Here is a 72,089-nt window from a genome sequence, read left to right on the forward strand (position 1 = left end):
AAGCATATAGGGTTAAAAACAATGACGTATCATAATCACACCATTTTACATAGTATAGCTTAGAACAAAAGAACCTTATTAAAAATAAGAAATAAAACAGGAGTGTTAAGAGGTATTTTTAATAATCGAGGAGTGTTAGATAAAAAGTATATCTGGGCGCATAGCCCAGCACATAGCAAGACCATTGGACCAATTATTGAGATAACGTGTTCAGCTTAGAACATCAACATATTATTTTCTCACAGCATAATAAGCTGTTATAATAAACTATAAAAAAACATTCTTAACCAAAATGGATGACTAAAGACAAAATGGCGTCAGTATTGCTATATATATTCTAACAGTAACTCATGAGGAAGATCTCTATTTAAACTGCAAATCTGAATCCAGTGATTTAATTTAGTAGAATACATTAGAATACCACTGCCACATGTACTATTAGTTGATTTAACATTTGAAGTGTTTCTTCGCAAATTTTGCAAAGATTCAACCTCTTATTCAAGTGAAGTTTTATTATTTACTAACGTAGAAAGTTTATCTTGTAAAAACCCTGCAGTACGAACAACATGCATACTTTGATGTTTGTAGTCCTCTATATACTATATATTTAAAAAAGCTACAAAAGATGCTTGCAAATTATAACTTACATGTAGTTGCTCAATTAAACATAAGGGCCTCTAGTTATCAAGCTGTCTACTTTCTAGCATTCGCCGGCCCCAATACGTTCGCCTAAGCTCGCCTAACATCGCCGCCGCAGACCTGAATACGTTCGCCAAATTTATCAAGAAAGCTGTCAAAAAGCTGCGCACCAAGTACGGTGCGATGAGCAGTGGACTGTTGTTAACTAACAGTCATCAATCTCGCTGCTCATCAGCTTATTCACAGCTTTCTTGCTAGCCTGTCACTAAGCACCCACACTATACTATACTGTTTTACCCCCTATACCGCCGCTCCCGGAGCCCCCCGCAACGAAATAAACTTATTAACCCCTAAACCGCCGCTCCCAGACCCTGCCGCAACTAAATAAATATATTAACCCCTAAACTGCCGCTCCCGGACCCCGCCGCAACTATAATAAATATATTAACCCCTAAACTGCCGCTCCTGGACCCCGCCGCCACCTACATTATACCTATTAACCCCTAACCTGCCGCCCCCTATACTGCCGCCACCTACATAAAGTTATTAACCCCTATCCTGCTGATCCCGGACCCCGCCACAAAAAAAAAAAAATGTTTAACCCCTAAACCGCTGCTCCCGGAGCCCACCGCCACCTACATTACATTTATTAACCCCTAATCTGCCCTCCCACACCGCTGCCACATAAATTATATCTATTAACCCCTAAACCTAAGTCTAACCCTAACCCTAACACCCCCTAACTTAAATATTATTTAAATTAATCTAAATAAATATTCCTATAATTAAATAAATTATTCCTATTTAAAACTAAATACTTACCTATAAAATAAACCCTAAGCTAGCTACAATATAACTAATAGTTACATTGTAGCTAGCTTAGGATTTATATTTATTTTACAGGCAACTTTGTATTTATTTTAACTAGGTACAATAGCTATTAAATAGTTATTAACTATTTAATAGCTACCTAGTTAAAATAAATACAAATATACCTGTAAAATAAAACCTAACCTAAGTTACAATTACACCTAACACTATACTACAATTAAATAAATTAAATTAATTAAATACAATTACCTACAATTAAATAAAAATAACTAAAATTAACTAAAGTACAAAAAAACCCTCTAAATTACAGAAAATAAAAAAAATTACAAGAAGTTTAAACTAATTACACCTAATCTAAGCCCCCTAATAAAATAAAAAATCCCCCCAAAATAATAAAATTCCCTACCCTATACTAAATTACAAATAGCCCTTAAAAGGGCTTTTTGCAGGGAATTGCCCCAAAGTAATCAGCTCTTTTACCTGTAAAAAAAGAAATACACCCCCCCAACATTAAAACCACCACCCACACCCAACCTTACTCTAAAACCCACCCAAACCCCCCTTAAAAAGACCTAACACTAACGCCCTAAAGATCACCCTACCTTGAGTCGTCTTCACCCAGCCGGGCCTAAGTCCTCAATGAATCTGGGCGAAGTGGTCCTCCAGATGGGAAGAAGTCTTCATCCAATCCGGCCAGAAGAGGTCCTCCAGATGGGCAGAAGTCTTCATCCAAGCGACATCTTCTATCTTCTTCCATCCGTCGAAGAGCGGCACCATCTTGAAGACATGCGACGCTGAGCATCCATCGATCCCGATGACTAAACGATGAATGACGGTACCTTTAAATGACGTCATCCAAGATGGCGTCCCTTGAAATCCGATTGGCTGATAGGATTCTATCAGCCAATCGGAATTAAGGTAGGAAAAATCAGGGGGTTAGTGTTAGGTTTTTTTAAGGGGGGTTTGGGTGGGTTTTAGAGTAAGGTTGGGTGTGGGTGGTGGGTTTTAATGTTGGGGGTATATTTCTTTTTTTACAGGTAAAAGAGCTGATTACTTTGGGGCAATGCTTTTAAGGGCTATTTGTAATTTAGTATAGGGTAGGGAATTTTATTATTTTGAGGGGATTTTTTATTTTATTAGGGGGCTTAGATTAGGTGTAATTAGTTTAAACTTCTTGTAATTTTTTTATTTTCTGTAATTTAGAGGGGTTTTTTTTGTACTTTAGTTAATTTTAGTTATTTTTATTAAATTGTAGGTAATTGTATTAAATTAATTTAATTTATTTAATTGTAGTACAGTGTTAGGTGTAATTGTAACTTAGGTTAGGTTTTATTTTACAGGTATATTTGTATTTATTTTAACTAGGTAGCTATTAAATAATTAATAACTATTTAATAGCTATTCTACCCAGTTAAAATAAATACAAAGTTACCTGTAAAATAAAAATAAACCCTAAAATAGCTACAATGTAACTCTTGGTTATATTGTAGCTAGCTTAGGGTTTATTTTATAGGAAAGTATTTAGTTTTAAATAGGAATAATTTATTTAATTATAGGAATATTTATTTAGATTAATTTAAATAATATTTAAGTTAGGGGGGTGTTAGGGTTAGACTTAGGTTTAGGGGTTAATAGATATAATGTAGGTGGCGGCGGTGTAGGGGGGGCAGATTAGGGGTTAATAAATGTAATGTAGGTGGCAATGGGCTCCGGGAGCAGCGGTTTAGGGGTTAATACATTTATTATAGTTGCGGCGGGGTCCAGGAGCAGCGGTTTAGGGGTTAAACATTTTATTTAGTTGCGTCGGGGTCCAGGAGTGGCGGTTTAGAGGTTAATACATATAATGTAGGTGGCGGCCGTGTCAGGCGGCGGTTTAGGGGTTAATAAGTATAAAGTAGGTGGCGGCCGTGTAGGGGGGGCAGTTTAGGGGTGTTTAGACTCGGGGTACATGTTATGGTGTTAGGTGCAGACACTTCCCATAGGAATCAATGGGATATTGGGCAGCAGTGAACATGAGCTCTCGCTGCTGTCAGACTCCCATTGTTTGAAAACCAGGTACGCTGGGCCGGAAAAGTGGCGAGCTTACCTGGTTGTTCTTTGATAACTTCCAAAAGTAGTCAGATTGGGCCGAACTTGTGCTCGGAACATCTGGAATGACGTAACCATCGATCTGTCCAGCGGATCATATGTTACGTCACTAGATTCTACTTTTGCCAGTCTGTAGGGCTTGATAACTATGGCGAATCAGCCTCACCACAAATACGCTGCAGAATTCCAGCGTATTTGCGGTTGACGGCTTGATAAATAAAGGCCAAGGAATTCAGTAAGGTATGTAAAAGGTTGCCCCTTTTAAATCTTTTATCTAAAATATCAGTTAAAGAATTAATACAAAGCTGGCTCTGAGTGTCCAGAAAATTAAAAGGGCCACCATATTTCTTAAATCTAGCAATAACACAATCTTGAAACACATAAGGGAGATTATATAACACAGGGGGTGATCTCTGATCAATGTCAATTAAATTAAAGTCAATGGTGTGCATAGTCATAGCTTAACTCTATTTGATAAAAAAAAACTCAATGGGTAGACAAAATAAGTAACACTTAATTACTGGAGGAGTACCATTATTTAAAAATCTCAAAACTGGACTTTTATTTAGAAATGTCTTTTATTTGGGAGACATATATTCACAAAAATAACAAATATTATATTTTTTAGGTACTGTAATACTGTTAGTATCAAAACAGTTCAACCTTAACCCCTTAGTGACCAGAGCACTTTTCCATTTTCTGTCCGTTTGGGACCAAGGCTATTTTTACATTTCTGCGGTGTTTGTGTTTAGCTGAAATTTTCCTCTTACTCATTTACTGTACCCACACATATTATATACCGTTTTTCTCGCCATTAAATGGACTTTCTAAAAATACCATTATTTTCATCATATCTTATCATTTACTATAAAAAAATTATAAAATATGAGGAAAAATGGAAAAAAACACACTTTTTCTAACTTTGAACCCCAAAATCTGTTACATATCTACAACCACCAAAAAACACCCATGCTAAATTGTTTCTAAATTTTGTCCTGAGTTTAGAAATACCCAATGTTTACATCTTCTTTGCTTTTTTTGTAACTTATAGGGCCATAAATACAAGTAGCACTTTGCTATTTTCAAACCATTTTTTTTTCAAAATTAACGCTAGTTACATTAGAACACTAATATCTTTCAGGAATCCCTGAATATCCATTGACATGTATATATTTTTTTTTAGAAGACATCCCAAATTATTGATCTAGGCCCATTTTGGTATATTTCATGCCACCATTTCACCGCCAAATGCGATCAAATACAAAAAATTGTTCACTTTTTCACAAATTTTTTCATAAACTTTCAGTTTCTCACTGAAATTATTTACATACTGCTTGTGCAATTATGGCATAAATGGTTGTAAATTCTTCTCTGGGATCCCCTTTGTTCAGAAATAGCAGACATATATGGCTTTGGCATTGCTTTTTGGTAATTAGAAGGCCGCTAAATGCCACTGCGCACCACACGTGTATTATGCCCAGCAGTGAAGGGGTTAATTAGGGAGCATGTAAGGAGCTTTTTGGGGTAATTTTAGCTTTAGTGTAGTGTAGTAGACAACCCCAAGTATTGATCTAGGCCCATTTTGGTATATTTCATGCCACCATTTCACCGCCAAATGCGATCAAATTAAAAAAAACGTAAAATTTTTCACAATTTTAGGTTTCTCACTGAAATAATTTACAAACAGCTTGTGCAATTATGGCACAAATGGTTGTAAATGCTTCTCTGGGATCCCCTTTGTTCAGAAATAGCAGACATATATGACTTTGGAGTTGCTTTTTGGTAATTAGAATGCTGCTAAATGGCGCTGCGCATCACACGTGTATTATGGCTAGCAGTGAAGGGGTTAATTAGGTAGCTTGTAGGGAGCTTGCAGGGTTAATTTTAGCTTTAGTGTAAAGATCAGCCTCCCACCTGAAACATCAGACCCCCTGATCCCTCCCAAACATCTCTCTTCCCTCCCCTACCCCACAAATGTCCCTGCCATCTTAAGTACTGGCAGAAACTCTGCCAGTACTAAAATAAAAGGTATATTTGGGCTTTTTTGTGCATTTTTTGTTAGCATATTTACATATGCTTCTGTGTAGGGATCCCCCTTAGCCCCCAACCTCACTGATCCCCCACTAAACAGCTCTCTAACCCTCCCCCTCTGACTTAATGTGCGCCATCTTGGGTACTGGCAGCTGTCTGCCAGTACCCAGTTTAGTGAAAAAAAATGTTTTTTTTTAAATAAAATATGTCCCTTTTCTGTAGTGTAGCTTTCCCCCCCCCCAAGACCAACCCCCCACCCCTTCCAGATCCCTTAGATGGTTTTGAAAAAAAGTTTATTTATTTATTTTTTTACTTTTACTTTTTTACTTTTCTGTAGTGTAGCAGTTCCCACCCGCTCCCGCCCGCCACCCCCTGTGCACGCGCGCGCGCCCGTGGGCGCCCACGACGGTCCCGATCCCGATCCCGCCCCCCGTGACGTCACGCGCAACACCGATGGCCGCCCACCCACCTCCCAATTCGGCTCCCACCCACCAACGATACCGGCCATCGATGTCCGGTGCAGAGAGGGCCACAGAGTGGCTCTCTCTGCATCGGATGGCCATGTATGGTTATTGCAGGATGCCTCCATATCGAGGCATCACTGCAATAACCGGAAAGCAGCTGGAAGCGAGCAGGATCGCTTCCAGCTGCTTTCCACACCGAGGACGTGCAGGGTACGTCCTCAGGCGTTAACTGCCTTTTTTTTGAGGACGTACCCTGCACGTCCTCGGTCATTAAGGGGTTAAAGAACCACTGTAAGTAAATATTTTCTATGCCTGTTACTAACTACCCCAAATACGCTTTTTATCAATAGCATTTCATTAACATATCTCTACCGTATATCAGAAATCTTGTCTGCAAATTGAATTGTTTTCCAAACCCACTCCGTGGGTATCCTTTGCTCTGTACCAATCTGTTTACAATACCTAGGTTTCAAAATGGTGCTTTAAATACAAAATTATTGGTTTAAGTATTTTGAACATGCAGTGCTGAAAATAGTGGGCAAGATAACGTGACATCATCGGCGAATAAAAGATATAACTTTTAGAATGTTATGAAACTTCGTTTTGGAGAAAATATAGGTCAGTAGGTTTTAATTCATGTTTATTAACTTTAATATGTTAGTTGTTTAGCTTAAAAATTATAACAGAAAGTAATCCATTAATTAGACATGTGCAATTCGGTTCGGTTCGATTCAGAAATTCGGAAAATTCGGAGATTCGGATCGAACCGAATTTCCAAATTAAAATAGTGCTGAATCTACCGAATAAATCCGAATTGGTTCGGATTTATTCTGATTTATTTGGATTTATTCGGTAGAGTCGGATTGCCATGGATTACAATTACATGTTAGGTTATATCACTCTGCTATGGGTTACACCTAATATACAGTACATAATACTTGTCTAATCCCACCTAACACTTACCGAAATTCCAAATTTCCGAACCGAATTTCCGAACCGAATTGAACCGAATCCAGCCGAATTTATTCAAATCTGAATTAATCCGAAACAAATCCGAACCGAATTTATTCAAATCCGAATGAATCTGTAACAAATCTGAACCAAATTGATTCAAATTTTTCCAAATTTGAATTGCTCCGAACCGAAATTAAAAAAAATCCGAATCGATCCGAACCGAACCTAACCAAATTTTTTCGCCATGCACATGTCTAACCTTAATTTGTATGTTTTTTTTTTTTTTTTTATTTTATAAAATTTTCTTTTATTATTGCAAATTGTTCTGTACAAATTGGCCAATTGTACAGATTTGATATGTAAACCTTGTAACATTTGCTATATTTTCAATGTTTATCAGGTTATTGTCATTATTGTAATCTGTCATTTTCATACAACTAGATTACAAGTTTTGCGCTATAGAGGGTGTGAAAGGTTGCGTTATTTTACTCTCCATAGCGCTGCCATTATGAGTTTTTGAAAAGACGCCTTGTGCGTGCGATACGGTTGTGTTAAGCTCCATACCGCACAAAATACAAGCGCTGCTTTGATGCCAACATCACCCACACTATAATAAAGATATTAACCCCTATTACGCAGCTCCCCGATATTGCTGCCACTAAATAAAGGTATTAACCCCTAAACATCTGGCCTCCCGCATCACTGCCACTAAATAAACCTATTAACCCCTAAACCGACATCCCCCACTTCGCAAAACACTAAATTAAACTATTAACCCCTAAACCTAACAACCTCCTAACTTTAAATTAAAATTACAAGATCCTTATCTTAAAATAAATAAAAACTTACCTGTGAAATTAAAAAAACCTAAGTTTAAAGTATAAATTAAACTAACATTACTATTAGACTACAATTAAAATAACTATCAATTAAATAAATTAAATTACACATTAAAAAACCTAACCCTACTAAAAAAATTACAAAAAATAAAAAATACTAAACTACAAAAAAATTAAAAAATACTAAAGTACAAAAATTAACAAACACTAAATTATGAAAAATAATAAACAAAATTATCCAAAATAAAAACAATTACACCTAATCTAATAGCCCTATAAAAATAAAAAAGCCTACAATAAACTACCAATAGCCCTTAAAATGGCCTTTTGTAGGGCATTGCCCTAAAGAAATCAGCTCTTTTCCCTGTAAAAAAAATACAAAGACCCCACAACAGTAAAACCCACCACCCAACCAACCTCCCAAAATAAAAAAGCTCACTCTTAATAAACCTAAGCTACCAATTGCCCCGAAAAGGGCATTTGTATAGGCATTTCCCTTAAAGGGTTTTCAGCTCTTATTTATTGCCCTTAGCTCTTTTAAGAAAGCCCAAATCCCTAATCTTAAAAAAAAAACACCCAAAAAAAGTTTAAAAAAACCTAACACTAACCCTCAACTATCCACTTACAGTTTTTGAAGTTCGGACATCCACACGGCGAGAAGTCTTCATCCTGGCGGTGAGGTCTTCATTCAACCAGGGGGCGTCTTCTATCTTCATCCAGACGGCATCTTCTATCTTCATCCCGGTGGTGTGGAGCGGCTTCATCCTGAAGACATCCGGCGCGGAGCATCCTCTTTATACGGATGCCGCCGTATACTGAATCTTCAATGCAAGGGAGCCTTTTCAAAATTGTGACCCTTGCATTCCTATTGGCTGATTTGATTTTGGAAATTCAAATCAGCCACTAGGATGAGAGCTACTGAAATCCTATTGGCTATTCAAATCAGCCAATAGAATTTCAGTAGCTCTCATCCTATTGGCTGATTTGAACAGCCAATAGGATTTCAGTAGCTCTCATCCTATTAGCTGATTTGAATTTCCAAAATCAAATCAGCCAATAGGAATGCAAGGGATGCCATTTTGAAAAGCCTCCCTTGCATTGAAGATTCAGTATACGGCGGCGACCGTATGAAGAGGATGCTCCGCGCCGGATGTCTTTAAGATGGAGCCGCTCCGCGCTGCCAGGATGAAGATAGAAGACGCTGCCTGAATGGATGAAGACCACGCCGCCTAGATGAAGACTTCTCACTGCCTGGATGTCCGGACTTCAAAAACTGTTAGTGCATTGTCAAGGATTAGTGTTAGGTTTTTATAAACTTTTTTTGGGTGGGTTTTTTTTAGATTAGGGTTTTGGGCTTTCTTAAAAGAGCTAAATTGTAGGCTAGGTTTTTTTTTGGGGGGGGAGCTTTTTTATTTTTATAGGGCTATTAGATTAGGTGAAACAGTTTTTATTTTGGATAATTTTGTTTGTTATTTTTTGTAATTTAGTGTTTGTTATTTTTTGTACTTTAGTATTTTTCTATTTTTTGTAATTTAGTATTTTATTTTATTTTTTAATTATAGATTTAATTTTATTTAGTAGGGTTAGGTTTTTTTAATGTGTAATTTAATTTATTTACTTTGTAGTTATTTCATTTTTTTTAGATTAGGGTTTTGGGCTTTCTTAGAAGAGCTAAATTCCCTTTTAAAGGGACAGTCTACACCAAAATTTTTCTTATTTAAAAAGATAGATAATCCCTTTATTACCCATTCCCCATTTTTTCATAACCAACACAGTTATATTAATATACTTTTTACCTCTGTGATTACCTTGTATCTAAGCCTTTGCAGACAGCCTCCTTATCTAAGTGCCTTTGACAGACATGCAGTGTAGTCAATCAGTGAAGACTCCTAAATAACTTCACGGGAGTGAGCACAATGTTATCTATATGACACATGTGAACTAGCACAGTCTAACTGTGAAAAACTTTCAAAATGCTCTGAGCTAGGAGGCGGTTTTCAACTGTTTAAAAATCAGTTTGAGCCTAGCTAGGTTTAGCTTTTCAAAAATACCACCAAGGGAACAAAGCAAATTTGATGATAAAAGTAAATTGGAAAGTTGTTTAAAATTGCACGCCCTATCTGAATCATGAAAGTTTAGTTTTGACTTTACTGTCCCTTTAAGGGCAATGAAAAAGAGCTGAATGCCCTTTTAATGGCAATGCCCATACAAATGCCCTTTTCAGAGCAATGGGTAGCTTAGGTTTTTTTTAGAGTTAAGTTTTTTATTTTGGGTGTTGGTTGGGTGGTGGGTTTTACTATTGGTGGGGTCTTTGTATTTTTTTAGAGGGAAAAGAGCTGTTTTATTTAGGGCAATGCCCTACAAAAGGCCCTTTTAAGGGCTATTGGTAGTTTATTGTAGGCTAGGGTTTTTTTATTTTGGGGGGCTTTTTTATTTTTATAGGGCTATTAGATTAGGTGTAATTGTTTTTATTTTGGATAATTTTGTTTGTTATTTTTCGTAATTTAGTGTTTGTAATTTTTTGTACTTTAGTATTTTTCTATTTTTTGTAATTTAGTATTTTTTATTTTTTTGTAATTGTAGATTTTATTTAGTAGGGGGTTAGGTTTTTTTTTAATGTGTAATTTAATTTATTTACTTTGTAGTTATTTAAATTTTAGTATAATATTAATGTTAGTTTAATTTATAGTTTAAATTTTGTTTTTTTTATTTCCAAGGTAAGTTTTTATTTATTTTAAGATAGGGATCTTGTAATTTTAATTTAAAGTTATTGGGTTATTAGGTTTAGGGGTTAATAGTTTAATTTAGTTTTTGGCGATGTGGGGGGCTGGCAGTTTAGGGGTTAATAGGTTTATTTAGTGGTAGTAATGTGGGGGAGCGGCAGAATAGGGTTTAATATCTTTATTATAGTGTGGGCGATGTTGGGGTGCGTGGGAATAGGGGTTAATAACTTTAGTATAGTGGCGACGATGTCGGGAAGCAGCAGAATAGGGGTTAATAAATGTTATTAGTGGCGGCGATGTCGGGAGCGGCAGAATAGGGGTTAATAAGTTTAATATAGTGTTTGCAATGCAGGAGGGCCTTGGTCTAGGGGTTAATAGGCAGTTTATGGGTGTTAGTGTACTTTGTAACACTTTAGTTATGAGTTTTGTGTAACAGTTTTGTTGCATTAAACTCATAACTACTGCTCTCAGATTGTGGTATGGATCGTGTCGTTATAGGGTGTAACACAAGCTTTTTAGCCTCACTGCAAAACTTGTAATGGCAGCGCTATGGAAATCCCATGCAAAAACGTAATTTTTTCGAGTGCGGGTCTGACGTTGCATTACAGGCTAAAAGGCTTGCGGTACAGCTATACTGACAAGACTCGTAATGACTGCGTTGCTGTTTTAATGCTGAAATTGCTATTTATTTCAGCATTAAAACACGAACGCAAAACTCGCAATCTAGGTGATAGTTTGCTATTGTCTGCAATTGCCAATAAAAAATTTTTTTATCTTGCAGTATTTCCCCTACAATACTTTGAATTTCTACCTGAGAATAGGTTTTCTAAACCAAAGTGGCTAAACCCAAACTGTTTCAAATTCAGTGCTCAAGGCCCATAAAGATTTCTGAATTTCACTGAATGAACAGACAATCAATCAATGAAATTTGGTTACTCATACCAAAATATATTGATATCTTGTCATTTTTTATGGCTTTATAAAAGAGTTTATACAAAGTGTTGTCTTTTATGAATCACTTCAGCACCCTAAGGCTAGCACAGTCAAATTAATTAAAGGGACACTGTACCCAATTTTTTTCTTTTGTGATTCAGATAGAGCATGCAATTTGAAGCAACTTTCTAATGTACTCCTATTATCAAATTTTCTTCATTCTCTTGGTATGTTTATTTGAAAGGCAAGAATTTAAGTTTAGATGCCGGCCCATTTTTTGGGAACAACCTGGGTTGTCCTTGCTGATTGGGCAGCACCAATAAACAATTGCTGTCTATGGTTCTGAACCACAAATTTGCTGGCTCCTCAGCTTAGATGCCTTCTTTTTCAAATAAAGATATCAAGAGAACGAAGAAAAATTGATAATAGAAGTAAATTAGAAAGTTGCTTCAAATTGCATGCTCTATCTGAATCACAAAAGAAAAAAATTGGGTACAGTGTCCCTTTAATAGCATGTCATAAAATAGTGCATACAAGAAGATTTCTGGGATAAAAACCTTAAAAAGCCATTCTTTAGGTATTAGATATAAAGTATCATACAGACTCAGTTTGTTGAAATTTTAAGAATGGCTTTAACCCTTTAACTGCTGAGCCATTTCCACACCATGTGCTAAGCTATTTTGCCATTTTCATGCTTGTATTTAGGCCCCACAGTAAGTCGTTGTCATTGAGAAACCATAACATATTATATATCTTTATTTAGGAGACCCAGAAGATTCAAATTATAGCATTATATTCTGTATATATCATGATGTCTAAGAAACCTGTAACAAAAGGTTTGAATTTTTTTTTATTTTTTTTTTATTTTAATAAACAAGGTTATAAAAAAATAATGTCTTTGTGTTTTTTTCCCACTAAAAATTACAGTAAAAAGAATGGGTTAACTTCATTTAAATAAGGGACTTTCAGTAAAGTTATGTAACTTTGAATTTCACATAGTGGCCCCCATAATCATCTGTACAACTAAATGCACATTTTTAACGCCAGGTGATTACCGGTCAATTAAAACTTATATAAGGGGTTTTTTTTTTTAAGAGGGGCTTTAAAACAGTGGGTCTTGGGGGTCTCTATACCTTCTCATGGCTTATTAGAGGGGTATTTAAATGTTGTGCTTAAACATACTTTTTTTTTTTTTAAACAGTGTTGGAAAGCGCATAAAATTACCATTCAAATAAACACAAACCGCTCCATCCGGCTTCCTTAAGCCCTCTTCTTTTTGCTGACACTTCTGGGTTTCCAGGACATGATGACTCACTGGTATCCCTGGATTCCCCGGGCAATGCTGAGCCCTAGACCACTAGGGATTAGATGAGAGTGCAAGAGGGAGGGTCGCAATGAGCTAAGAGAGCGCTCCTCCCACCAAATGACAACACGTGGTCATCATCCCCAGTGAATAAAATGTTAGGCTGATGACCACGTGTCGCAATACACACTTAAGGGGTTAAGATGGGTGTTCACTTTTCTATTTTTTAAAGCATGAAAAATGATTACCAAAAAGATTAGAACTTAAAGGGACATTAAACCATTTTTTTTTTCATAATTCAGGTAGAGAATACAATTTTAAATAACTCTCCAATTTACTTCTGTTATCTAATTTGTTCAATTCTCTTTGTTTGCTTTGTTTGAAAAGTATACATAGGTAGGTTCAGAAGTTGCTAATTGGTGGCTGCAAATATATGCCTCTTGTCATTGGCTTTCAGCTAGCTAGACACCTGAGGCAAGATTACATATGTGGAGTAGATTTCAGCACAAACTGCTAATACCTGTGGTGCCTGTAAGTTCACCTTGCACATCGGGGGAATAACATATACGACGCCATCAGATGATAAACTGCTGCTGTAAGTCGGATAAACTGGTGATGTTCAGAAATGTGCGGAAATACACATTTCTGGAGTCGCCTGTGACTTACGGCAGTTTATGATCCTCCGGCGCGTAAGAAAAAAAACATAAAAATGTTGTATCACACGTAACAGTCTAAAACGCCTCCCATCACGCACATTGCAACTACTAACAAAAGTATTAACCCCTAATATGCCAACCCCCCACATCACAATCTACCTAATACAGTTATTAACCATTAAACCGTCAACCCCCCACATTGCAATCTACCTAATACAGTTATTAACCACTAAACCACCAAACCCCCCACATCCCAATCTACCTAATAAAGTGATTAACCACTAATTCGCCATTCACCCACAACCTAGTTAAAGTATTAACCCCTAATATGCCAACCCCCCACATCACAATCTACCTAATAGTTATTAACCATTAAACCGTCAACCCCCCACATTGCAATCTACCTAATACAGTTATTAACCACTAAACCACCAAACCCCCCACAAAGCAGTCTACCTAATAAAATAATTAAAGCCAAATACACCATTCACCCACAACGCAAATAACCTAATTAAAGTATTCATCCCTAAACCATCAACCCCCACAATGCAATCTACCTAATTATTCTCTAAACCGCCATCCCCCACAACGCAAAGAATTAATCTAATCACTAAGCCCCTTAACCTAAACCCCCCTAAATTAACCCCAATAACATAAAATAAAAAGATTAGTAAGGACTAATAAATTAATTAAGTACCAAAATAAAAAAAAATCCTAACTTAAAATTAAAATAAAAAAAAAATAAGATTACATAAAAAAAACTAAGATTAAATTAAAATAAAAAAATCTAATATTACAATTTTTTTTTCTAAAGTTACAGAAAAAAATAAACGAAATTATCCAAAATAAAAAAATGTAAACTTAATCTAATACCCCTCGCGCGGAAACAGATGCATTGGGGCCGATTCACTATTTGATAAATCGGCCCCTAAGTGATATTACATTGTCTTTTTATCATGCATTTGTTGATTTTGCAAATCTACTGTATTTACTGGTCTTTTAACTCTTTTGCATTTGGAAAAAAAAATATCCTAAAAAAAATAAGTTAATAAGAACCTTTCCTAAAAAAAACGTTTGGGGTTTAGCCACAGGATATCAAGGGGGGTGAAGTTTTAGTATAGGTGTTTTTTTTTGGGGGGGTTAAATTTTGTATTGTAAATAAGAAAAATATTACAAACATTATCAACTACTTGTGGCATGCAAAGTACAATAAGTTTAATTTCACTTTCAGCCATCCGTGGCTGTAGGAGTGTCCATTGTTTTGGATGCAGTCCATTGATTTAGCGCCTAAGAAGGTACATAGAATGTAACGAAAAACATAACAATATATATGCACTTTTGTATTCAATTCCAAATTGATATGAACATGTCAAGAACGGTTTATTTAACTAATTTCTCTCTATTCTTTAATTATCTGTCATGGAATTGCAGGGTCACTATCATTCTGAGGAGCATGGGGAGGAAAGAAGTGTGGGGGGGTACTGTGTTTACATATGGTGGAGGATGTTAATATTTTAAATTGGTTTGCCATTTTCCCAGGTGGTTAGCATCAACTTGTGTATTTCAATTGAGCCAGTTTTTATATAGTGATACATTTCTAGTTGTACAATCAGGTCTACTTGAGTAATCCATTCCCTAAGAGTGGGTACTGTTGGAGATTTCCAGTGTCTAGGAATAAGATTTTTACACTGCTGATCACTGTGAACAGTAGCTTGTGCTTGTCTTCACATTTTAGTTTGGGGAGGTTAGTAAATCCCAACATTCTCGGGTCTTTGGGTACTATGGTTTCTAGTGATCTTCACATGTCATGTAAGTTATTATGTCTGACCAGAATTGTTGGAGCTTGGGGCAGTCCCACCAAATGTGATGTATGGTGCCCCGATCTGAGCAGCCCCTCCAGCACTTCCCTGTGGTTGAGAGATATATTACTTTTAACCTCGCTGGGATTAAGTACCATCTCATTAAGAATTTGTAACTTGTTTTTTTAACTTGTGCTGAAATGAAGGCCATTTTAGTGTTAATGAATATTTTATTCCATGTCTTTAATGTAAATTCTGAGTCCAGATCTTTCCCCCATGCTTTGGTGTATTTAGGGAGGTGGTTTTTGTCTGGAACCAGAAGCATCTGATGCAGGATGGATATCAAGTGGTTTGGGGCCTGTTTCAACATGCATAGCTTCTCAAAGTTTGTCGTCAACCTAAGTAATGATTTTTTATTTCTGTGAGTTGTGAGGGAGTGACTTATTTGAGCGTATGCTAGCCAATTTATTAATGTGTCGATATCTGAGGTGGTGAGTTCTGTAAAATTATTTAGCTTATTTTGACCGGTCAGTTGATAAAACATGTTTTGTCCAATCTGTTGGCCTGCATAGGTGTATGCTTTTGATATGTTTAATGGTAGGGCTGGGTTATTTTTGTTTGGTGTTAGCGGTGATGTTGGTGTGGATATGTGGGATGAAGTGTGTGTTATCTTATTCCAGACAATAAAAAACTCTTTCAGTAATGGGTAGTCATATAATATGTTTTGTCTGTCTTTTTTTGGTATCCAGGCCAAGGAGCCCCGATTGTTGATCTACAGTATGGATCTATCTATCTGTATCCAATGCTTTTTTGGGTAATTTGTGCACCAGTCCACTAGCCTTTTTATCATTATTGCTTGTCTGTATATGGAAAGGTTGGGAACACCTAGTCTGCCCTTTTCATTGGGTAGGTATAGTGTTTGTTTGTGAGCCCTTGGTTTTATCCCTTTCCAAATGAATGTCTCTTTGGCGTTTTGGAATTTTACTATATAGTCATATGGCAGTGTCAATGGGAGGGTCTGTAAGATATAGAGGATACGTGGGAGTACATTCATTTTTATTAACCCAATTCTGCCTAGCCATGAAAGGTTCTTATTTTTCTAATTCGAGAGAACGCTTATTAGCACTCTCTTCAATTGTTTATAGTTGGTTTGAAACAGTGTGTCTGGGTCTGCTGTGAGGTAAACCTCTAAATATTTCCTATGCTGCAGCGGAGCCATTTCCACACCATGTGCTAAGCTATTTTGCCATTTTCATGCTTGTATTTAGGCCCCACAGTAAGTCGTTGTCATTGAGAAACCATAACATATTATATATCTTTATTTAGGAGACCCAGAAGATTCAAATTATAGCATTATATTCTGTATATATCATGATGTCTAAGAAACCTGTAACAAAAGGTTTGAATTTTTTTTTATTTTTTTTTTATTTTAATAAACAAGGTTATAAAAAAATAATGTCTTTGTGTTTTTTTCCCACTAAAAATTACAGTAAAAAGAATGGGTTAACTTCATTTAAATAAGGGACTTTCAGTAAAGTTATGTAACTTTGAATTTCACATAGTGGCCCCCATAATCATCTGTACAACTAAATGCACATTTTTAACGCCAGGTGATTACCGGTCAATTAAAACTTATATAAGGGGTTTTTTTTTTTAAGAGGGGCTTTAAAACAGTGGGTCTTGGGGGTCTCTATACCTTCTCATGGCTTATTAGAGGGGTATTTAAATGTTGTGCTTAAACATACTTTTTTTTTTTTTAAACAGTGTTGGAAAGCGCATAAAATTACCATTCAAATAAACACAAACCGCTCCATCCGGCTTCCTTAAGCCCTCTTCTTTTTGCTGACACTTCTGGGTTTCCAGGACATGATGACTCACTGGTATCCCTGGATTCCCCGGGCAATGCTGAGCCCTAGACCACTAGGGATTAGATGAGAGTGCAAGAGGGAGGGTCGCAATGAGCTAAGAGAGCGCTCCTCCCACCAAATGACAACACGTGGTCATCATCCCCAGTGAATAAAATGTTAGGCTGATGACCACGTGTCGCAATACACACTTAAGGGGTTAAGATGGGTGTTCACTTTTCTATTTTTTAAAGCATGAAAAATGATTACCAAAAAGATTAGAACTTAAAGGGACATTAAACCATTTTTTTTTTCATAATTCAGGTAGAGAATACAATTTTAAATAACTCTCCAATTTACTTCTGTTATCTAATTTGTTCAATTCTCTTTGTTTGCTTTGTTTGAAAAGTATACATAGGTAGGTTCAGAAGTTGCTAATTGGTGGCTGCAAATATATGCCTCTTGTCATTGGCTTTCAGCTAGCTAGACACCTGAGGCAAGATTACATATGTGGAGTAGATTTCAGCACAAACTGCTAATACCCGTGGTGCCTGTAAGTTCACCTTGCACATCGGGGGAATAACATATACGACGCCATCAGATGATAAACTGCTGCTGTAAGTCGGATAAACTGGTGATGTTCAGAAATGTGCGGAAATACACATTTCTGGAGTCGCCTGTGACTTACGGCAGTTTATGATCCTCCGGCGCGTAAGAAAAAAAACATAAAAATGTTGTATCACACGTAACAGTCTAAAACGCCTCCCATCACGCACATTGCAACTACTAACAAAAGTATTAACCCCTAATATGCCAACCCCCCACATCACAATCTACCTAATACAGTTATTAACCATTAAACCGTCAACCCCCCACATTGCAATCTACCTAATACAGTTATTAACCACTAAACCACCAAACCCCCCACATCCCAATCTACCTAATAAAGTGATTAACCACTAATTCGCCATTCACCCACAACCTAGTTAAAGTATTAACCCCTAATATGCCAACCCCCCACATCACAATCTACCTAATAGTTATTAACCATTAAACCGTCAACCCCCCACATTGCAATCTACCTAATACAGTTATTAACCACTAAACCACCAAACCCCCCACAAAGCAGTCTACCTAATAAAATAATTAAAGCCAAATACACCATTCACCCACAACGCAAATAACCTAATTAAAGTATTCATCCCTAAACCATCAACCCCCACAATGCAATCTACCTAATTATTCTCTAAACCGCCATCCCCCACAACGCAAAGAATTAATCTAATCACTAAGCCCCTTAACCTAAACCCCCCTAAATTAACCCCAATAACATAAAATAAAAAGATTAGTAAGGACTAATAAATTAATTAAGTACCAAAATAAAAAAAAATCCTAACTTAAAATTAAAATAAAAAAAAAATAAGATTACATAAAAAAAACTAAGATTAAATTAAAATAAAAAAATCTAATATTACAATTTTTTTTTCTAAAGTTACAGAAAAAAATAAACGAAATTATCCAAAATAAAAAAATGTAAACTTAATCTAATACCCCTCGCGCGGAAACAGATGCATTGGGGCCGATTCACTATTTGATAAATCGGCCCCTAAGTGATATTACATTGTCTTTTTATCATGCATTTGTTGATTTTGCAAATCTACTGTATTTACTGGTCTTTTAACTCTTTTGCATTTGGAAAAAAAAATATCCTAAAAAAAATAAGTTAATAAGAACCTTTCCTAAAAAAAACGTTTGGGGTTTAGCCACAGGATATCAAGGGGGGTGAAGTTTTAGTATAGGTGTTTTTTTTTGGGGGGGTTAAATTTTGTATTGTAAATAAGAAAAATATTACAAACATTATCAACTACTTGTGGCATGCAAAGTACAATAAGTTTAATTTCACTTTCAGCCATCCGTGGCTGTAGGAGTGTCCATTGTTTTGGATGCAGTCCATTGATTTAGCACCTAAGAAGGTACATAGAATGTAACGAAAAACATAACAATATATATGCACTTTTGTATTCAATTCCAAATTGATATGAACATGTCAAGAACGGTTTATTTAACTAATTTCTCTCTATTCTTTAATTATCTGTCATGGAATTGCAGGGTCACTATCATTCTGAGGAGCATGGGGAGGAAAGAAGTGTGGGGGGGTACTGTGTTTACATATGGTGGAGGATGTTAATATTTTAAATTGGTTTGCCATTTTCCCAGGTGGTTAGCATCAACTTGTGTATTTCAATTGAGCCAGTTTTTATATAGTGATACATTTCTAGTTGTACAATCAGGTCTACTTGAGTAATCCATTCCCTAAGAGTGGGTACTGTTGGAGATTTCCAGTGTCTAGGAATAAGATTTTTACACTGCTGATCACTGTGAACAGTAGCTTGTGCTTGTCTTCACATTTTAGTTTGGGGAGGTTAGTAAATCCCAACATTCTCGGGTCTTTGGGTACTATGGTTTCTAGTGATCTTCACATGTCATGTAAGTTATTATGTCTGACCAGAATTGTTGGAGCTTGGGGCAGTCCCACCAAATGTGATGTATGGTGCCCCGATCTGAGCAGCCCCTCCAGCACTTCCCTGTGGTTGAGAGATATATTACTTTTAACCTCGCTGGGATTAAGTACCATCTCATTAAGAATTTGTAACTTGTTTTTTTAACTTGTGCTGAAATGAAGGCCATTTTAGTGTTAATTAATATTTTATTCCATGTCTTTAATGTAAATTCTGAGTCCAGATCTTTCCCCCATGCTTTGGTGTATTTAGGGAGGTGGTTTTTGTCTGGAACCAGAAGCATCTGATGCAGGATGGATATCAAGTGGTTTGGGGCCTGTTTCAACATGCATAGCTTCTCAAAGTTTGTCGTCAACCTAAGTAATGATTTTTTATTTCTGTGAGTTGTGAGGGAGTGACTTATTTGAGCGTATGCTAGCCAATTTATTAATGTGTCGATATCTGAGGTGGTGAGTTCTGTAAAATTATTTAGCTTATTTTGACCGGTCAGTTGATAAAACATGTTTTGTCCAATCTGTTGGCCTGCATAGGTGTATGCTTTTGATATGTTTAATGGTAGGGCTGGGTTATTTTTGTTTGGTGTTAGCGGTGATGTTGGTGTGGATATGTGGGATGAAGTGTGTGTTATCTTATTCCAGACAATAAAAAACTCTTTCAGTAATGGGTAGTCATATAATATGTTTTGTCTGTCTTTTTTTGGTATCCAGGCCAAGGAGCCCCGATTGTTGATCTACAGTATGGATCTATCTATCTGTATCCAATGCTTTTTTGGGTAATTTGTGCACCAGTCCACTAGCCTTTTTATCATTATTGCTTGTCTGTATATGGAAAGGTTGGGAACACCTAGTCTGCCCTTTTCATTGGGTAGGTATAGTGTTTGTTTGTGAGCCCTTGGTTTTATCCCTTTCCAAATGAATGTCTCTTTGGCGTTTTGGAATTTTACTATATAGTCATATGGCAGTGTCAATGGGAGGGTCTGTAAGATATAGAGGATACGTGGGAGTACATTCATTTTTATTAACCCAATTCTGCCTAGCCATGAAAGGTTCTTATTTTTCTAATTCGAGAGAACGCTTATTAGCACTCTCTTCAATTGTTTATAGTTGGTTTGAAACAGTGTGTCTGGGTCTGCTGTGAGGTAAACCTCTAAATATTTCCTATGCTGCAGCGGACAATTTGTCATTATCTGAGATACCGAGTCAGCCCGCAATGTTATGTCCAAAAAATCAGATTTATTTACATTCAGTGAAAAGTTAGATAATTTCCCTTATTCACTAAAAGTTTGTAATGTTTACGGTAAAGAGGATTTTGTATTCGTGAGGGTAAGTAGCACATTGTCCGCGTACATAGCTAATTTGTGTTCTGTGTCATCAATTTGTATTCCTGTAATTCGCTTATCTCCTCAAATTTGTAATGCTAATATTTCTATTGATATCGCAAATAGTATTGGCAAGAGTGGGCAACCTTGCCTGGTTCCGTTTGTATAGAGTAAATATCATATAGCTGAATCTACTGCCAAAGTTCATCCTTGACAGGGTGACTTGAAAAAATCCCACGCCACCCTGTCAAAAGCTTTTTCCGCGTCTGTAGATATAAGTGATATTGGTAGGTTTTTATTTTGTGCATATGTGATAAGTTGAAGGACTTTGAGGGTATTGTCTCTTGCCTCTCAGCCCGGCAGAAACCCCACTTGATCCGGATTTATAAGTTTGTGGAGAACCTTATTTATACAGGTGGCTATTATTTTGGCATATATTTTTATGTCAGAGTTTAATAGGGAGATTGGCCGGAAATTCTTGGGTTTGTTGGTTGTTTTTAGTATAGGGCTTTTTAATGCAAAAGAGATAAATTACTTATGCCATTTTTTTGTTGGGAAAGGTTTGTTTTACATTTTTTTTTTTTTTTTTTTTTATGAAAATTAGTTAAATCACTTTTTAAATGTTTCTAAGGTATTTGCGTTTACTACCTCCTTAGGTAATGAATTTCACAATTTGATTGTTCTTAGAGTGAAAAAATGTTTCGATTGCTGGAGATTAAATCTCCTTTCTTCCAGCCTTAAATTGTGACCTCTTGTTAGAAAAATTTTCTTGGAATAAACAGAGCTTCTGCCAAAAGGGCCTTGAATATATATTTTACTTCCAAAATGAAAAAACTTGCATTTTTCCAGTATTAAATATAATTTTCCATTTATTTGCCCATTTTGCTATTTTTTGTAGATTCTCTTGTAAAGCAATTTCATCCTGCACTGACCTAATAACCTTACACAACTTTGTATCATCTGCTTATATAGAGATGTTACTGTTTATTCTTTGCTACAAGTCATTAATAAAAATATTAAAAAGAACAGGCCCCAATACTGATCCCTGGGGGACTCCACTGATTACTTTGTCCAATCTGAGTATGATCTGTTTACAACTACTCATTGCTCACTGTCTTTTTACTTACTTACCCATAGAGTCTAATTAGATTAGTTTGACATTATCTATTTCTAATAAAACCATGCTGGTTTGAACTCATAATTAATTTTACACAAAAAAATAAGAGTAGAGGTTTGGTTATAACAGTTCTATCTTCCTGTAAGACCCTTGGGTGTATTCCATTGGGGCCTGGAGTTTTATTTACCTTAATATTATTCAATTTTTCCTGATATCCTCTAGAGATAACACGGTTAATGGTATGAGCTTTTATGTTCTAGTTTGTTTCAAAGTATCTCCCATTGGTTCCTCTCTTGTGTATACTGAAGAAAAAAACGGGTTTATTGCCCCATCCTTCTCCCTATCACTCAGCGAGATTACGAGTTTTACGTTAGGAGCTATGCGGTGCTAACGAGCAGTTTTTTCTCACCGCTCACTTACCTACAGCGCTGGTATTACGGGTTTTCAGAAACCCGGCGTTAAAAGACAAGAAGTGAGCGTAGAGCAAAAATTAGCTCCATATCTCACTTCAATACCAGCGCTGCTTAAGTCAATGAGGAGAGCCGGCTGAGAAAAAGTCTAACAACTGCAATAAAGCAACGTATAACTCAGTAACGCAGCCCCATTGATTCCTATGGGGAAATAAAATTTATGATTACACCTAACACCCAAACATGAACCCCGAGTCTAAACACCCCTAATCTGCCGCCACCGACATCGTCGCCACCTACATTATATTTTTTAACCCCTAATCTACCGCTCCGGACATCGCCACCACTATAATAAACATATTAACCCCTAAACCTTTAACATTAGTTAAATATTATTAACCCCTAATCTGCCGTCCCTAACATTGCAGCCACCTTCCTACATTTATTAACCCCTAATCTGCCGCCCCCAACGTCGCCACCACTATACTAAATGTATTAACCCCTAAACCTATGTCTAACCCTAACACCCCCTAACTTAAATATAATTACAATAAATCTAAATAAATATTACTATCATTACCTAAATAATTCCTATTTAAAACTAAATACTTACCTATAAAATAAACCCTAAGCTAGCTACAATATAACTAATAGTTACATTGTATCTAGCTTAGGGTTTATTTTTATTTTACAGGCAAGTTTGTATTTATTTTAACTAGGTAGAATAGTTATTAAATAGTTATTAACTATTTAATAACTACCTAGCTAAAATAAATACAAATTGACCTGTAAAATGAAACCTAACCTAAGTTACAATAACACCTAACCCTACACTACAATTAAATTAATTAACTAAATTAAAAACAATTAAATAAATTAAATTAAATTAGCTAAATTACAAAAAAAACACTAAATTACAGAAAATAAAAAACAAATTACAGATCTTTAAACAAATTACACCTAATCTAATAGCCCTATCAAAATAAAAAAGCCTCCCCCCCAAAATAAAAAAAACCCTAGCCTAAACTAAACTATCAACAGCCCTTAAAAGGGCCTTTTGCGGGGCATTGCCCCAAAGTAATCAGCTCTTTTACCTGTAAACAAAAAATACAAACAAGCACCCCAACAGTAAAACCCACCACCCACACGACCAACCCCCCAAATAAAATACTAACTAAAAAAACCTAAGTTCCCCATTGCCCTGAAAAGGACATTTGGATGGGCATTGCCGTTTAAAGGGCATTTAGCTCTATTGCAGCCCAAATCCCTAACCTAAAAAATAAACCCACCCAATACACCCTTAAAAAAACCTAACACTAACCCCCTGAAGATCGACTTACAGTTCTGAAGACCGGACATCAATCCTCAAGGAAGCGGCAGAAGTCTTCATCCAACCGGGCCGAAGTCCTCAACGAAGCCGGGAGAAGTCTTCATCCAAGCCGAGTGAAGTGGTCCTCCAGAAGGGCAGAAGTCTTCATCCAGATGGCATCTTCTATCTTCATCCATCCGACGCAGAGCGGCTCCATCTTCAAGACATCCGACGCAGAGCATCCTCCTCATCCAGAGTCTTCTTACTGAATAACGGTTCCTTTAAATTACGTCATCCAAGATGGCGTCCCTTAGATTCCGATTGGCTGATAGAATTCTATCAGCCAATCGGAATTAAGGTAGAAAAAATCCTATTGGCTTTGCAATTAATCATTCGTTTTCAATTTTGGCTAATTTGATTGCTTTTTTTGCATGCTTTATTACATTCCTTATAAATTGGGAATGTTGAGTCTGTACCATTTTCTTTGAATAATTTAAATGCCCTATGTTTTTTCCTAATTTCTCTTAATACATTTTTATTTATACACATTGGCTTGGATTTATTTTATTTTATTTTACTTTTATAACCATGTGGTATTTGTTGCTATGTATATTTATTTACAAATACAAGGTGAACAATTTAAAATTAATAAAAGACTGTCATGTGAATCTACTTATGTAGTGTATCTCATCAGCTGTGCATGTGGGGCTCAATATGTGAGACGCACTGGGCGTGCCATTAGCAAGCGGTGGAGTGAACACACCTATAATATCAAAAGGAAATTCCTCAAACATAGTCTTTCCAGACATTGTGCTTATGCACATAAAGGTAGTTCAAAAACACTTTCTATACTACCCATTGAACACGTTTCCCGAAATGGCCATAACCCTATGCTCACTCTGCGTTGCAGAGAGACCTACTGGATTCATAAATTACATACTCTAGCCCCTGACGGTCTTAATGAATGTGTCGACCTAGCTGCATTTGACTTATGAGTATTTTTCCCTATATTATACCACTAATTTGTTTATAGGAATTACAGAATCTTTACAGCACTCTACACCACACCCAGACACTCCCCTCTCCCTAGCAAATACAATAGATTAGTTTGATCACATTATCTATTACTATTATCCTATCTCTAGTTTATCACTCATAGACCAGTTTAGTAGTACTGTAGGTAGCATTTTAGAATAATATCCCTAGTTTATCACTCATATACCAATTTAGTAGCATTATAGGTAACATTTTAGAAATCATCCTAGTATAACACACCAGTACTCACCAAAGCACTGTATCACATTCACTTTAATATATATCACACCTCTTATCACATGCATTCATCGCATATTTATTACTAATATACCCATCCACTATATTCTGATTTAGGTTGTTTTCTATACTTATAAATCATCTTAGGCTAAGTCAGCAATTCAAAAATAAATTTTCTGCACACCATACATATAGCATATAAGGTATGTGTTTACCTATACTTTTACCCTTTGGGATTCACCTAATAACACCATATATCATAAAAAACACTTTATCACATTCACTTCTATATACATCACACATTTCATCACATCCATTCCTGAACATTTATTATTATTATTACAAATTTTGGATACATCAATCATTACTATTCTCAATACATAGATAGTTTCAGCTTCACTTTATCGTAGTATATCCTTTTACTATACTTTGTTATAGATGTTGTTCACACTGTAATCGTTTCATATCCATCCACTATATATCATTATTGTTCTTGATATATAGATAGTTTTAGCCCCATAGATTCGTAGTATATTCATTTACTATATTGTGATCTAGGTTGTTCCCCTATACTTATAATTGTTCTAGGCAAATTGTGGATGTGGATGCTTTGTGGGATACTATTCATCATACACACCCATTTAGGAAATCTCTAGCATTCAAGCACTTTCTCCCGTCTAACACGTAAGAAGTGGCCCCTTTTAGATGTGTGTTTTTATATATTATTATTACATTTTATTATTATTATAGTTTATAAACACTAATAAACTAGCGTAAGATCTCCTGTCATTGCCTGGAATACTAGATTTCACAGCCTAATTGCAAGCTGAAGTCTTTTTGGCTAATTAAGCCAATCACTGCTGGCTCTCTAGTCTCTTTTTGTCAACAAATCACTAAGTTAAGCGCTGGACAAATCAGAAAATGGATGCGCTAATATTGACAGCTGTCACCCCCTATGTGCTTAAGACACTCTATGGTTTTGCCTAAAAGCCGCTATACACAGACGCGATTTATAACCACTCCCCCCTCCCCTTATCGTCATCACAAGTCTCTCCAACCATATGAATTAAGATACGCAACGCCCATCTTATAGACGCCTCTCCTATAGACCAATGGAAGAACAGCATTAGATTTGACTGACATACCTCAGCCTGCCATGCGCAATGGGTCTAGCTACACGCCGATTACGATGCTATCATGACTTTGTTATTTTACTTTGATACATCGTGTACTGCCAATTGCGTGTATACAAATTATAGTCACCACAAATATTTGAGATCACACAAGACTCATCCGATCTGTTAGATACTTCTGGGTATGTTGATTCATATTTGTTGATAACCTAGTCTTATGGTATACGATGTGTGCTATATTGTTTCAATGCCACAAGCTTAGATGTCTTATGCACCAACTATGAAATGAAAGTTAATGTGGATGATTTATTTTTATATTCCTTTTATTAATTGTGATTTTTATATAGTATGATTTTACTAACTATCAACATGTAGATACAAATGAGATGTGTATTGCACAAACTATGATTTGGAGTTGTTTACAAATCATGCTGCTTATATATCACGCTGTTTATTTATTTCTGCATATTTTATATCAATTGTGAGTTTTATATGGATTATTTTTATTTATCATCAAATGCAGATACAAATGAGATGTTTACTTATTTATTTTAACATATGTTTGATGACCTGTTTTGTTATTAACATTCTCATTGGCCAATTGGTCATTTCCTGTTCTCCTAGCCCCTCCCATCAATTTGTGAGCCCATTTGTTTCTGATTAGTTGTAGGGTATATATATGTAGCAAGTGTTCTAATAACATTGTATGAAGCCTGATGAAACAGCCTTGAGCTGAGAAACGCGTCGCCTGTGTTTTTAACTTTTTAAATAAAACTTTTTCTTGGAACACTTGCTACCATCTTTTTTGTGAGTTGTCCCCTGCACTAAGGGATTCTGTCTTGGCTGACTGCTGGATCCATCCTGTCCCGAGTGCCTCCGACTAAGTCTGGTGGGTGACTGAATTGACCCCATCCTGCCCCTATAGCATCAAGGGAGATGCTACAACTATTATGAGTACCTCTCTTATCATTTGGTTCTATATCACCATTGTTCCTGCTGTACTAGGCCATGTGGGCACCTGTGTCTCTCTTATCTTTTTGAAGATATCGATACTACATCTTTGCGGGAGTTTGGTCTGCTGGGTGACTGTAATAGATCCCAGTCTGCCTCTATAGCACTGATTGAGGTGCTCTCTCAAATGTGAGTCTAGTCCTTATATATTCATCTGTTCATTTTGGATCAAACAATATTGGGCCATGTGGCGCATCTGTCTCTTCTTGTATTTGTAGATTGCTGCGTTTGGATCCCGGCCTGGATCTCCACAGTTTGCTGCCTCATCCCTTTATCAAAGACGTTATCATAACATATTTTCTCTTATAGTGTATTACAATGGTAATGGATCTTTTTTGACAATTGTACTATCAATTTCACTATTCTCTGCAAGGGCAGATTTGTGATACCCCACATATATTATATCTTTGTTAGACCTATAATAATACTACTATTGCACAATTAGTACACTTATTATTTTTAATTTCAGCCCTTCTTTGGACTCTCTATATTATTAAATTAGGGCGACCCCTCCCTTTTTGATATTTATTTAACAGATATTTAAATGTTATCCATTTATACTCTGTATTTTTATTAGAGAATACGTTGTCCCAATTTATTTTATTTAATAATTTCCTTAAATCATTTAATTTTGCTTCCCTAAAATTAAAAGTCTTAGTTGAACCCTTATAACACTTCTTATAAAGAGTGATTTCATGTTGATCACTGTTACCCAAATGTTCTTTGAATTCTATGTTTGATATTATATCTGTATTGTTTGATAGCACTAAATCCAATATAGCTTTATTCCTAGTTGGATCTTTTATTAATTGTGACATGAAGATATCATTGAGAACATTTAAAAATCTATCTCCTTTAGCTGTATTACTAGTTTAATTGGCCCAGTTTATGTCAGGGTAGTTAAAATCTCCCATAATTACAGCACTGGTATTATTATTGATAAAGTCCTGTATCAGGTCGAAACACATTGGCAATTGGGCTATCTGGTGAGATATATTTCATTAAGAAAAAATAATCCATCAGAGTATATGAATGAGCAAAAGCAAAAATTTGTGTAAAACTTAACTTTTATTCCGTATGGTAAAAAAAAGCAATGGTCTGTCACAAGAGAAAAGACCCTCTGGCTGGCTTGCTTACACGTTTCAGCAAACTGCAGTAATCATTAAGGTACACTTTGGTATTAGCATATTTTTGTATACTTTCCTTCAAAGGTTGATATCATTTAAGCATCCTTTTCCACTGAGGACTCTATGGATGTAATCATCTTGGCTTCCTGGAGTGGATATTTGGACACTTCATTTGGACGTAACACCATTTCAAGTCTGAGCCTTATAGGACTTTTTATTTTGTTATTATAGTGTGGGCACTAATATTTGAACTTGAATTATTTTAATATACCTCATTTTATTTATTTTAATTTATTTTTTACTTTGTTTCCAAAGTAATTGTGAATAAATAATAATACTTAAGCTTTTTAACACTTCCTATATTTCTTTCTGATACTTGATTAATCCGATAGGGTAGAGGAGTTTTAGGTTTTGTTTGTACTATTTTGAGTATTTTAGCAGGATTGATTATTTTTAATATGATTGCCTCTACATTAACTGCCCAGTCATGTGAATCATCCCACCAAGTTTCCGCTGCAATTACTTCAACTTTTTTATGGCAATTTGTAAAGTAGGTTTTTTAGTTTTAATATAGGGCTTTTTAAGTGAGCTTTTTTTAAGGGGACTTCAGTTTTAGGATAGGGCTTTTACTGGTAGTTTTTTATTTTTGTAATGTTGGAATTTTTATTTTTTGTAACAATGGGTCTTTGGTTAGGGTTCTTGGGGGTTAGCTGTTTGGGTGGTTAATAGGTTAGGGTTAGTTTGCGATGGAGGGTTATGGTAGTTAGGGAGTAAATAGGTTAGGGGGTGGTTTACTATGGGGGTTGTAGCAGTTTAGGGGTTAACTAGTGTAGCAGGATAGTTTTCATTGAGGGATGTGGCGGTTCATGGGGTTAATAGTGTAGTGGGGTTAAAATAGTAGGGGGATGTGACATTTTAGGGGGTTATTAGAGTAGAGGGCTTATTATGGTGGGGGTTAATGGGTGAGTATAGGTGTTGTGCTGCTTCATTGAGTTCAATGGGGTGATTATGATATCGCAAACATGATATCCTCTTTCTAGCAAAGTTGACGCTCAAGCGGGAGCAGCTCCACTTGTAATCTAACCGGATATGTGAAATTGAGTTCTCAAAGTAAGGAGTTTGAGTATTGAAAAGAAAAGGTGTACATCTTTGCAATACTATACAAAAGTCTTGTAATTAAAATAAATGAATTACAAAAAAATATGATGATTCATAATTAATAATTAATTAATAGATACTTCTACATACAGCAACTCAAAATCTCAAAAATATGGTTCCTCAAAAGAAGACCATGGCCTCTAGTTATCAAGGTCTGGCGGACCTGATCCAACACTGCGGATCAGGTCCCGCCAGACCTCACTGAATACGGCGAGCAATACGCTCGCCATATTCAGCATTGCACCAGCAGCGGCCAATGGGCTGCCAGCAGCGGGGTGTCAATCTACCCGATCGTACTCGATCGGGTTGATTTCCGGCGATGTCTGTCCGCCTGCTCAGAGCAGGCGGACAGGTTATGGAGCAGCAGTCTTTGTGACCGCTGCTTCATAACTGCTGTTTCTGGCGAGCCTGCAGGCTCGCCAGAAACACGGGGCATCAAGCTCCATTCGGACCTTGATACATATGCCCCCATGAAGCCTATTTATCAAATATCTGTTGGACCTGATCCGACAGTGCAATCGGCCGCCAGCAGGGAGGTGTCAATCAACCCGATCGTACTCAATCGGGTTGAATTGTGGCGATCTCTGTCCGCCTCATCACAGAAACACAGGCCCTCAAGCTCCATTCGCAGCTTGATAAATGGGCCTCCATCACTGAAATTTCCATTTATTTTTGTCATCAAATTTGCTTCTCTCTTGTACATTTATTTAAGAAGCAGTAATGCACTACTGGGAGCTAACTGAAAACTTCTGGTGAGCAAATGACAAGAGTCTCCCAGTAGAAAATTGCTGTAGCTTAGGTATGCTTTCCAACAAATGATACCAAGAGAATAAAGCAAATTAAATGATAGCAATACATTGGAAATTTGTTTTTGTTTTTTAAAAATGATAAATACAGAGAGCGTATGCTGTCAGCATTTTATCGATGTGCAGCGGACATGATCCGCAATATCAGATTATGTCCGCTCGCACATTAATAAGCAGGCCCCTACGTCTGAATCGTTAACATTTCATTTTGAATGTAGTGTCCTGAAAACAAAAACTGTAACCCCAGAAAACATTGTTACTTGTGCACTAACACTAGCTACAGTTTACTAATTTGCCAAATGGATAACATTCTTACAAAACTGCTGCCATATAGTGCTCCAGAAATGGGCCGGCTCCTAAGCATACGTCCCTTGCTTTTCAACAAAAGATACCAAGAGAACAAAGAAAAATGAATAATAGAAGTAAATTAGAAAGTTGTTTAAAATTGCATGCTCTATTTGAATCATGAAAGACATTTTTGGGTTTCATATCCCTTTGATAAAGCCCGGAGCTTAGCATACATTTTTAACAAACTCCAAATATTTACAACCCTTACCTGTAGTCCCCCTTAACAGTAATTTCAGGGCTTGAGCCTCTGTGTAGACTGTCGGAATCACCAGGAAATGTAGTATGCACCTCAAAATCCAAAACATTCTTATTTGAGTTTTCGGTCACACCCCATGTGCACTGTCCCTCACTGACTGCACATAGGGCTCCATTTATCATTGTTTGGAGAAATCCGACTTTCAGTTCTCCAAGAAGTTCTCCGCAGCTCGCCCTCTGTGAGGCGCACTTGTGCGCCAATATTTATCAAAAAACTGGTCGTATTATACCGCTGTTTTCCAAAGTCGAGATGCGACGTGTTAATGATAAATCTCGACTATATTTACCATTCCATCATCGTAAAAAAGCGCATATTTTTGGTATTTTCCTTTTTTATTACTGGATTCTAATAGCCATTCTTTTTAATAATGTTATATAATTGGTTAAAACATTTATATTTGTAATATGAATTGAACAAATTTCTATATTATTATTCTTTTTGTGTTTTTTTTACAAACCACAACCTTTTACTACTATTCCACGTTATTTTTAACAGATGGCTTACATATTACAAAGTCATTTTTTTTGGTTTATCTACTTTACACACCGCATGCAGACGTTTTTCTACTATTCAACGTTATTTTTAACACATGTCTTACTTATTACAAAGTCATGTGTTTTGGTTTCTCTACATTACACACCCCATACAGACCTTTTAGGCCTCCATTTATCATGATAAATGGAGCCCTTACTATTATTCCACTTTATTTTAACACGTCTTACATATTACAAAGTCCTTATTTTTTGGTTTATCTACTTTAGACACCCCATACAGACCTTTTACTATTATTCTACGTTATTTTAGCACATATCTTACAAAGTCTTGTTTTTTTGTTTTTTGTTTAGCTATTTTAGACACCCCATGCAGACCTTTAACTATTATTCCTTTTGATTTTCAACACGTCTTTTATCTTTACCAACTAATTTGTTTTTTCTACCTACTTTACACAACCCCTCTAGACATTTCACTACTATTCTTTTCAAATTAACATCTTACATTGACCTAATCTTACCCTTTCATTGATAAGATGTTTCAATATATTACACATTAACGACAATTGTTTATATTTGTTAAATAATATATGCATTTATTCTGTATATAAAATAAAATAAAAAAAAAATGTTACTAGCACATTCATAAATTTTTTAATTTACATTTTTTCATATTTCAGCCTCATTTTCCTGACTGCTGAGTAACTGCTTATCAGTCCAGTTTCAGCTTTAAGCAGGACTTCAAGGAGCTCTTTTTTGCTTATTAAAATTTTTTCATCATCCGGAACTAAAAAATAAAAAATATATATATTTATATTAAACATATATTTTTATTCTTTTGAATAGCATTTATAGACATGAGAGTAAAAAAAATATCTGTCAATGGAATTACCAACAGCAATAACATATATTTATTCATAAATGCTATAACACTTACCCCAGTTATAATATTCAGGTGACTGAGAGTCTTCATCGTGCACCTCTAAGTTTCTTATATTTTGTTGGGTTTCTTCAAAAAACAAAATTTTGATTACAATGTATTGATAATGTAACTTTAAAATATATCTATCTTACACTATATTTTTCTCTCTATCTATGTTATCTTTCAATTAATTTTATTTCTATATTTATATCTGTCTTTTTTGATCTATATACATATATCTATCTGTCGATATATATATATATATATATATTAATATATCTATATATATATATATATATATATATATATATATATATATTGATATATATAAAAAAACTATGTGTGTTTGTGTTTTTATATATATATATATATATATATATAAATATATATATATATAAACACATAATCACATAAACACATTAAACAATATTTGTGTATTAAAAAAAAATATATACACATATTAATAAAATTGATATATATATATATATGTGTATATATATATATGCATACATATCTATTGTTTTATATATATATATATATATATATATATATATATATATATATATATATATATATATATATATATATATAAATATAATGTTTGTAGAATATATATATCACCACTAAAAAATAAAAAAATAAAAAATCACCTGATGTTCCTGGATGAACCTCATCTTCTTCATGGCCCTCCTCGTCCTCTTGTTCCAAATGTTCTTCATCTTGCCAACTATGCATAGTATCCTCAATTTCTGACTCTGTAGGCTCTACATGTCCTAAAATTATTATTAAAAATAAATTTATATTTATATAAAATATATATGTTAAAGAAATGTCAAAGAAATTTTTTTTTAAATTACCTGCAATGTTATCCATATCTTCTTCTCCTTGCTCATCCATTGGATTATTATTTGGAGTGCTATTATCTATAGCATTATAAAAAAAGTTAAAAGATAAATTTAGTTTAATACCTGGCTTAGAATTTTTTTTTTCTCGAAATTACAGTTACATTTTTTATACCTGTGTCTTGAGTTCTATCTTTATCCATAAAAACTGTGGGCAATGGGTCTGATTCCCCTTCAGAACTAGAATTGGTATCAATGGGAAGAAGGTACCTTGGAGCTCTTCTTCTTTTGACTATTAAATAATATAAAATACAACATTTTTGAAAATATATTCTTAAAAATCCAAACACACAAAAACTTTGTCTGAAAATCCTATAAAAACTTGATTCATTCACACTTTATCTGCAGTCAATGGTAATCTTTACTACGAACTGGAAACTCTGTGACTGTATGTCACAGATAACCTATAGGAGGCGCTTACTTAACAAGTGGTGTGGGTGACCCTAGTGTAAATATATAATAATAAACCCATATAAAATTAATAAAAGCAAAACTAAAATACAAAATTACTATAGAATTAATACATAAATTGTTGAAATCAAATATAAACTTAAAGGGACAGTCAACACCAGAATTTTTGTTGTTTAAAAAGATAGATAATCCCTTTATTATTTCATTCCCCAGTTTTGCATAACCAACACAGTTATAATAATACACATTTTACCTCTGTAATTACCTTGTTTCTAAGCCTCTGCAAACTGCCCCCTTATTTTAGTTCTTTTGAAAGACTTGAATTTTAGCCAATCAGTGCTGACTCCTAGGTAACTTCACGTGCGTGAGCTCAATGCTATCTATATGACACACATGAACTAGCCCTCTAGGGGTGAAAAACTGTAAAAATGCTTTCAGATAAGAGACGGCCTTAAAGGTCTAAGACATTTGCATATGAGCCTACCTGGGTTTAGCTTTCAATTAAGAATACCAAGAGAACAAAGCAACATTGGTGATAAAAGTAAATTGGAAAGTTGTTTAAAATCACATGCCCTATCTGAATCATGAAAGTTTATTTTGGACTTGACTGTCCCTTTAATTAAAAGAATTATTATGATATGTAAATACAAAAATGAAAATACAAATGTATATATGTAAAAATACACACGTTACACTGGAAGGTGTCCAATATAAACGGTGCAAATAAAAAGTCCCAAAATAAGTCCGTCTGAGAAAGGGGAAAGTGGAGAAGGCAGCTCTCGGTCTTCACTTCACAAGTGATGTAATTTTCTTATATGGACAACTGTAAAAAACAGAAACAGAGGCGCCACATGTGTAGATCAATAGATACCAAGACGTGAATCTGGACAAGACACAGGATACTCACAAACGTGAAGGCACTCTCTTGTGCCTGTTAGAGGCAGGCTGGTATTCTAAACAGCAAACCAGCTGGCTGTGTATACGAATCACCGTCGTGATGTCCTGGAGAGGTGGATGTCCTGCAAGGCAGTCCTTGCCTGGATAGTATCCTAAAGGTTAGAACAAGGGAGAAAGGCTAAACAGCCTTTGGGTTACTTGGAAGAGATTGATGCACACACCAGACTTAGTGAATCATAAAACTAGCATTTATTATACAGAATAAAATAGCCAGTAATGTAGCACATTACAGCTGGTGTGTTAAAATCAAATCTCTTATGGTATATAGAGAAGTAAAGCGACGCGTTTCTCGGGGGTAACCCCGTTTCCTCAGGCTTGTATACATACAATAGCAGTTCAAAGTAGAAAGTAGGAGCACCGGCACTGTATAGAGTTAAAAATTCCAATTTTATTTATAACACCTTAGTGTCTTTAAAATCTTGTTTCAAGCTGGGCACAAACAGATAAATGACATAGGACTGTCTGATGACAACAGCCTTACATGTTTCGGCTTAGAAAGCCGTCCTCATAAGCTGCTGTCCAGTATACTAAAACTGACACTTTTAAAAGCAACAGACTAATCCAATTGGTTATAACCTAATTGTCAAATATATTACACCTGTTGGTTTATCCACATTGCAGATATTTTAACCCTTTATTTCCCCTATCTTGTAAGCAGTTTAGAAGTGCAGAGTTGTACTCATATGTATAAATGTATACCTATTTTCTGGGACTTTGGCAACAATAGTGATATATTTAATAAACATCTTATTCTGTTTCTAATCACTTCAGATGAGCTATATCTGCTTGTTTCTCCTATCTAAAGTTTAATGTCAGTATAATTTTAGTTTTAATTTTAGTCTAATTTTATTAGACATATGCTTGACGGTTTACCTAATTTATGTTGCTTCTGTTAAGAATTATTTCCCTGCTATTCAAAATGCATGAATTGCAGATGTTAAAGGGAACCAAACAAGTACACATATTTTTCCAATCTATGATAATTCTCTATAAAAACTTTTTCAATGTTAGTCTAAGTGTAAAGAGGATTTCTGTTAGACATTATTTTTGGTGATGTATCTATTTCTATTTAAAGAAAGCCTTACTAATCTATCATTGCCAAAAGTTCATAAGGTCATACTCTGAGTTAAAGCCATTTGGCACCCTGGTCTTTAACTTAAAAATCCAAAATACTTCCTGTCTACCTAGAATTGTTTCTCTATCCCCACCATTCTTTTGTGGAGGGATTCTTTCTATAGCGGTCCATGTGAAACTACTGGTGTCCTGATTGTGAACTGTAACAAAGTGTTGTACTAGTGGTGTACTAGCTAACCCAATTCTTATGGATGAAAGATGTTCCCTTATCCTGGTTCTGACCTCTCTAATTGTGAGCCCTACATACTGTTTTTGACAATCTCTACAGGTTATAAGGTAAATAATAAACGTGGACCTGCAGTTCATACACATATATTTCTGATACTCTTGTCCTGTGTGTGTGGAGATGAAGCTTGCCCCTGTGTCTACCTTTGCACAGGCCACACAATTAATATAGTGGCATCTATACATGCCTCTAGATGTCAACCAAGATGAGTCTTGTGTCAATTCCTTACTGGGTAATTTCGTTGGTGAAACCATGTTTCCTATGCTCATATTTCTTTTATATGCAAACCTGCAATCCTTAAAATTGATATCTGCTAGACCATCATCCGCTCTTAAAAGAGGGAAGTGTTTCCTTATTATATTGCAAATATTAGAGTATTGACTACTGTATGTAGTTACAAACAATAAGTCATTGGAATGAGCTTTCCTTTCTTTACCCCTCTTCTCTTTTTCTAATAAGTCATTTCTGTTCAATTTTATTACAGATTCTTTTGCTGATTCTATGAGATTTCTCTAATACCCTCTCTGTTTTAACCTCTCTGTTAATAAAGTGGATTGTTCAAGGTAACTGTTATCATCAGAGCAATTCCGTTTGAGTCGTGTGTACTGTCCTTTTGCTATCCCTCTAAATGTGCTCACTGGATGACAACTTGATGCATGTAGCAAAGTGTTGCCAGCTATGGGCTTTCTATATACTGTTGATTTAACAAGTTTCCCTTTTTTTCCACTGAGTGTAACATCCAGATAGTTAATCTGTTTACTGTCATGTTCTGAGGTAAATCTTAAACCTACATTGTTTGTGTTCAAACCTTCTACAAACATTTTCATTTTCTCTTGGTCTCCTTGCCAAATGAAAAGCAGGTCATCTATGAAGCGTTTGTATATCACTATATTCTCCCTGTATGGGTTTCCATCTCCAAATATGCTGCACCGCTCCCACCAACCCAAAAATAGGTTGGCATATGAGGGCGCAAACTTTGCCCCCATGGCGGTGCCGCATACCTGGAGATAGAAAACCCCCTCAAAAGAGAAATAATTGTGTTTCAAAAGGAAATCTGTAACTCTTACAACAAATTCACAGTAGTCTGAGTTGTTACCATAATACTTTTTCATGAAAAAGGCTATTGCTTGTAATCCACACTCGTGTGGTATTGAGGAATAGAGTGATTGGACGTCCACTGTAAGCCAAGTGAACTTGTCATTCCACTCTATATCTGAAACTATCTGTAATATATGTTTTGTATCTTTTACATGGCTCCAAAGGTCTAAAACCATTGGTTGTAGAATATTATCTAGCCATTCTGACAGATGTTCTGAAAATGACCCTATTCCACTAACTATAGGTCTTCCTACCACATTCTCTGTACTCTTATGTACTTTTGGCAAGTGATTAAATGTGGGTATTTTTGGATTGATAACCAGTAAGTACTCACTTGTGTCTGAGTCAATGAAGCCCATTTCAACACCATCATCAACTAAATCCCTTAGCTTTTTATTAAAGATTTTAGTAGGATCGTTAGTTAGTGTCCTATAGTTTAATGGATTATTCAATTGTCTTAGTGCTTCTTTAACAAAATCATCCCTATTCTGAACCACTACTGTGCCTCCTTTATCTGCGGCACGTATCACCAAATCTTTATTCTGTGCCAATTTTTTCAATACTTCTTTTTCATTGTATGTTAAGTTATATTTGGTGTTAGTCTGAGTATAATATAACTTCGTCAAATCATGTTCCACCCTATTCTGGAACTTTTCTATTATATTCCCTCTGCTCTGTATTGGGTAAAAAGTGGACTTTTTCTTAAATTTAGGAGTGCACAGTCGTGTTTCATAATTAGGCATAGAATTAGAGAGAGAGTTGGAATTAGAGCCTATGAGAGGATCAGAGTCAAAATCAAAAGTCGGATTGGAAATAGGGTAGTGACTATGGATAGACCCATCCTCAACACTTTCTTCTGCTAGAGTTTCCAATGTATTCAAGTCACATAAATGCTGAAAATTTGATTCACTTGGATCCCTTCCAATTACAGAGCTAGGCTGAACAACCATGCTCTCATGTGGCTGGGATTCTTTGGAAATATGTTTATTCATAAAAAAATGCTTTTTTAAAGTTAGTTTTCTAATCAGCTTATTCACATCCAATAATGTGTCAAATAGATTAAATGAGCTGGTGGGAACAAAGCCCAAACCTAATCCTAGCAGCTTTAATTCCACATCATTCAGTGAATAGTCTGATAGATTAATAACATTGATACTTGGAGAACTAATTGTAACATCTACTCCTGGTAATGTGTTCGTCTCTGTTGTGTCCTGCAAGGATATCTCCCTCTTGTTGAACCTGTGGTATCTCGCCCCCCCCCGTCTTGTTTGGGCTGGGTGATGCAAAAAACCTGATTCATTTCAGTTCTCTCAATGTTATCTGGATTATTAATCAGATTACCTCCACTAGGAACTGATTCTAGTATTGGTGTACTGTACTTAGATTTAGCGCCTTTTTGGGTATTTTTTAGTATTGACACTGGTTGTTGTGTATTCACTTTAGGTGTAGCTACCTGTAATTGAATGTTTTCTAATGGTGTGGTTATTTGTTGAATGTAACCTGCTTTCCCTATCTGTTGTTGATCATAGTGATAGTTACTCACAACCTGGCTATTTTGATGGTTGCTCACATTCTGGCTGCTCTGCACAGACTATTCACTGAATGATGTGGAATTAAAGCTGCTAGGATTAGGTTTGGGCTTTGTTCCCACCAGCTCATTTAATCTATTTGACACATTATTGGATGTGAATAAGCTGATTAGAAAACTAACTTTAAAAAAGCATTTTTTTATGAATAAACATATTTCCAAAGAATCCCAGCCACATGAGAGCATGGTTGTTCAGCCTAGCTCTGTAATTGGAAGGGATCCAAGTGAATCAAATTTTCAGCATTTATGTGACTTGAATACATTGGAAACTCTAGCAGAAGAAAGTGTTGAGGATGGGTCTATCCATAGTCACTACCCTATTTCCAATCCGACTTTTGATTTTGACTCTGATCCTCTCATAGGCTCTAATTCCAACTCTCTCTCTAATTCTATGCCTAATTATGAAACACGACTGTGCACTCCTAAATTTAAGAAAAAGTCCACTTTCTACCCAATACAGAGCAGAGGGAATATAATAGAAAAGTTCCAGAATAGGGTGGAACATGATTTGACGAAGTTATATTATACTCAGACTAACACCAAATATAACTTAACATACAATGAAAAAGAAGTATTGAAAAAATTGGCACAGAATAAAGATTTGGTGATACGTGCCGCAGATAAAGGAGGCACAGTAGTGGTTCAGAATAGGGATGATTTTGTTAAAGAAGCACTAAGACAATTGAATAATCCATTAAACTATAGGACACTAACTAACGATCCTACTAAAATCTTTAATAAAAAGCTAAGGGATTTAGTTGATGATGGTGTTGAAATGGGCTTCATTGACTCAGACACAAGTGAGTACTTACTGGTTACCAATCCAAAAATACCCACATTTAATCACTTGCCAAAAGTACATAAGAGTACAGAGAATGTGGTAGGAAGACCTATAGTTAGTGGAATAGGGTCATTTTCAGAACATCTGTCAGAATGGCTAGATAATATTCTACAACCAATGGTTTTAGACCTTTGGAGCCATGTAAAAGATACAAAACATATATTACAGATAGTTTCAGATATAGAGTGGAATGACAAGTTCACTTGGCTTACAGTGGACGTCCAATCACTCTATTCCTCAATACCACACGAGTGTGGATTACAAGCAATAGCCTTTTTCATGAAAAAGTATTATGGTAACAACTCAGACTACTGTGAATTTGTTGTAAGAGTTACAGATTTCCTTTTGAAACACAATTATTTCTCTTTTGAGGGGGTTTTCTATCTCCAGGTATGCGGCACTGCCATGGGGGCAAAGTTTGCGCCCTCATATGCCAACCTATTTTTGGGTTGGTGGGAGCGGTGCAGCATATTTGGAGATGGAAACCCATACAGGGAGAATATAGTGATATACAAACGCTTCATAGATGACCTGCTTTTCATTTGGCAAGGAGACCAAGAGAAAATGAAAATGTTTGTAGAAGGTTTGAACACAAACAATGTAGGTTTAAGATTTACCTCAGAACATGACAGTAAACAGATTAACTATCTGGATGTTACACTCAGTGGAACAAAAGGGAAACTTGTTAAATCAACAGTATATAGAAACCCCATAGCTGGCAACACTTTGCTACATGCATCAAGTTGTCATCCAGTGAGCACATTTAGAGGGATAGCAAAAGGACAGTACACACGACTCAAACGGAATTGCTCTGATGATAACAGTTACCTTGAACAATCCACTTTATTAACAGAGAGGTTAAAACAGAGAGGGTATCAGAGAAATCTCATAGAATCAGCAAAAGAATCTGTAATAAAATTGAACAGAAATGACTTATTAGAAAAAGAGAAGAGGGGTAAAGAAAGGAAAGCTCATTCCAATGACTTATTGTTTGTAACTACATACAGTAGTCAATACTCTAATATTTGCAATATAATAAGGAAACACCTCCCTCTTTTAAGAGTGGATGATGGTCTAGCAGATATCAATATTAAGGATTGCAGGTTTGCATATAAAAGAAATATGAGCATAGGAAACATGGTTTCACCAACGAAATTACCCAGTAAGGAATTGACACAAGACTCATCTTGGTTGACATCTAGAGGCATGTATAGATGCCACTATATTAATTGTGTGGCCTGTGCAAAGGTAGACACAGGGGCAAGCTTCATCTCCACACACACAGGACAAGAGTATCAGAAATATATGTGTATGAACTGCAGGTCCACGTTTATTATTTACCTTATAACCTGTAGAGATTGTCAAAAACAGTATGTAGGGCTCACAATTAGAGAGGTCAGAACCAGGATAAGGGAACATCTTTCATCCATAAGAATTGGGTTAGCTAGTACACCACTAGTACAACACTTTGTTACAGTTCACAATCAGGACACCAGTAGTTTCACATGGACCGCTATAGAAAGAATCCCTCCACAAAAGAATGGTGGGGATAGAGAAACAATTCTAGGTAGACAGGAAGTATTTTGGATTTTTAAGTTAAAGACCAGGGTGCCAAATGGCTTTAACTCAGAGTATGACCTTATGAACTTTTGGCAATGATAGATTAGTAAGGCTTTCTTTAAATAGAAATAGATACATCACCAAAAATAATGTCTAACAGAAATCCTCTTTACACTTAGACTAACATTGAAAAAGTTTTTATAGAGAATTATCATAGATTGGAAAAATATGTGTACTTGTTTGGTTCCCTTTAACATCTGAAATTCATGCATTTTGAATAGCAGGGAAATAATTCTTAACAGAAGCAACATAAATTAGGTAAACCGTCAAGCATATGTCTAATAAAATTAGACTAAAATTAAAACTAAAATTATACTGACATTAAACTTTAGATAGGAGAAACAAGCAGATATAGCTCATCTGAAGTGATTAGAAATAGAATAAGATGTTTATTAAATATATCACTATTGTTGCCAAAGTCCCAGAAAATAGGTATACATTTATACATATGAGTACAACTCTGCACTTCTAAACTGCTTACAAGATAGGGGAAATAAAGGGTTAAAATATCTGCAATGTGGATAAACCAACAGGTGTAATATATTTGACAATTAGGTTATAACCAATTGGATTAGTCTGTTGCTTTTAAAAGTGTCAGTTTTAGTATACTGGACAGCAGCTTATGAGGACGGCTTTCTAAGCCGAAACATGTAGGGCTGTTGTCATCAGACAGTCCTATGTCATTTATCTGTTTGTGCCCAGCTTGAAACAAGATTTTAAAGACACTAAGGTGTTATAAATAAAATTGGAATTTTTAACTCTATACAGTGCCGGTGCTCCTACTTTCTACTTTGAACTGCTATTGAACTTTACCCACAGTGAGCACGGCAGCTTTTTGAGTTTCAGAAGCGGTTTCAGGACTATTCTTATCCGGCAAAGGATTCCGGAACAAGCAAATGCAGAGGTGAGCAGAACGTCATCAGACGCATCAGAGGCGTAACCGCGCCCCCTATTGCGACGAGCAGCTGAGGAGGGTATGGTAGGCTGAATGGAGAACGCTGAGGTGTACAAGAAGGTACCGGCCAAGATCCGAGAGAGGATTGTTGCAGCGTAGGAACCATAGCCTCTACCCATGGACCGGCAGGCTGACACGGGGGGCACGGTAAGGAAAACTTTATCCATTGTATGGAACTTTTGTCACTAATAGGTTGAACACACGCTCAGAATTTACCTCTGCTTGGGCTATGAGCCACATTAGATAACTTTGAATATACCAGCCACGGATGTGTTTTTTGCTGTTAATTTCCGGTTGACCATTTGTATACATACAAGCCTGAGGAAACGGGGTTACCCCCGAGAAACGCGTCACTTTACTTCTCTATATACCATAAGAGATTTGATTTTAACACACCAGCTGTAATGTGCTACATTACTGGCTATTTTATTCTGTATAATAAATGCTAGTTTTATGATTCACTAAGTCTGGTGTGTGCATCAATCTCTTCCAAGTAACCCAAAGGCTGTTTAGCCTTTCTCCCTTGTTCTAACCTTTAGGATACTATCCAGGCAAGGACTGCCTTGCAGGACATCCACCTCTCCAGGACATCACGATGGTGATTCGTATACACAGCCAGCTGGTTTGCTGTTTAGAATACCAGCCTGCCTCTAACAGGCACAAGAGAGTGCCTTCACGTTTGTGAGTATCCTGTGTCTTGTCCAGATTCACGTCTTGGTATCTATTGATCTACACATGTGGCGCCTCTGTTTCTGTTTTTTACAGTTGTCCATATAACAATGGTAATCTTTTAATCCTATTATTGTTTAACTTGTTAATCTTATTGAAACTATTCCAATTAAAAACTATACATTTTTAAAACTTAAGATTATATAATTAAACTATATTTATATCTATATTGCTTACATTTTTTAAGATAACTCTTTATCAAAGTGCGCATTTTAGATTGCCTCCGGTACAAGTCGTTATATCTTTTCAGACATTGTTTCCTCGTTCGTTTTTGCCCAGAGACTCTCCTTACTCTTCGCACCATTTCACAGAGAATTTGGTTTCTTGTGTCCTGGTCCAAAGTGAAAATCCCTTTCCTTTTTTTTTGGAAAATATTTATCCATAGTATAAGAAATAATCAATAATTCTCCAATAGAGAACTTCTTGGATCGTGGCATTTTCTAAATATTATTCAATCTCTACTCACTGACGGGACTAATTTTGTTTTTTTAAATGCGCAATTTTGTAAGCTAATACCTATTTTTACAAATAGCACTCAATTGGATACATATTTTGGCAAATATTATCAAAATTCGTATTTTAGTATACAACATGATGTTTTTTTTTATCCATTATAATAACAATGAAACATTGTATAGAACTGCGCCACAACAGCACTATTTTTTTGGCAACATTAACAAATGTTACATGTATCCGTTGATAAGGGGAAATAAAAGTAAAGATACATATAACAATGTAATGATATTTAAATTTAATATTGTTATTCATAACCAAATTATCTTTATTTACATGTAAAATTGTTATTAAAAACAAAAATGGAAATCCAGGTATTCCATATGAAAAATAAACTGCGACATAGTGATCTTTCCAGAACATCATACAGTATACGCCCCTTTTCATCAACTACATTTAGATACTTTTTTGGAAACCGTTATAAAAGAAAACTTTATTTAGTTTGTATCAAAACTTTAGTTATTTTGTGCGCTCTTTTGTATCTCATTTTTACAATGGCATCTGCCCAAGCTGGAAAGACCAAAAGCGGGAGAAGTATCATGTTCACTCATCGGCAAAATTGTATTTTGGTCGAATCTGTTATCGAACACTACGATGAAATCATTGGGTACCAAGCCAGAACTGTAAACCCACAGAGAAAGAGAACAATTTGGACACAAATCAGTAGATCTGTTTCAGCTGAAGGAAGTTTTCCTAAGGATGTGCGGGCTTGTCGGAAGAGAGTAACTGATATTAGAAAAAACATAAAGAAAAAGGTTTGCAGGGAAAAGCAATCTGCCAAAGGAACCGGTGGAGGCCCTGGATATAGGGCCGAATTAACGGACTTTGAACAGATGCTTTATGCACGGATGGGTGATGCCGTTGTGGTTGGCCTGGATGTCCCAGCAGACACTATGGATTTTAGAGGTAAGTTAAATGTAAACGACAGCCAAATTTTGTTGTTCATGATTTAAAAAAAGAGAATGAAAAATTATATATCTTTATGATTGAAATCTATTATGTAATTATTTCGATTCAATAGATATTCCTTTATGGAAAGTATATGTAGATATGCTCACTATCTCTTTAATTTTGTAGATTTCTGCTATTGGATCTTAAAATTGTGATTAGTTTATATTTTTATTTGGCAAATAAGGATTATGGAGAAAATCGAGGCATGAACTATAATAAAAGTAATCTAGTCAGTTTTATAACTATCTATTGTCTATCTAAATCTATCTAAATATTTGAAATTGTGTTTTTATCTATAATTATTCAAATTTAATACAAGTATATTTATATTATTTAGAGCAAGAAGATGAGGGACGTCAGGAAGAGGAGATTGATGCACAAGAGGATCAACCTTTGGAAAATGAATTCACCTCACAAGACCAAGAACCCTCCACATCCACAGTACAAAGAGAAGAAGGGGAGAGTAAGTGATTTGTAAAAAACAACCAATAGTTGTTATATATTTTAATAACAATTAACAACCAGATGAGCACTGATGATAACTTGTGGTCTAATGTATATTTTGATTGTATAAATCGATGCTGTTGATATTCTAATATTATTTTTATGTTGTTGTAGGTGTTCGTGCATTACTACAATCCATGCAGGACAATTCTATATTATTATTCGAGGGTAGGTTGTCTTCTAATTGTCATGTTAATTTTTTGTTTTTTTATGAATGTAACCTATTAATAATACATATTTTCCATGTCATACAGAAGATCAGGTTGAAATCAATTTGGAACCTCTGGTTGAGGATTCTGTATGTCCAGAAGATGAGGATGAGACTCAGATTGAGGGACACACATCAGAGGGACCAACACCACCAAATCTAGAAACTCCTCAGAATATCATGGTCAATGACTCTGAGGAAGATGAAAGACCAGAACAATTGATAAACCCATAAGATGTCACAGGCAGGGGAAATGATATACAAAACCTCACAGACATGGCATTGGGGTTCAGGAATGAGCAAAGTGCATTTTTTAAAGAACTGATCAGATTACAAGAAGATAGAAATAGAATTTTAAAAGCTGATTCAGAATTTAAGAGGGATTATTCCAAAAAGAAATTAGAAATTTTGAATTGAAGATTTCCTACTCAATAATTAATTATTAATATTTCTTGTTTTTGCACTTTAATGTTCAAATTGTTTTCATGTTGAAAAGTTAAACACTAGAATTTGGTTACAGTTTAAGTTATTTTTGAAAAAATGTTACATGCTTCCAAAGTATTTGTTATTACAATAAAAATGTTATTTAAAATACAAAAAACAATTAAGGCTGTTTGTTTGTTCAAAATTTTTTTATTAAAAGAATAAAAACTAAATTGTTTTATTAACAAATAAACACAACTTTTTTTTCATCTGTCTGATTATATAACAGTAGTGAGGATTATTATTGTCCAATTTTCAAACAACTCCTGTGTTATCCGTGGTTTCTGTAATACAATGTTAAAAGATAATTAGAAATTCAGAAATATAATACTAATTCTTTGCCCCCCCCCCCCCCAAAAAAAAATAACTTACATGAAAAATATCTCTCAATAATTTCCATACGGTTTTGAACACCGGCCCTAGTAGTGTGCCTGTTTAATATGTGTTGGGGGACATAGATGTCATCTGGTTGATCCTCAAGACACAAATCATCTTGGTTACCTTGAGATATTGCAATATTATGTAACATGCAGCATACTAAAATAATGTCATTGCACTTCTCTGGTGAGTATTGCAAGTCTCCCCCTGACCTGTCCAACACACGAAATCTCATCTTCAACACACCGAAGGTTCTCTCGATAGCACTTCTTGTACTACGGTGTGACTCGTTGAATTTGATCTCTGCACGTGTATGGTGCGATGGTACTGGTGTCAGAAGCCAAGGCCTACACGGATAACCACTGTCACCTACAAATAAAAAAATTAAAAGAATTATTACATTGGAATAACAATCTATATGCACTTTTAGCAATACAGAAATTAATGAAATAAATAATAACATAAATGAAAAGATCATAAAATTAATTTTCACAAAAAAAAGGTCTAAAGTGTATATACATCTAACTACAAATCTATGTCCTTCAAAGTTGAAAACCAAAATTAAACATAAAAACAATAACACCAAAAAATATAAAGTTAAACTCACCCAATAGCCAACCATGGGGCATGTCTCCACGTTCAAACAATGTAAATAATGCTGATTGTTTGAGGATATGGTAATCGTGGCAGGAACCTGGAAATCCTGAATGCACAGCCCAAATTTTTAGGTTGGCATCACAAACAGCCTGAACATTCAGTGAATGGAAGCTTTTTCTATTCCTGTATTGCTCCTCCCTTAAAGCTGGTGGTCTTAAAGCTATGTGGGTGCAATCAATTGCACCAAGAACATTAGGCATACCAGCTACTTGATAAAAAGATGCTTTAACTGTGTGCCATTCTTGCACATTCCTGGGTACAAAAATAAACTTCTTCAGATGTTTCAAAACTGCTTTTAAAACAATTCTTAGATGCCTGCAAAATGAAGGCTGGCTAATGCCCACCACAGCACTAGAGACTGCCTGAAATGAACCAGTTGACAAGAAATGCAAAACTGCTAATAATTTTAAAAGTCCAGGTATCGCCCTTGTTCTTCTTGTCCTAGGGTCTATGTCATTTTGGATCAGAGAGTAAAGATTTATAATACTCTCCCTATTTATACGAAATCTTTGCTTTATCTCCTTATCAGACAATGCCTGTAGTCCACACCGGGGTAAAAAAACTCTAGGCACTCTTTGGCGTCTCCGTATGGGCATATTACCATCAGCAAGACGATTTTCACGGCCCCTTGCCAAAGAAATAGCAGCCAACAGCAGAAAATATTCCATCTTCTCTCTCACAAAAAATGAAGTAAATGAAATGTTCTCCTCAGTGGATATGGAGAACTTTGGAGGGAGTAATTGTAGGAGAATATTAGGTTCTCCCATGGCGCAAAATAGTGATAAATATGAAATTTGGCGATCTGTTAGTCGATTTGATGAAAATACAACCGAAAAAGCGCTGTTTTAAGCTTCAATCGGCGCACATGTGCGCCTTGGCGAGATAGAATAGAGTGGTCGGATTTTTCGGTCGAAAATAATTTTTTTTGGTTGGATTTTGTTTTAATACATAGGAGAGAATTTACGCCGGCGTATTTATAGGCGTAAATGTAGGAGAATTGCAATGATAAATGGAGCCCATAGGATCATTTTGTCTCTGGAGCCAATGAACACAAAATAATTAATCTACTGACCACTCAGAATGATGTCAGTGTGAAGATAAATAATGTCTTAATCAACACAAGTCATCTCATGTTTAACCATCAGCAGAATATGTCAGCAATGCAATCCCACTCTATTGATATCTTATTATGGGGTAGGTCACAATATGTTCTGATGAATGAAAAACATATCAACTGATTTATCTACAAAGATCCTCATAAACTTTACTGGTGATTTTATGTAGAACATCATTAGATAAAAAATTTTCTAAAGAATTAGAGTTGACTCCTATGATAGCAAAATAACAATGTCCCCCTCAAACTGCAATAACTTATCAAATGTCTTCACAGTGAACATCAATAATATCTGACCTTTTTAAAAGTTAACAGGATTTTTTTGATAAAATGTTTTGTACTAACAATCATTTTTATGCCTAACAATCATTTTTATGGTCATCAGGGATTTCCAGGCAGTTGTCAAGAGGATACAAAGAGAAAAACCTATCCCCTTAAAATAGGTGAGACCAAAATGTACAATGGAAAAGAGGCCTAAATATGCAACCACTTTAAGGGTTGCAGGCACTTCCACAAGGTGACCAGTGTAACTTTAACTCACCAACTGCCCAGACCCAAAATGCCTGCTATTTTACATAATCAAAACAGAATGAGAAGCAGTCTGCCAGGAACGAACAGCAGCATCAATAGCTTGTTCTATGGCCCGGTTGCCACCTGGTAGTAGCTTCTTTCTGCCCAATTGTGCTTTTCACAGAGGAAAACTTTCCTGAAGTATATCAGTCTGATCCTGCCGACATGGTCAGTCCAGCCCCGAAATACCAGGCAATTCTCCTCTGAACAAGGAACATGACAACCCTAGACAATCGTTTTGGCCTCCTTTGGGCCTCGTCAGTGAGGTGCAGCCATATCCCTCTAAGCAAATTGGTCAAGGAGTCAACGTCTGGTTTCCCCCATCACCCTTAGGGAGACTATCCCCAGGGTCATATTTACATATGCAAAACAGAACGAGAAGCAGTCTGCCAGGAACGAACAGCAGCATCAATAGCTTGTTCTATGGCCCGGTTGCCACCTGGTAGTAGCTTCTTTCTGTCCAATTGTGCTTTTCACAGAGGAAAACTTTCCTGTAGTATATCAGTCTGATCCCACCAACATGGTCAGTCCAGCCCCGAAATACCAGGCAATTCTCCTCTGAACAAGGAACATGACAACCCCAGACGATCGTTTCGGCCTCCTTTGGGCCTCGTTAGTGAGGTGCAGCCATATCCCTCTAAGCACATTGGGCAAGGAGTCCACGTCTGGTTTCCCCCATCACCCTTAGGGAGACTATCCCCAGGGTCATATTTACATATGCAAAACAGAATGAGAAGCAATCTGCCAGGAACGAACAGCAGCATCAATAGCTTGTTCTATGGCCCGGTTGCCACCTGGTAGTAGCTTCTTTCTGCCCAATTGTGCTTTTCACAGAGGAAAACTTTCCTGTAGTATATCAGTCTGATCCCGCCGACATGGTCAGTCCAGCCCCGAAATACCAGGCAATTCTCCTCTGAACAAGGAACATGACAATTATTTTACATAATCAGTCAGAAGCTGCAATAATGAGTCAGTATTAACAATGATGTTCCCACAGTAATCATAATTAATTCTTCCATTCCAGGCACACATGCCATGAGAGCATAAAACCTTCAAATCCTAAATAATAGGTCTCAAACCTCAGTACTACTGTATGTCCCTCAGAATACCTTTAGGAAATTTCACATTTACATTTGTCCTGCCCATATACAGGTGCATGTGCAGACACACACACAGACACATACCCAAAATAGTTTTCACCTAGGGCCCCAGGCAGTTGCTATCCATTATGCCTTGAATTGGCAGCACTGGCCTTTCCACTTGAGAGACAAATATGTCCACTTGGCTATGGGTATAGAAGGGATTCCTACTCACACTGCCTAATAGACTGCATCTAGGCTACAACTTTCCCCTGTGTACAGTAGATTATGATGTAAAGTTGCCTCTAGTGATGTCGCGAACATAAAAATTTGGGTTCGCGAACGGCAAACGCGAACTTCCACAAAAGTTTGCGAACGGGCGAACCGGGCAAACCGCCATAGACTTCAATAGGCAAGCGAATTTTAAAACCCACAGGGACTCTTTCTGGCCACAATAGTGATGGAAAAGTTGTTTCAAGGGGACTAACACCTGGACTATGGCATGCCGGAGGGGGATCCATGGCAAAACTCCCATGGAAAATTACATAGTTGATGCAGAGTATGGGTTTAATCCATAAAGGGCATAAATCACCTAACATTCCTAAATAGTTTGGAATAACGTGCTTTAAAACATCAGGTATGATGTTGTATTGATCAGGTAGTGTAAGGGTTACGCCCGCTTCACAGTGCACAGTGTAGGTGATATACCTGCCCTGACCATGCTTTGCAGACAAGGTATCAGTGGTCAGATGGACCCTTGCCCCAACACTGTGTGCCAGACATGCCATTATAGCAGACTTATATGGCTTTGGCGTTGCTTTTTGGTAATTAGAAGGCTGCTAAATGCCACTGCGCACCACACGTGTTTTATGCCCAGCAGTGAAGGGGTTAATTAGGGAGCATGTAGGCAGCTTGTAGAGTTAATTTTACCTTAAGTGTAGTGTAGTAGACAACCCAAAGTATTGATCTAGGCCCATTTTGGTATATTTAATGCCACCATTTCACCGCTAAATGTGATCAAATAAAAACATTTTTTTCACTTTTTCACAAACTTTAGGTTTCTCACAGAAATTATTTACAAACAACTTATGCAATTATGGCATAAATGGTTGTAAATTCTTCTCTGGGATCCCCTTTGTTCAGAAATAGCAGACATATGGCTTTGGCGTTGCTTTTTGGTAATTAGAAGGCTGCTAAATGCCACTGCGCACCACACGTGTATTATGGCTAGCAGTGAAGGGGTTAATTAGGTAGTTTGTAGGGAGCTTGCAGGGTTAATTTTAGCTTTAGTGTAGAGATCATCCTCCCACCTTACACATCAGACCCCCTGATCCCTCCCAAACAGCCCCCTTCCCTCCCCCACCCCACAATTGTCCCCGCCATCTTAAGTACTGGCAGAAAGTCTGCAAGTACAAAAATAAAAGGTTTTTCATTTTTTTTTTTTAGCATATTTACATATGCTGTGGTGTAGCATCCCCCCTTAGCCCCCAACCTCCCTGATCCCCCCCCCCCAAAAACAGCTCTCTAACCCTCCCCATCTGCCTTATTGGCGGCCATCTTGGGTACTGGCAGCTGTCTGCTATTATTTCACAGTCAAAAAAGTGTTGTTTTTTTTAAATGTACACTACTGTTACACCAGATATGAGTGGTTGCACTGGGCAAGTGGGCACAGTATACGCTGTGAGCCTGATACACACGCTGGCAGGCAGGCAACTGCAATTAGATTACACAGGGAAAAAAAGCAGACTGATGTTCTAGCCCTAAAAAGGGCTTTTTGGGGTACTGTCCTTAAAGCAGAGATCAAATGAGTCCTTCAGGACTGTAGTGGACACTGAATACACTAGCCTAGCTATCTATTTCCCTATTAAATCAGCAGCAGCTACACTGTACCTCCTCTCACTGATTGGCTGGAATGTGTCTTCTGACTGTGAGGTACAGGGTCAAAGTTTACTCAATGATGAAGAATAGGGGGTGGACCGAACATCGCATATGTTCGCCGTCCACGGCGAACGCAAACATGCTATGTTCGCCGGGAACTATTCGCCGGCGAACTATTCGCGACATCACTAGTTGCCTCACATAAGGCAATCTTGCATCATCAGTCTGATGCAGATTGCTTATTTCCCAACAATATAGAAAACAAACCATTAGGTTATTTATCTCTCTTACTGTTGGCTTTTTCACTTACTTCACAGGTTTACAATCCTGGCAGTTATGGTCCATGGATTCTTTAGACCAAAAAACCCCAGGGTAAGAAAGAAGGAGAATAGAGACCTATGAACCCACTTTGGTCTGGACTCTTGGGTCCTATATCCCTTGAGTCCCATAGGGAAGGTTAAATAATGGACCATTTCTAGTAGGACTCACAACTACTAAGACTGTCTCCCAGAATCTGCTAATTCATCCTGCTGTGCAGAAATAGAACCATATATAATGTGACAAGTCCTTTTTACAAACAATATTGTGTGTGTGAGAGTGTGTGAGTGTTTGTGTGAGAGTGTGTGTGTGTGGGAGAGTTTGTATGTATATGTGTGTGTATATATTTATATATATATATATATATATATATATATATATATATATATATGTGTGTGTGTGAGTGTGTATGTGAGAGAGCATGTGTGTGTGTGAGAGAGTGTGTATGTTCAAAGCACACTATACTGATTTCAAATGGAAGTCCAACTATTTTCAATAGCACTAATATAGGCAATAAATTGCATCAAAATATATTTTTCTACACATTTTTGTAAGACTTTGTTCTCGTAGAGTTAACAAAATATTCTTCTCCTTGGCTGATTTATAGATGGAGATTGAAATAAATATTTCATGATAAACAAGTAACACAACACAAATCTAAAATTTATGACATATCCACTAGGGAGAGTCACAAATTTTAAAACTCTAGACTAGATAGATGTGAAGCTTTTTATTTAAAGTAATGTTGAAGTCCCACCCAGATGTTTTTATGTTGACGTTCAGACAACTCCCAGAACATTTCTGTCCTGTTTGCCTGGGGGAAAAAACAACCATCTGTGCTGAAGATTTGAAAAAACACATTTCTTCACTTTCCTTTCTTTTTTTCTTTTTTTTTTTCTCTTTGCAGCCTAGAAACAAGTGCGGCGAGAAAGAAAAGTGATGTCTTATAAAGCACAATTATGCTCCTACATTTATGGAATCATTTTATATATATAATATGAAAAGTTTTCAGAGCACTAAAAGATAATGAGAAAGATGCGTCATGAAAGTACATAACTGACAAATATCATCTGTAGATTGTAGAGTGAAATTTCCTAAATATCTAAGTTTTAATAAGTTAATATGTTATATGGCTGCTTAAATTGATAGTACAAAATAGCAGTTTTCTCTTTTTCAATACTGACAGGTAAAAAGTAGTGTACCATTTTTATGTCATTTTACATGAGTGTTGTAAAGAAAATTACGGATGTAGAATTGCACTGGTTGACTGGTGAAATTTCAATAAAACAAAAAAAAACAAAAAACGATGAGGCCGATTAATCAAAGTCTGGTGGACATGATACGCTGTAGCGTATCATGTCCCCCAGACATCGCTGAATGCCGACAGCATACGCTGTCTGCATTTAACATTGCACAAGCAATTCTAGTGAACTGCTTTTGCAATGCTGCCCCCTGCCGAGATTGGCCGCTAGCAGGGGGTGTCAATCAACCCAATTGTACACGATCGGGTAGATTGCAGACCGCAGCCTCAGAGGCAGCGGACCGGTTAAGGAGCAGCGGTCTTAAGACTGCTGCTTCATAATTGCTGTTTCCGGTGAGGCTGACTTGAACATTGTATGTATGTATGTATTGGGTACTTGTAAAGCGAGGCTAATCACCCGTAAGGGTCTCAACATTGGCAAGTCCTTTACCTTTACAACTGGAAATTACCTATATAAGTACTTTCCAATTAAATATAAAGCTCCCCTTCACATATTTTGTATCTAAACATAGAGGCTAGATTACAAGTGGAACATAAGCAATAGGGCAGAACGCATTATCCGTTGCACAGCCTTGAGCAAAGAATAGCATATAATCTGCTATTACATGTGGATGCAAAAAATGTTAACCAGACAACCTTAACACAGTCACCATTTTAGTGCTCCCTATAAGTTCTAATTGATAGCGCAGGGAGCACTATTAGTGCTTGTATTAAATATGTATAATAAAAAAATATGTAACCAGCTCAAGAGATAAAGGCCCCTGAACTAAAAACTGTCAGGTTGCCCTTTGTGCATAAACATTAATATACAAAATGAAAAGAATACTGCAAAGAGGAACTAACCCAGTACAGGCTCAATAGGGGCTGTAAGTTAAATAGTGACCAACATACATTGAAACAGAGGAAGCCCAAATGTTGCAGATTTAATATTTATTAGTGCACACAATAGATATCACTCAAAAAAATCCAACTGTGAGCAAAAATAAACACAGAGATAGTGAGGAGGAGTGGTCCAAAGGAGATTAATACAACCAAAATAATAAATGTTCCACAACTATAAAGCTTCAGGGTACCCTTAAGAAAAATGCACCATCCGAAATCACAGCGTGAATTCTCGCAGAGTGATGTAATCCCAGAGAAAGTAAAGTGGTTGTCACCCATAGCTCACCGGACCCATGTGACTAGCAACGATCTCCCAAGCAAGTGCCAGCCTGTGGTCCTCCCAGAGCTACCCCTCTGTACATCCACTCACCGGATTGTATTAAGCTCCATTTTATGTAAGTAGACAGTTCCACAGTAATTGACTCACCAAACCGCTTGCTGCATACGATAGTGTCCTCAGTCCCTCAGCAGGTACTTCTGATAGAGTGAAGCCGGTTCACTGAAACTCCTCAACTGCTCAATGTGTAGCATGCCACCTTCAAATGCAGGGGTGTGACAACCTAGTGCTATGCAGTTTCACCCTTCTTAGTTACGTTATTGCTTTCTCAAGCATCATGTTTAATTGACAGTTCACACAGAATGTATACCTCCTCCTAATGATAACAGTGAATTAGCCCAATAGAATTGCTCACATCTTACATATTATAACACCCAAAGTATTTACAATAATATAATAATGATGTATACATACACTTTGGGTTTCTATTCTTCACTTCTTAACATTTGGATTGCAAACCGGAAAGAGGGGGGTTCTTTTATGGTTATTTACTTCTCAGGCTTAATACCCATTCAACAATTAAATAAATATCTCATAAGGTGAAACAGTCTTAGAGATAAATCAAATTGAAATCTTATATACATTACCCCAAGGAGAAATACACTAATTTGGGTCAGAAAAAATTAATTCACATTGGTTATTCTCATTAGTCATTTCACTAGTGATATATATTTTATATTTTGAATCACATATTATTAACATCTCTGTGAATTCGGGGACTTCCGGTAGGAGGGGCTAGGCGCACAGTCGCGTGTGGAGAACGCTGTCTGTACCTGGAGGCCTGAGGCAATATCGAGAAGCTGAGTGCCTATAGGCGGGTGAAACCAATCCCGTCCAGGATTCGCAAAGGCCAAAACGGAGACCGGAGGCTACCGGCAGCTGGCCTGATCCAGGCTGAGAGAACTCGCTGAGGAGGTAGCTGTCTGATCACCGGGAGGTACACGCCAGCCGCGGGGACCCACGAAGGGAGTGGTGAGCGGCAGTAGCGGTGAGAGCGCCCAGGCATCAGGATCCCGCCCCTGGGGAAAAACAGCAAGGTGACAAGACAACCGAGTCACCGGCACAGAAGGTCCCACGGGAACCGGAGTGTAAATATTCACTGTGCCTACCGTCAAGTCCCTATTGTAAAAGGGAAACTAAGGAGATGAGAGCTTGCGGCTCCAGAGAGCGACAGAGGCTGAAACCACTCCACGACTAAGATAAGTGAAAACCTATTAACTGTTAGTTTGCTTTTGGATCCTGCTGCTGTGTTTCTTGGGTCTGCTTGGAAACTTGGGCAGAGAGAGGGGGGGGAGGGCCAGGTGTATACCCACAGTTAAAGCATTAAGGGGTTCCTGCGAGAGTAGGACCTGGCAATTGCTGTCTTTCCCCCCCCCCTGACCCTTTGCTACCCATAGTGAAAGACTTTATACAACATCCTTAAGAAACCAGGGATTAAGCAAAGCAGAGACTGCTGCTGGGATAAGCATTAAAAACACTACATAAGTAAAGAATTGCCAGAGAAGAACCGGGCAAAAGGCCTAAAGATACACCTAAGGACTTTAAAAGAACCTTAAAATTTTAAGGACTTTAAGAGAACTCTGCAATATAGATACTGAGGACTCAGTGATTAACTGTAGTAATGCATATATTCTATCTGTGGCAGTGCTGATGAGTATCACTGATAATGATGGCATGACTTAGAGAATAACTGAAGTACTGTGTATAGTTCACATATGACATTGTTGCTGATCAATAGTGATATTGATAGGGAGATTAATGATAAGACACTAAAGTAGAACCTACTATTAAGTTAGGTGGATAAATGTGAGATAAAACCTTGAAAATATATGTGAATTTACCATAGCAAAAAGGCTTTGCATTTGTAAGAATACATGTGGATCCCCAGACATAGGAGTGGTTAAATTATTATATAAGGTGACTTATATTAAATCCTGCACCGCGGGAGGGTGAGCAAAGTATACACGGAGTGCGGGAAGGTTTAAATTTACTGCTCAGTTGGAGATAAGACTACAAGGGGAATCTGTAGTAAAATAACAGAGAGGTTAAAGGATACAATATCAAAAAGACCTGATAGATACATACTGAGAGTATTATTTCTGTATTGAGGTTTTAAGATAGAGTAATCTTATACACTTTAAACACAAGGTTTAAGGGGGGGGGGGGGGGAAAGGGGAACACACGAGGAAAGTAGAGTTAGACTACACTAACACTAGAAATAGTGAACACACGGGTTAAATTAAACTTTTCGTTTTTTTTTCTTTTTGAACAAGAAGGTCTGTGAATAATTAAAGCACTCAAGGTGAGGATGTCACTGTGAGATAGGAAAGTGCACTTCTTTCTTTTTCTTGTCTCTCAAAAAGAGAGAAAAGGAAGAACTAGGGGAAAGGGAGAGAGAAGAGAATAGTTAAAATTTTGCGAGTCACTAGTAAATATAATCACTATAATTTTGTTACTCAATTTTAGAAGTATATATGGAAAAATATTTAAATAAAAGTAAAACTACCTCACCACAAAAATCAGGAAAGAAAGGGGAGTAGAATTTCATTAGAACCCCATGGGGGAGCAGTTGAAACAAGTCTTAGCCAGAACTCGAATAATGAAGAGTTAATAAAACAGTTGGACGCATTATTTACGCCTAAATTTGAGATGATACAAAATAATATTTCTACACTAACATTAGAGATCAAACAGTTTGCAAATAGACTAAACAATGTAGAGCAAAGAATCTCAGACATTGAAGATGGGGCTATACAGAGGGAACAGGCTTTTCATACTATGTCCACTCAAATTGAAAGTTTGAAAAATAAAATAGAGGACATAGAAAATAGAGCCAGGAGAAACAACTTACGCCTCATTGGCTTAACGGAAGAAATACAAGAAAAAGATCTTAAAAAATTTGTTGAAGTAGAACTAATGGGACTATTAAAGATTAGAGCAGAAGATCACGATATAGTGATCGAACGAATTCACAGAATAGGCCCAGAGAGGAATGAGGAAGGGAGAAATAAAGGGAACAGACCGATTATTATGAAATTACTAAATTTCCAAGGAAAGATCCAAATTATGAATGCTTATAGAAAGGCAAATGGCGAAATTAATTATAAAGGAAAGAAAATTTTACTATTTAATGATTTTTCATATGAAACATCAAATAAAAGGCGCACATTAGCTCCGATTTGTACGAAATTGATCCAGGAGGGATATAGAGCTAGACTCCTGTACCCAGCTAGACTTAGCATTCAAACTAGGCAAGGAAACAAAATTTTTACTGACAGTGAGGAAGTTAATAAATTCTTAGAAAATAATAGAGATAGTCTGGAGAAATAGGAAGATTATTGTAGGTCTAATAGGTTTTCATAGTGAAATAATGGCTATAAATTCAAATAGCCTGAGGGTGTGTTTTTATTGGGGGGTTACAGTTAAAGTTATTTTAAGGAAACTCAAATGTATAAGAATTAAAATATGGGATTTATGTGTTTGTTTTTTTTTTTTTTTTCTCCCCCTCCCACTCTCTCTTCCTCTCCCTGCTATGTGGACTTCTTCCCCTCTCCTTATTTCCCAGCTTTTTTTTCCTTACCTTAAGTAAAATGGAAAAATGAGTTTGAAAATCGTTTCATGGAACGTAGATGGAATTACATCACCCATCAAACGTAAAGCCATCTTGAGGTATGCAAAAAAGCTGGGAACTCAAATACTACTCTTACAGGAGACTCATTTGAAGGGAGAAGAGGCGGCTAAATTAAAAGGAGGATGGGTTAAGGAGGTCATATTCACCTCAGGATATCAAAGGAAGAAAGGAGTAGCTATATTATTTAGTAAAAACTTAGAATACAAAATAGATAATTTAATCCGAGATGAGGAAGGCAGATACATTATAATGGAAGTGGTAGTAGAGGAAAAAAAATTTGCTATATGTAACGTATATGGCCCAAATGAGGAAGATATAAGATTCTGGCAGATATTGAGGGACAAACTACTTAAATATTCTGGCAACACATTAATCATAGGAGGAGATTTTAATATTGCCCCAAATAGCATACTAGATAGATGTAGAGATAGTACAACGCAAACAGGGGAGAAGACACTGGACAAAACAACAATAGCTAAGAGAAAGAGAGAATCCAACATAATAAAGAAATTTCAGCAAGACCTAAAAATTTTAGACGGCTTTAGAGTTATACATCCAGAAGACAGGGAGTATACATGTTGTTCAAAATCTAAAAAAACCTTATCTAGGATAGATTATTTTTTGGTCTCAGAGAAATCACTTGACGCAATACAAGAAATATATATAGATATGATTACAATCTCAGATCATGCCCCTATTGTAATTGTGATGAATCTTAAGAAGAAGGATAGGAAAAGTAACCAATTCTTTTTCTCGAAATACTTGATAAAAAACACTAGATTTGTAAATTTTTTAAAAGAGAAGTGGGCTGATTATAAATGATTTAATGAAGGCTTTTTAGACAAAACTCATATATTCTGGAATGCGGCTAAAGCAGTGCTTAGAGGGGAGATTACAACATACCTAATACGATTAAAGAAAAAAATGAATTTACAAAGACAACAGGTAACTAACTGCTTAATCAACAAATATTCTAACTATATACAGGAAAAAAATATGGCCAACTGGCAGAAATATTTACAGGCTAAAAAAAATAGAGATGACTATCTATTACAAAATGAAATCAAAGAGAATATAAAAACTTGTACACAGTTTTACAGGTATGGGAATAAGGTAGGCAGCTTCTTAGCCCGTATAGATAAAAATCATAAGACTAAAAACTTTATAACTAAAATTAAACATAAAGACCAAATATGGACAAACACCGAAGACATACAAAAAGCTTTCCTTGAGTATTTCTCAGAATTATACTCAACACAACCCATAAATCTAGATAAAAAGGAAAAATTCTGGGCTTCACTAACAAATCCTCGTTTGGAGAGCAGTCAGCTAAATGGTATTAATAAACCCATTACAGAAATAGAAATAAGTCAGATAATTAAAGCAATGGCGAACAATAAAGCAGCAGGCCCAGATGGCATGCCATCTGAGTTTTATAAAATTTTGAACGATGAAATAACCCCAACGTTAACTATCCTAATGAATAAATTTTGGAATGGTCAGTTAAAACCACTAGCAGACTTCAATGAGTCTACAATAATTGTAATACCTAAACCAGGAAAGGACCCACAGTTGATTGATTCTTATAGACCCATCTCACTTTTGAACATGGACTATAAGATATTAACCAGTATATTAGCTAAAAGGATACAAGGGTCACTTGATACTATAATACACTCTGATCAAACAGGATTTATGAAGGGAAGATCCTCAAACACTAATTTGAGGAAGGTCTTCTTAACAATTATAGACCACTGGTATAAGAATAAATATAACAAGAAACTAAATAAAGAAGATATTGCAATAATATCACTGGATGCAAGCAAAGCCTTCAATTCAGTTACATGGGACCATCTTGTCACCGCTCTTAAAAAATTTGGGTACGAAGGGAAATGCCTTAACACAATTGAGATGCTGTATAGGGAGTCCAGGGCAGCAATTGTTATAAATAACAATAAAACATCTTATTTCCCTCTTTTAAGAGGGACAAGACAGGGATGCCCCCTGTCCCCCCTAATTTTCAATCTAGCCCTAGAACCTTTACTGATCGCCCTGAGGGATAAGATTCAAGGGATAGAGGTAGGAGGTAAAAATGTGCAACTAGCTGTATATGCTGATGATCTTTTGGTATTTTCTAGAAAGTCTTGTGAGAGCTTCAATCAAATTTGTCAAATCATAGAAAACTTTGGTTCCTTTTCAGGGTATAATATTAATAGAAACAAATCTGAAGTTCTGTGGTTACAAAAAAACCAGACATCAGAAGATAAGATCTTCAGGGAAGTAAGTAAACATATTACTTATCTGGGGATTAAGATCTCCAATAACCCTATGGAATGGTATTCTTTAAATATTTGTAATGGTGCAAGACAATTTTCTGAAACCCTTAAAAGATGGAAATCTCTCCCACTCTCGATCTCCGGCAAAATAAACTTGTTAAAGATGATTGCACTTCCAAGGCTGCTATATTTGTTTCAGAATATACCCTTCTTAATTAAAAAACAGGAGATTAAGATAATTAATTCTGCGATCAAAGATTACATATGGATGGGTAAGAAACCCAGGATTAGTTATCAAAAACTAGTCCTTAAAAAAGAATATCTAGGCTTAGGACTCCCTAATATTGAAATGTATAACTTAGTGGCAGTTACGAAGATTGCCTTAGACTGGCTCTTGGAGAGTAATCATTTTTCCCTTAGACATAGAAAATGGCTTAATAAAACCGTTCTGTTTAAAAAATGTTCTTCACTTAGAAATTAAAAATCTTCCAGACTATGTTAAAAAAATAGATTTCTTCAAAGATACAATAGTGGCTTGGCATAGGACATGTAAATTTCTAGGCCTAAAGCCCTTCGCAACTAAATTTTTGTCTATAGAGGGAAATCCAGGGTTTAAACAGGGTCTTCCTTCGGGAATCTTCACACGCTGGAGAGAAAAGGGATTATCTAAACCTATACAATTAGTTAAAATTAATCAAGAGGCAATGACGGTTGAAGAATTTGAAGTAATTAAGAATAGATATAGTTTGGCAGATAGACACCTCTTCTCATTCCTACAAGTCAGACATTACTGTTTGAAACTAATTCAACTGCAGGGGAATAACTGGGAGCTTACAGCACTAATCCCGGTTATCAATTTAATCAAACAGGGTAAATACTCTATCTCACTTCTCTATAACATAATAAATAATAGAAATCACAAACAATATATTGAATTAGGGGTCGCAAAATGGAGAGATGTATTTTTCAAGAATCTCAGTACACAGATAATGGTGAAAAGTGTAGCGAGGGTAGAAGAGGCATCGCTAGCTATCCCTATGAGGGAGCAACATACTAAGATAATGTGGATGGTATATATTACTCCTGAGAAAATCGCCAAGTGGGGAGGCACCGGAGAGGGAGCATTATGTATAAAATGTAGGCAACAAAGTACAAACTTGCTACATAGTTTCTGGTCATGCCCAAGAATACAAAAATTATGGGGGGAAATAAACTATTGACTAGGCAACATATATGAGACCCAAATCAGGCTACAAGCAGATCAGGTCATTTTTTTCCACTATAAGAAAGAACATTTAATGTGTAGAAAATTTATAACATTAGTGATTCTAATAACAAGGAATCTCATATTAAAAGGGTGGAAGAAAGATAAAACTCCAACCCTAATAGCGATTAAGGAAAATACTCACCACCAATTCTTGATAGAACTTCAAGATACTTTGTTCCATATAGAAACTAATATCGCCCGTTTTTTTGATAAATGGGGAAGGTGGGTTAAAACCCAAGATTTAGAAGAACAGAAGCGAATAATTAAAAAGTTTGATAATACAGTATACATAGAAAACTGTAGACTTAGAGGAGAATGGTTATTTGAATAAGATGGCCGGCCTATGGGGAGAGGGGGGGAGATGGGAGGGGTATACTAATTTTTTTTTTTTTTTTTTTTTTTTTCTTTTTGGGTTTGGGGGAAATATACCTGACTGAATAAGAGTTAAGTTAAAAACTATATACGCCATATTGAAATGTTGATAAGAGTAATTATGTACTCATGTGACCGAAAGTGAGTTTGAATATTTTTTTCTTTTTTGTTGTTGCTCTCGCTTCTTATGTATTGTTAATTAAAAATGGAAAGGAGTGATGAGATTAGTAACATAGGCCTAGATTTGGAGTTCGGCGGTAAAAGGGCTGCTAACGCTCCGCGGGCTTTTTTCTGGCCGCACCATAAAATTAACTCTGGTATCGAGAGTTCAAACAAATGCTGCGTTAGGCTCCAAAAAAGGAGCGTAGAGCATTTTTACCGCAAATACAACTCTCGATACCAGAGTTGCTTACGGACGCGGACGGCCTCAAAAACGTGCTCGTGCACGATTCCCCCATAGGAAACAATGGGGCTGTTTGAGCTGAAAAAAAACCTAACACCTGCAAAAAAGCAGCGTTCAGCTCCTAACGCAGCCCCATTGTTTCCTATGGGGAAACACTTCCTACGTCTGCACCTAACACTCTAACATGTACCCCGAGTCTAAACACCCCTAGCCTTACACTTATTAACCCCTAATCTGCCGCCCCCGCTATTGCTGACCCCTGCATATTTTTTTAAACCCCTAATCTGCCGCTCCGTAAACCGCTGCCACCTACGTTATCCCTATGTACCCCTAATCTGCTACCCCTAACACCGCCGACCCCTATATTATATTTATTAACCCCTAACCTGCCCCCCACAACGTCGCCGACACTGCCTACACTTATTAACCCCTAATCTGCCGAGCGGACCTGAGCGCTACAATAATAAAGTTATTAACCCCTAATCAACCTCACTAACCCTATCATAAATAGTATTAACCCCTAATCTGCCCTCCCTAACATCGCCGACACCTAACTTCAATTATTAACCCCTAATCTTCCGATCGGAGCTCACCGCTATTCTAATAAATGGATTAACCCCTAAAGCTAAGTCTAACCCTAACACTAACACCCCCCTAAGTTAAATATAATATTTATCTAACGAAATAAATTAACTCTTATTAAATAAATGATTCCTATTTAAAGCTAAATACTTACCTGTAAAATAAATCCTAATATAGCTACAATATAAATTATAATTATATTATAGCTATTTTAGGATTAATATTTATTTTACAGGTAACTTTGTATTTATTTTAACCAGGTACAATAGCTATTAAATAGTTAAGAACTATTTAATAGTTACCTAGTTAAAATAATAACAAATTTACCTGTAAAATAAATCCTAACCTAAGTTATAATTAAACCTAACACTACCCTATCAATAAAATAATTAAATAAACTACCTACAATTACCTACAATTAACCTAACACTACACTATCAATAAATTAATTAAACACAATTCCTACAAATAAATACAATTAAATAAACTAGCTAAAGTACAAAAAATAAAAAAGAACTAAGTTACAGAAAATAAAAAAATATTTACAAACATAAGAAAAATATTACAACAATTTTAAACTAATTACACCTACTCTAAGCCCCCTAATAAAATAACAAAGCCCCCCAAAATAAAAAATTCCCTACCCTATTCTAAATTAAAAAAGTTACAAGCTCTTTTACCTTACCAGCCCTGAACAGGGCCCTTTGCGGGGCATGTCCCAAGAATTTCAGCTCTTTTGCCTGTAAAAAAAAACATACAATACCCCCCCCCCAACATTACAACCCACCACCCACATACCCCTAATCTAACCCAGACCCCCCTTAAATAAACCTAACACTAAGCCCCTGAAGATCTTCCTACCTTGTCTTCACCATCCAGGTATCACCGATCCGTCCTGGCTCCAAGATCTTCATCCAACCCAAGCGGGGGTTGGCGATCCATAATCCGGTCCAGAAGAGGCTCCAAAGTCTTCCTCCTATCCGGCAAGAAGAGGACATCCGGACCGGCAAACATCTTCTCCAAGCGGCATCTTCGATCTTCTTCCATCCGGAGCGAAGCGGCAGGATCCTGAAGACATCCAGCGCGGAACATCCATCCGGACCGACGACTGAACGATGAATGACAATCAGCCAATCAGATTGAGCTCGCATTCTATTGGCTGATCGGAACAGCCAATAGAATGCGAGCTCAATCTGATTGGCTGATTGGATCAGCCAATCGGATTGAACTTGATTCTGATTGGCTGATTCCATCAGCCAATCAGAAAATTCCTACCTTAATTCCGATTGGCTGATAGAATCCTATCAGCCAATCGGAATTCGAGGGACGCCATCTTGGATGACGTCCCTTAAAGGAACAGTCATTCGTCGTTCAGTCGTCGGTCCGGATGGATGTTCCGCGCTGGATGTCTTCAGGATCCTGCCGCTTCGCTCCGGATGGAAGAAGATCGAAGATGCCGCTTGGAGAAGATGTTTGCCGGTCCGGATGTCCTCTTCTTGCCGGATAGGAGGAAGACTTTGGAGCCTCTTCTGGACCGGATTATGGATCGCCAACCCCCGCTTGGGTTGGATGAAGATCTTGGAGCCAGGACGGATCGGTGATACCTGGATGGTGAAGACAAGGTAGGAAGATCTTCAGGGGCTTAGTGTTAGGTTTATTTAAGGGGGGTTTGGGTTAGATTAGGGGTATGTGGGTGGTGGGTTGTAATGTTGGGGGGGGGGGTATTGTATGTTTTTTTTTACAGGCAAAAGAGCTGAAATTCTTGGGGCATGCCCCGCAAAGGGCCCTGTTCAGGGCTGGTAAGGTAAAAGAGCTTGTAACTTTTTTAATTTAGAATAGGGTAGGGAATTTTTTATTTTGGGGGGCTTTGTTATTTTATTAGGGGGCTTAGAGTAGGTGTAATTAGTTTAAAATTGTTGTAATATTTTTCTTATGTTTGTAAATATTTTTTTATTTTCTGTAACTTAGTTCTTTTTTATTTTTTGTACTTTAGCTAGTTTATTTAATTGTATTTATTTGTAGGAATTGTGTTTAATTAATTTATTGATAGTGTAGTGTTAGGTTAATTGTAGGTAATTGTAGGTAGTTTATTTAATTATTTTATTGATAGGGTAGTGTTAGGTTTAATTATATCTTAGGTTAGGATTTATTTTACAGGTAATTTTGTTATTATTTTAACTAGGTAACTATTAAATAGTTCTTAACTATTTAATAGCTATTGTACCTGGTTAAAATAATTACAAAGTTGCCTGTAAAATAAATATTAATCCTAAAATAGCTATAATATAATTATAATTTATATTGTAGCTATATTAGGATTTATTTTACAGGTAAGTATTTAGCTTTAAATAGGAATCATTTATTTAATAAGAGTTAATTTATTTCGTTAGATAAAAATTATATTTAACTTAGGGGGGTGTTAGTGTTAGGGTTAGACTTAGCTTTAGGGGTTAATACATTTATTAGAATAGCGGTGAGCTGCGGTCGTCAGATTAGGGGTTAATAAGTGTAGGCAGGTGTCGGCGACGTTGAGGGGGGCAGATTAGGGGTTAATAAATATAATATAGGGGTCGGCGATGTTAGGGGCAGCAGATTAGGGGTACATAGGGATAACGTAGGTGGCGGCGATTTGCGGTCGGAAGATTAGGGGTTAATTATTTTAAGTAGCTGGCGGCGACGTTGTGGGGGGCAAGTTAGGGTTTAATAAATGTAATACAGGGGTCGGCGGGGTTAGGGGCAGCATATTAGGGGTACATAAATATAACGTAGGTGGCGGTCGGCAGATTAGGGGTTAAAAATTTTAATCGAGTGGCGGCGGTGTGGGGGGACCTCGGTTTAGGGGTACATAGGTAGTTTATGGGTGTTAGTGTACTTTAGGGTACAGTAGTTAAGAGCTTTATGAACCGGCGTTAGCCAGAAAGCTCTTAACTCCTGCTATTTTCAGGCGGCTGGAATTTTGTCGTTAGAGCTCTAACGCTCACTTCAGAAACGACTCTAAATACCAGCGTTAGAAAGATCCCATTGAAAATATAGGCTACGCAAATGGCGTAGGGGGATCTGCGGTATGGAAAAGTCGCGGCTGTAAAGTGAGCGTTAGACCCTTTAATCACTGACTCCAAATACCAGCGGGCGGCCAAAACCAGCGTTAGGAGCCTCTAACGCTGGTTTTGACGGCTACCGCCGAACTCCAAATCTAGGCCATAGTTTGGAAGGTAAAACTCGACATTATATTAAGACAAAAATGTTATCTGAACTGATGAAACTAGTGTAATACGCATGCAGATAAATATGTATAACATTTTGCTGGATTTGTTGTGCTGAAACAACTTAATGTTTTTTTCCTTTTTCTGTATTTGACACAAAATATCAATAAAACTTCTTTAAAAAAAAAAAAAAAACATCTCTGTGAATTCAAAACTCTAAATTCTTTAAGTTAAAAAGGGTGCATAATTGATTTCTTTGTTCAAACCTACTGGTTGTAAAGAATTTTTGAGTGATATCTATTGTGTGTACAGGTAGCCCTCAGTTTACGCCGGGGTTAGGTTCCAGAAGGAATGGTTGTAAATCGAAACTGTTGTAAATTGAAACTCAGTTTATAATGTAAGTCAGTGGGAAGTGAGGGAGATAGGTTCCAGGCCCCTCTCAAAATTGTCATAAGTAACACCTAATACATTATTTTTAAAGCTTTGAAATGAAGACTTTAAATGCTAAACAGCATTATAAACCTAATAAAATAATCACACAACACAGACTTCACTTGCATTTTTCTGCAAACAGTTCTTTCTATGCATTCCAATCTCGACTGATTTATAGACAGGAAGATCTTGTTCCTTTGAAATCTGCTCGATAGCTCAGGTCTGGTTAAACTGATTAATTTCAGCTTGCTTGGCTTTGCTGCAACACAAGCAGACAGCTCCACCTACTGGTTATTTTAATAAATGCGCTGCTTCTCAATGCTTTTCAATAGCAGTCACATGACTGAAAAAAAGGTTGTTATTCTGAAACGGTGTAAATTGAACCGTTGTAAAACGAGGGCCACCTGTACTAATAAATATTAAATCTGCAACATTTGGGTTTCCTCTGTTTCAATGTATGTTGGTCACTATTTAACTTACAGCACCTATATGAGCCTGTGCTGTGTTAGTTCCTCTTTGCAGTATTCTTTTCATTGTGTGTGTATATATATATATATATATATATATATATATATATAACTTTTATTGAAAAAAAGTTAAAAGCATAGTCCCATGATGTTTCGGTGTCCACAGACACCTTTGTCAAATGGCATCACCCAGCTTGAGGACGGTTGTATAATCCTGCCTCCCGGATGTCAGGATTATACAATGGTCCTCAAGCTGGGTGATACCATTTGACCGAAACTTCATGGGACTATGCTTTAACTTTTTTTCAATAAAAGTTATTTTTTACTTAAATCCAGTGAGTGCTGTCTTTGCTCTGGACTATATATATATATATATATATATATATATATATATACACACACAGTATATATCTTGCAGTAAGAAATGGCACACACCAATCACAGAAACATGCTGGTGCTCTGCTCAATCCATACAGAGTATCAATATAAACCCAGAAGTCAAAAGTCATAAAAGGGAATTAGCCACAGGTACCTGTATTTTCACAGCCTTTAAAAGACATCTAGAGTACAAACAATGGCCCTATACCAAAATATTTTGGCTCTAACTTGAGCCTTGATCACATGGAGGCCAGAAACACATCAAGGCTCACGCTAGAGCTGAAATGTTATGGTACAGGGGCATTGTTTGTACTCTGGATGTCTTTTAAAGGCTGTGAAATTAACTGTGGTTGCCTGCTATGTAATTCCCTCTATGACATTTGCTTAGTCTGGGATTACATTGATACGCTGTAGTTATATATATCTGTGTGTGTGTATGTATGAATACATTTGTATGTACATTATATGTATGTATGTGTGCTGTGTTTTTAGTATTTCAATACAAAACCATAGTATAAAAGTATGTAAAGAACTCTGATACCTGAGCAGATGTTTAGAGCACGTTCAGCATGGTGACCATAGGAGTCTATAATGTGAAGGATTTGGCACACACCTCACTCTGACATGCAGATGATAGTGTGCCCTAGACTATCATTCGATCAATAAAAAAATTATACTTTAAACTTGTACTATGATTGCAAAAATAAAAGCACTATTGATTGCACTCAAGAAATAATTATTTTTTGGCTCCAAAATGGATGGAAATAAAAAAATTCTTTAGACAATATAACAGTGCAGAAAATATTGTATTGCTGGTTTCACACGCTTTTATTTCCCTTTATAAGAACAAAACTGAGACTACATGCACAAATGTAATAGGAGTGTTGGAGGATTCCCTCACCACACTATTAATAGCTACTATATAGACCATCACTATTCTGAAGTTGATATAATTTATGTGGGGTGTGGGAAAAAGATTAATTTCTTATTGGTGTTCGTTGTGTTTTACACCTTATAGTTGGTCAAGTGGGACCTCAATGAAAGTTAAACCTATAGATTTCACTTCCTACCAAATACAAATCAGTATCAGAAGATGATTGAGTGCAAAGGGAAACCCCAGGAAGGTGCTTCACTAAATGGCTACCTGTTCTCACCCATCCGCTGATTATTTCACGTGTGCTCTAGTTCAGATATCATTAAAATCTGGCCTGTTAGGTGTACTTGAGGCATGGGGGCATATTTATCAAGCTCCAAATGGAGCTTAATGCCCCGTGTTTCTGGCGAGCCTACAGGCTTGCCAGAAACAGCAGTTATGAAGCAGCAGTCACAAAGACCGCTGCTCCATAACCTGTCCGCCTGCTCTGAGCAGGCGGACAGAAATCGCCGGAAATCAACCCGATCGAGTACGATCTGGTTGACTGACACCCCCTGCTGGCGGCCTATTGGCCGCGAGTCTGCAGGGGGAGGCGTTGCACCAGCAGCTCTTGTGAGCTGCTGGTGCAATGCTGAATACGGCGAGCATATTGCTCGCCATATTCAGCGAGGTCTGTCGGACCTGATCCTCACTGTCGGATCAGGTCCGACAGACCTTGATAAATTGGGGCCATGGAGTTGAAAAACACTGGTGCAGATGAATAATTTGAACATGCCCTGGAATTCCCCAAATGCCCACCGTCAGTCTTTTGTTCAAGTATGTGAGGTCATAAAGACTGGTAAAGTATCACATCTCACAATTGTGTCTTGCTATTGCAAAGCTGACGGGGCTTTCTCTTTTAATTAATTTTATTTCCTTTCTGCATATGTTAGAGTAGATTATATTATCAAGGGTGTTTATCCTGTTTTAATTACTTTGTTCTGGGATGTTTGAAATGTGTTTTTGTGATGCAACTCATTATACGCTGAGAAGCAAATGGTTATGATATAGATACAGCTACACTAATTATAAAGGAGATTTGCCTACAGCTCAAGAATGTGGAGCAGGTAAAAATCTTCTGCAATTTTTGAATTGTGACGTGACAACAAGTTTTTTCCACAAGATATTCACAAATGAGTTTTGTTGAATATAGTTCAATGACTGACTCATGACCAGTTATTACATTTAATTTGATTATGATTCATAAACTATTTCTTCACATTAAATATACTTATAAAGCACTTATATATTCTGCAGCACTACCATTATAGGTTCATGGTTACAGAATAACAAAATATTTACCAGAGTACAAGAAATACCGGCCTGGCTGTTAAAACTGATGCTGTCCCCATTGCACAGTGATCTACAGGCATATTCTAATTATGAGAGATAAGCCCTCTATTTGAGACTCTATTTCCCCTTCAATTAAGTGTTCTTTCCCATTCTGCTTGCTTCAGTAGTTTTTTGGTTGTGACTTATTTTTTCATGTGTATTTGTTTTTCTGGCCTGTGGTCTGCAGACCTTCACTATTGACTCTATCTACTGAAATGATGCTAATGACAAACAGTTGTAAATGCATATGTATTATGTGTGAAAACAGTCATATTATTTCATGATCATCAGTATGCCAAGCAATTCAAAAAAGTTCCTATTACCTACTCTATATACATTGCATTTTGTATATGCCAACCATCATGTGGATGAAACAGATGGGAGATTATGAAAGCATTTGCTTACAACTGGTATCAATTGAATATACTGTCTAGACAAAAATTTATTTTGGATGAATCATTCATTCTGAATGTTTAGTAAACTGTGTGTTGTTGAAATGTTATTGTAATAGAAAATTATTTAACAAAATGTGTTTGTTAAAGTTTTTACCATTATTTACAATCCTAAACAATTTATTCTTGTTTTTACTCCTAATTTACTTATATAACGAATATATACTGTATTGTATACAAAACGATTTTATTAGTGGATCACTTCATTCAAAGTATCACATTACCTTAATGTACATTCTTACCTATCCACTATTAAAGGTACAGTCAACTCAAAAAAATGTATTATTTAAAAAGATAGATAATTCCTTTATTACCCATTCCACAGTTTTGCACAGACAGCATGGTTATTTTAATATACTTTTTACCTCTGTGATCACCTTGTATTTAAAGCCTCTTTTGAAAGCCCCCTGATCACATGGCTATTTATTTATTATCTATCGACTTGCATTTAGCCAATTATTGCAGTGTCATCTACAACCCACGGGTGTGAGCACAATGTTATCTATATGAACCACATGAACTAGCAGTCTCCTGTTGTGAAAAGCTAATAAAAAAGCGTGTGATAAGAGGCTGTCTGTAGTGGCTTAGAAACAGGCAGACATTTAGAAGTTTAAATGTTATAAAGTATATTAATATAACAATATTGGTTGTGCAAAGCTGGGGAATGAATAGTAAAGGAATTATCTTTCTTTTTAAACAATAACACTTTTGGTGTTGACTGTCCCTTTAAAGAGATAGCTACTGAACTAATATATTATTGGTGTGATCTCACTAACTAATTTTCTTTTATTAAAAAAATAACTTAGATATTATAAGATTTTTCCCAGTCTATTGTTGTTATGGTGAGATATTTATTCAATGATGTTCTTCATTGAATTTAATTTTCCAAACAAAATCTTTTCTTTTAAATTATTATTTTACTACATTACAAATTGTACAACACACAACTGCAAAAGAAGAAGGTGTCAGTCACAGGATTAATTTGTGAAGAAGATGGTTTGTGAGCATAGGCTAAAGGCAAAACAAATTCGTAAGCCGTAAGGTCAGCCAGTTATCGAACAGCAAAAAGAAGGAGAATCCAGAACAATGGTAGGTACACAGTTCCAAATGTTCACAGCCAAAAGGTCAGTAGAGATCAAGCAACTCAGTAAGGGGTCAAGTATAAAAGTCAGTCCAATGTCAAACCATAGTAGGGCCATCTGACTACAATAAGCAACCACTGAGTGCTAGGCCCACAAACAATTTATAGGTTTCAGTGTCCCTATCTCTATCTCTGTAGTCTTGTTTTTGAAAAGTCAGAGGACATTGTAGGTTTAATAAACTCTCTCTTTTGGCTACTCATGATACTGCTGGTCGTGTTATTGGCCGGTGCTATGGTGCTGCGTTTTCTTTCAGCCATTGCTTCTACCTTCTTCTTGAAGTAGAGCAGCCATGTGATGTGAGTCTAAACGTTGGTTAATCCGAGAACTGACTTATTTGTTCACAATTTGTTTACAATTTCCCACATCTCTCTAAAACAGCTGCTGGGAATGCTGCTGTGTTGCTCCTGACTTGAAGTGACACTGCTGATAATAGTGGCAGTAGCACTGTTAGCAATGGCAGGTGGAGCCCCACGTTTTTAATAACTGATAGCTTTTTTAACATAGTCTTTGTATAGCCACTTTAAGGTTTCAATGTACAGAACGTGCTTAGTTCTAATATTGTGCTTGCTCTGTACCAAACGTGTTATACATTAAAGGGATAGGGAATAGGGATGGGCGAATGTTTCTAAAAATTCTAAATTTAAAACGAATTTTGATACATTTGTTCATTCGAATCGAATTTCAAATGTTTATATAACATTCTAACATTCTATTCTCGAATTTTCGTTTTCAAATTTTTCAATAAAATTCGAAAATATTCGTTAGAATAATAGAATGTTTATTCATGTATTCATTCAATTTCGAAATGTGACATTCAAATTTGAAATAGTATTTCTAGTCTACAACTGTGTTTAATAAATGTAATATTCGAATTTGAATGCTACATTCGAATTTGAAATAGTATTTCTAGTCTTTTACTGTGTTTTAAATGTGATATTCGATTCAAATGTGACATTTGAATTCGAAATTATATTTCTAGTCTAATACTGTGTTTTATAAATGTAATATTCGAATTTGAATGTGACATTCGATTCGAATGTGATATTTGATTCGAATGTGACATTCAAAATAGTGTTTCTAGTCTACAGTTGTGTTTTATAAATGTAATATTTGAATTCGAATGTAACATTCGAAAACTGTAAATAACATTCGAAAATCGAATATTTAAGAATATTCGTTCTTATCAACATTCTATTATGTAAATCGAATTTCTACAATAACATTCGTTCTAACATTCAAATTCGGATATAAACACATTCGCCCATCCCTAATAGGGAACCCAACATTTTTCTTTCATGATTTTGATAGAGCATGCAATTTTAAATTTTAACATTTCTAATATAC

The sequence above is a fragment of the Bombina bombina genome, chromosome 4 (assembly GCF_027579735.1).
Source record: "Bombina bombina isolate aBomBom1 chromosome 4, aBomBom1.pri, whole genome shotgun sequence".
Classification (NCBI taxonomy): Eukaryota; Metazoa; Chordata; class Amphibia; order Anura; family Bombinatoridae; genus Bombina; species Bombina bombina.